Below are 72,089 nucleotides of genomic sequence, written 5' to 3' on the forward strand. Positions count from 1 at the left end.
CTTGGGGATGCCCCGGAAGGCATCCCCTCTTTCGTCTTCAAAACAATCGGTATACCTTACTCGGAGCTATATTTTTATTCGTCAGATGATATGTGTCTTGCTTGGAGCGTATTTTCAATTTTACTTGCTGTTTGAATAAAATCATTGGATCTGAAATATTGAATGAAAAAGAATTCTCCCATGGCTAGTTAATTATTTGACTACTCAGTGTTCTTCACTCATATCTTTTGGAGTAGTTTGTCATTTACTCGTGTGCTTCATGTATATCCTATGAGTAAATGGTTGAATAAATTGAATGTCATAAATCTGAAGTTATATATGTTTCATATGCTTATAACATGGGGAGTAATGACTTCACAGATAATAAGTATAGGTAGTAAACTTATTGAAAGTTAGCAAACGTAGAATTGGTCACTTGAACAATTCATGAAAGAATATTGAAGGGAGAGGGATTTCACATATAAATATACTATCTTGGACATCTTTTGTAGTTGTGGGCACTCATTAAAATATGACATGCTAAAAGGTTGATGTTGGACAAGGAAGACAACGTAATGGGTTATGTTTTCTTATGTGAAATAAAGTATATTGTCATGGATCGCCCAACACGTTGAGCTTGCCTTTCCCCCTCATGCTAGCCAAATTCTTTGCACTAAGTAGAGATACAACTTGTGCTTCCAAATATCCTTAAACCAAGTTTTGCCATGAGAGTCCACCATACCTACCTATGGATTGAGTAAGATCCTTCAAGTAAGTTGTCATCGGTGCAAGCAATAAAAATTGCCCTCTAAATATTTATGATTGACTAGTGTGGAGGAAATAAGCTTTATACGATCTTGTGATGTGGAAGAAATAAAAGCGACGAACTGCATAATAAAGGTCCATATCACAAGTGGCAATATAAAGTGCGTTCTTTCGCATTAAGATTTTGTGCATCCAACCCTGAAAGCGCATGGCAACCTCTGCTTCCCTCTGCGAAGGGCCTATCTTTTACTTTTATCTCTTACCCTTATGCAAGAGTCATGGTGATTTTCACCTTTCCTTTTTACATTTTATCCTTTGGCAAGCACCTTGTGTTGGAAAGATTCTGATATATATATCGAATTGGATGTAAGGCATCATGAACTATTATTGTTGACATTACCCTTGAGGTAAAAGGTTGGGAGGCGAATCTATAAGCCCCTATCTTTCTCTGTGTCTGATTAAAACTTTGAACCCATAAATATCGCGTGAGTGTTAGCAATTGTGAAAGACTAAATGATAGTTGAGTATGTGGAGTTTGCTAAATCAAAGCTCTGACATAGACTCTTCCTGAAAATAAGATGAATTGCAATTGTTTGATGACTGAGAATATTGTTTGTTAGTTTTCAAGGAAGTTTATGATCTATACTTTAAACATGTGATTTGCTTGTTACTTGATCATGAAAAGTTTTATGAGATGAGCTATTGTTATGACATATATTGATGCTAGAAAAAGTGACTGGAATTATCATTGATCAAACTTATGCACTTGCTAGCATTCACACTTCATAAATTATTTCTTTTATCATTTACCTACTCGAGGACGAGCAGGAATTAAGCTTGGGGATGCTGATACGTCTCCAACGTATCTATAATTTATGAAGTATTCATGCTATTATACTATCCTTCTAGGATGTTTTCTATGCATTTATATGATATTTTATATGATTTTTGGGACTAACCTATTAACCTAGAGCCCAGTGCCATGTTCTGTTTTCTCCTTGTTTTAGAGTATCTCAGAAAAGGAAAGCCAGATGGAGTCCAATTGACGTGCCACTTGACGGAGATCATTTTTGGACCAGAAGAAGCCCACGGAGTACCAGAAGCAGGCCAGAAGAGTCCCGGGCTGCCCACGAGGGTGGGGGCGTGCCCACCCCCCTAGGGCGCGCCCCCTGCCTCGTGGACAGCCCGGAGACCCCCCTAACGTGAAATCAACGCAAAACTCTTCTATATATACCCAAACTTCCAGAAAGAAACCTAGATCGGAAGTTCCGCCGCCGCAAGCCTCTGTAGCCACGAGAAGTCAATCTAGGCCCTCTCCGGCACCCTGCCGGAGGCCATCATCACCGGTGGCCATGGAGGAGTATCCCGGAGGGGCCATCATCACCATGAAGGCCAAGGACCAGAGGGTGGAGGCCATGGAAGGGGAATCACAAGGGGGAGAACCTCTCCTCCTCTCTTCCGGTGGCGCCGGAGTGCCATCGGGATGGGAATCATCGCCACGGTGATCGTCTTCATCAACATCACCATCATCATCAGCATCCTCACCTCTTTTACGCGGTCCACTCTCCCGCACCCTGCTGTAATCCCTACTTGAACATGGTGCTTTATGCCACATATTATGATCCAATGGTGTGTTGCCATCCTATGATGTTTTGAGTAGATATGTTTTTTCTTTGGGTTGATTGATGATCTAGATTGGTATGAGTTGTATGTTTTATTTTGGTGCTGTCCTATGGTGCCCTCCGTGTCGCACAAGCATGAGGGACTCCCGCTGTAGGGTGTTGCAATACATTCATGATTTGCTTATAGTGGGTTGGTGAGTGACTGAAACACAAACCCGAGTAAGAGGGATTGTTGTGTATGGTAATAAAGAGGACTTGATGCTTTAATGCTATGGTTGGGTTTTACCTTAATGATCTTTAGTAGTTGCGGATGCTTGCTAGAGTTCCAATCATAAGTGCATATGATCCAAGTAGAGAAAGTATGTTAGCTTATGCCTCTCCCTCATATGAAACTGCAATAGTGATTACCGGTCTTGTTAACAATTGCCTAGGACAATTCCGCACACTGATCCATCATTATTACACACTCGCTATTTATATTATTTAGTAATATATTCTAACTTTATGATAACAGCACCTACTTTTATATTCTAGCTTTCCGATACCATGCAAAGTTATCCTCTTCATACCCACAACGTAGTTTTATTTCTCATTTCTAGTTGGAAGCAAACGTTCGGTGTACGTAGAGTCGTATCAGTGGCAGATAGGGCTTGAGAGAATATTGATCTTACATTTAGCTCCTTGTGGGTTCGACACTCCATAATTATCACTTCCACCTTTGGAAATTGCCACGATGATTCCCTGCACTTGGGGATTATCACCGCTCCATGGGGGTGCGGGATGGATCACCGTCGGCACCGGGAGGTCGAGTTAAGGAGAAGGTGCGATGCGATGAGTGCAACCTTTTTGGTGGCACCGAGTAGGCCTCGGCTTTGTACGAGGAGTTGGTGAGGATGCTGCGGTTCCGGTGGAGCAGGTTAAGGCGGCGCTGTGGGAATGGAGTAGCCACGATAGACGAGGCAATCGTCGGAGCAGCTCCTTGGAGGTGGAGGACGGGGCGGCTGAACCGGTGGGACGATGAGATGGCGATGGATCCTCATCCGGGGAGGTGGACAAGGGACGTCGATCTATTGCTGTGGATGACGTCGTCGTGGAAGAGGCTCCGGCTGGGCAGCGGTGAGGTGGCGGACGGAGGAGGGTGGGGTTTCGCGGCTGGAGCGGAGAGGTTATGGCGGTCTGGGATTTCGAATGGCAAAAAGGAGGCGATGGGAGGGGGTGAACCATGACTTAGGGACACGCTTGTCCAAAATGTAGGGTGTGTTACAAAAGTACCCCCACCGATTTGAACTAGCGGCCCTTTCGGCTCAGGGTTAGAAGGGGGATTTCGCGTGTCGGGATTTGGCAGCTGGAGGGAGTTTTCGCTCGCGTTGTAATTTCGGGATAGCAAGGCACGGGTTGTGAAGGCACCAGTTTTGGGAGCACGATATTTGAATTTTCGGGATATAACAAGGCGCAGGTTGAATTTTAGGGACAAGCCTAACGTGTAATATTGTACTTGTACGTACCAAATCAATTCGCACTTCCCTGAACCAAAAAGAAAACGAAAAAAATAAAACTAGTCACACCACACAAAGAGAGAGTCTTTCCCCGTTTTACTATAAAAATGCTATTCAAAGCCACTCCCTCCTTCCATCTATATAGGGCCGAATGCGTTTTTTGATGCTAACTTTGACCAAATATTAGAGCAATAATATATGACATGCAACTTACACAAAGCACACCGTTAAATTCATCTGTGAAAGGTTCTTTCAATGATATAATTTTCACATTGTGCATGTCATGTACTATTAATCTTGTCAATAGTCAAAGGCGGTCTTAAAAAACGCATTATGCCCTATATAGATGGAAGGAGGGAGTATGAATCCATGTTATGTCCAATTAAATTTTTTCGCTTGCTGTATAATGCATGTAACCTACTCAGACCAACATTTTAGTGCATTCCAAATGTCTATACTACCGCTGCAATTCGAACTGAATTTGAATTCGTTTCTCTATTTCAATAAGAATCTACAATCATGATTGTTGCCAACTTCAACCATCATTCGTGTATTACCTTAATAACACACCACATGATTACTATAGAGATAGATATGAACTATGTGTACTACATGAACTCGAATTCTATTTTTTGAATACACTTGATGTTGATTCCAAATAATAGTACATTTGACGTACTAACTATATATTCATAATCTAAACCATGTTCCATACGTACACCGTGTTTATCACACATAGTATAGTGCCCCGCCCCCTACATTATGACAAGTATTTAGACCTGAGCTGCAAAAACCACACATTAGCCCAAATTATGATCAATGTTCTATATATTATACATAGTACTAGAAATATGCCCATGCGTTCCACAGAACATCAACGTGATCAAGGGGAGGCCTAATTTGCAAATATGGAGAGGGGTGTGGGTATCTTTTTTCAAAATTGCCATAGTTTCCTTCCTATCCGTCGGATATAAATCGGATGGCCTATATTGCAGGATGGCAGGCACACCATCATCAAAAACTCCATTTTTATAAGAGTAGAGATAGAACATATTATATGTAGTATAACATGTTCATAACCACACCATGTGTATCACCGTTATATATATTCACACATGCGTCGGTTTAAAACACTATGATAAATTCTTCAAATATCCGAATTCGCTTTTTATAATGAAGTATGATCTCTATTCGTCTTTTACACCCACACAATCCTCTTATCTTTGTAGCTAGCGCTAACTTTCTCTCGTGCATGCACACGCCCGCATCCCTCTCACCCTCCCTCAGCATTCTCTAGCTCCATCGCGCAAATTCATCTTTTCACTTTAGGTCGTTCACCCACGGTGTGTGTACGCCCCCAACTCCTTCTTTACGACACACATCGATCGATATGCCTCTCTAGCTAGGTGTGCCTAGCACAAACACAAGCTTCCCCTCTTCTCTTATCACCGTCCATGCCTCACTCCCACCACTCTTTTCATAAATCTCGTACTCGCACACTCCTTCCCCCTCGATATAGTATGACTCTCGCACCACCTCCTAGATGCATCACTCTCTCTCTCTATCCTTCTCCCCGTGCCTCATTTGCTTCTAACACACACATTCATGTATACCGATTGATCTCCCAACATATACCTAGGTCGACTTTAACTATTCCCCCCATCGATCGACGTACCTCACAAGTTATGTCTCTCCTTTCTCTGACAAAGGACGATTGATCTTCCTATGTAGTTATGTCTGCTTACCACAGCCATATCGCCCCCTCATCATTCGTGCATGCCTCCTGACCTGTCTCTCACATGCACGTGCATAGACAGGCAGCCATCCCCTCTCTTATTGGTATTGCAGGCGTGCCCTCCGGTTGTCTAGCAAGCCTATCCCACCATTTGTTAGAAGAAACTCCACTACCACCCCCTCCAACACTCTAGCTCCATCTCTCTCCCAACCTTATTCCTCTCCTACACATATGCATGGATGCCGATCGATCTCCCTTAATACATGAGGTAGATCGATCTCCCTTAATACATGAGGTAGGCCTCTCTCCTCCTCCACACATATACCAGCCATTGTACTTGTATAGTTAATTAGGCCTCCCTCCCCCCCCCCCCCACCACACACTGATAGTCGAGCGGTGTAGGTAGGTATCCATGCCGCAGAGACAAACTGCACCTGTCCCCTCTCACGTTCCAGTAGATCAGCCACTCTATATCTTTGACGTGGGCACACACAAATTCGATGGCACTCTTTATCGATCGCGCGTGCACAGACACACACATCATCCCTCTCTTCGATTCTATGGACACCTCAAGCCGATGATACCTCCACTCTCTTCTCGGGGATTGCCCCCTCTATATATATGATATATCCAGGACTCTATTTCACACACATTGCATATGTTACATTTTTTGATTGACCCCCCCCCCCAAAAACTCTCACAAACCCACACACTATATCTCTCTACGTTTGTATCTCTCTCACACAACCCCACGTAGGTGGTGTACGTATACAAGAAGAGAATAGGTGCATCGTGCACGTACTCATGCTTCGTGCCCAGCCACACCCGCGTGGGTACACGGTGGAGCTCATTTCTATACGAAATGGCAGCCCATGTGCTAATTTGAACGCATGTAGCGGTTGTTTACCTACGGAGGTCGTGTACCACGCGTGCACGAAACAAAGTTCGACTTGATGCGTTGGCGCGTTATTTTTAAATAAAGTTATATCGCTCAATGGCACGTACACAGAATATAAAACGATTTTTATGCAGAAAAAGGTAGTCCGCTCCACTATATACAATGGAGCCTGCCTGCCTAGTTTGTCTCTCTTCAGAGTATCTCACACAAGGCTGCGGTGGCCTCTCTCTCTCACTGTTGGTCACTGACCCGGCCGCATCCTGTCCGCCGGCGGAAAGGGATGACGTGCATCGTTTCTCCATTCGACGGCGCCGAGGCAGCACGTCCTGATCTGCGGTACACGCCGTTCTCTCTGACCAAGCTCCGGCACGGTAGGGCCTACGCCACCTGCTCGCTGCCGCAGTATGGGCAGACTCCGCCCGCCGCTGCTCACCTAGTTACATCCCGACGACCTCCAGGTATCCCCTCCGGCCTTGCTCCACTGCCCGTCTTCCCACATTGCTGCATGTGGATCTTCATAGTTCTTTGCCCAAAACGTAGCTCGTCCGGCGTACTTTCCATATTGCAATCTCGTCCTCACACCATTTTAGACAAACACAACTATGTTGTTATCTTCCCTTAGGACAAGGAATATGCTTTTTTTTTGTCGTCGCATGTGTCATCAACTGTTATTGGCCAATAATTGTTTCCTTTCTACCTCTTTTTTGCAAACAGGGCTATCCATTTCACCTCGTTGCTATTGCGACCTTTTGGTGAACTGCACAAATCACTTTTTTCTTAAGAGTGTTTTGTGCAGTTGTACTAAAATGTCACATGGGCAACGTCTCTACATTTCAGTGCGACTGCACAAAGGGAGATTGGTTTTGCTCTATCCTCCTCATCCAACTCCGAGCCTAATCTTCTCCAACTAGTTAGTCTTAAGAGAGACTGCAAAGGTGACCGGCTTCTATTTGTGTGTTTATTGTTTCATCAGCAGTCCTCTATTATCGTAATCACACTTAATATGTTTGGAACAGGGACGCTCAGCTCTATTTTAGTGGAACTGCACAAAAAGATCGGAATGTTGCATGCTCCAGACAGCTACTTTTTTCCCAACATGCCTTGTTGATTTAGACAGAGCTGGGGGGACGTTGCTGCCAATGAAAGCATGGATCAATTTTAATTTAACACCTTCTCACAACTTTGTCTTCAGTTGTGATGTAAATATTAGCTCTAATCTACTAATAATTGAGATGCATTAGCAAGGAAGTTAGTTTTTTATTGTTTCCGAAAGAGCATCGATGGCAAGACACACGAAACAAAAGCTGAAAGCTCACACCATTATACAATTTCATGTCGCTGGAAAATTATTTGTATAGTACGTCAATTATGTAAACAAATGCTGGAAGCTTGATAGCATTGCCAGAAGCCTCTTCGGCATCCGGGTCCATGTGCCAGGCACAAAATTATACTCCTTCGATCCTAAATATTTGTCTTTTTACAAATTTCAAATGGGTATATTTTAGAGTGTAGATTCACTCATTTTGGCTCGTATGTGTACTTCCTCCGTTCCTAAATATTTTTCTTTCTAGAGATTTCAACAAGTGACTACATACGAAGCAAAATGAGTGAATCTACACTCTAAAATATGTCTATATACATCCGTATGTAGTAGTCCATTTGAATCTCTAAAAAGACAAATATTTGAGTAGTCACTCATTGAAATCTCTAGAAAGACAAATACTCCGGAGTATATTTAAGAACCGAGGGGGTAGTGCACAGCCGCATGGGAGACTCAGCCCGGTCATTGCCCCGCATTAATAGTGAGTAATGAGCAGTCAAATCATAAGCCCCACCTTTCCCACTATAAGTTGCTCGGAAGAAGCAACCATCAATACGCTCTTCTTTGAATCCGCTCATACTACTGCATCTGTCACTGTTTATAGAGCGTGCTTCAGAAAAATAAAATATCACTGGGACCAAGGCGACTAGCGATCGGCCTGAAAAATAGCATTGGTAGTTATAGCACGGCGTCTATTACTAGAGGAAATAATGCGTACACACATGTGTGCAGTGCTTCCACCCCGGGTACACACATGCATGCACTTACTCCACTCCGTAGTACATCGAGAGAAAATTGTGGACTTGATTGCGGTTACCACGCCCTAATTAATTGAGCATTAAACCAAACGCGTCTAAAGTCTCTGTGGTGGTAGAAATGCATTGAGAGAAATGCATCATGATGAAGCGCGCCCTGTAAACTGTGACGAAGGGAGGAGTAGTATGAAGGTGTAAAACCGAGTACGCGTATGGTCAGTCGGTCAACGCACCTCCTCTTGGCATATCACTGACATGTGGGACCGGAGTGTGAGCAAACCGATCTTAATTGACGGCAAAATGGCCAACCCTCCATTCCTTGAGAGAGACGAGGAGAGAGAACACACAAACGGGCTCGCACAGAGGCCAAGATATATTCGAGCATGGTTGATCGATATCATCATTACATGTTGGGCTGCCGTTTTCCGCCCTTCTCCGAAATAAATGTGTACTTTATGAGAGATTAAAAAAATAAGAGTACAGACGCTCCACCATGCGGTTCTAGTAGTAGTACTGCTCGTACTACTAAACCTTGCGCTTGGCTCTTCGCCTCTTCGTGAAGTCGAACAATGATGGTACTCCGCATGTTCGGTACTATAGTGTATGCCTCTGGCAATCTGACACCGAATGAACTGATGCATGTCCACCACCTGGGCGAGGGTAGGTTGCATTAGTCAAAAGGCGTAAGCGAGCTTCACCTTGTACTGCAAGCTTCTCCTCGTTCTGCGAGTTGATGGGACACACCAAAAAGTAGTTCTAGTCCATACTCCCTCCTTTCCGGTTAATATGGCTTAATCTTTTTTGCTGGTAAATGAGAGTGCTTTATTCATATATATAAGCATTCTTAGGACGATCAGCCAAGACACTGGTCACTAGGAAGCGAGGTACCCGGCAAAAAAAGAAGTAGGAAGCGAGGTGTTTCATCAAGCCCGCTCTCGGCCACATTCAAAGTGCAGCAAGCACGGTTCGCACAAAGATGCGCCAGAAGTGTGCTGACCAGTTTACATGATGAATAACAAAAAAGAGGAAATATTACCGAGTGCTCCTATTTGTAACAGGATATGAGCCAGAATTAAGCGAGAATTGTGGTGAGTGTTCCATGCAATCAACTTCCATTATCACATGCGAGAACCCTCGAAGAGAACCAAATGTGTTGAAGATTGCTTTATCACATTTTAAAAATATAATAAGAGTGCAGACGCTCCTCCGTCTGGTTCCTAATACTAGTATAGTACATACCTCTATAGACTATAGTAGTAGTACTAGTAAACTTTACCCCCCGCAAAAAAAGTACTAGTAAACTTTGCGCTTGGCTGTTCGCCTCTTTGGAAAGTCGAACAATAATAGTACTCCCTCTATCTAGGTGTGTAAGTCACCTTACAAAAATCAAATAATCCCAACACACTTAGGCACGGTACATTAACTCCCTCCTCGTTTCTTGTTTTGTGACAGATCAACCAATAAGAGATGTGGGCCGTGCATGCTTTCAATGACTTGAGACTAACAAACATGACATGAAGTGGTTAGTTCATTGCATGCAATGCTATTAATTAGCAAAAAGACATTAAGTTTTCTGGTTTTTTCTCTGCCTTGGTCGCGGTGCACAACATAAGATGACTTACACACATAGACAGAGGGAGTATTAGTGTACATGTGACTGTTGCATACACGTAGGGGGAGTACGTGTAGGGGCCACTAAAGGAGCAGTCAAATCACACAGTAAATTAGTCGGAAGAAGCAACCGTCATTTCACTCCTGAATGACACATACGCAATATAAAATGGTTGATATGGGGAGAAAAAGAAAACCACTATATATACACTAGCAGGAGCCTAAGCTACAAGCCTGCTTACTTGGGTTGCTCTCTTCACAAGCATAGAACGACGGTGGCCACACCGCTGGTCATATATCCGGCCTGATCCCGCAGCTAGGGGAAGGGAACAATGTTTTGCGTAGACGCGGTCGACATCGGCGAGGGAGAAAATCTACATTTGGTGCGTCCCAATCGGGGGTCACCGCGGTATGGGCCGATGCCGCGTCCCAACCGCCCTTCTAGCTACAGCCCGACGTCCCAGGTAGTCCATCTTCCTTTTGGAGCCGGCTTGCTCCACAGCCGCAGCTCCCCACGTAGCTCCATCTCCATGTTGATCTTTCTCTACTTCTACCGGCTTCTACTTGTGATGAGTTTATGTCTCATGAACTAGTGCCAGTACTATTATTCTAATCACCTTTCTTCAATATCTTTGCCATCAGGGATGCTCAGCTCGATTTTAGTGGAACTGCACAAAAGCATCGTATGATCCGAGGGTGCCAGCCGTCTTTCCTTCGATAGGTTCTACCTAGCCAGGAAATTAAATCTTGTTTAGGGTTTAGGGTTTAAGTCGTAGTGACCCCATCAGTAGTTTTTCTTTCATACACGCTCTCACAACTTTTGTCTTTAGTTGTGAAGTAAATATTGGCTATGATCTGTCAATCATTGAGATGCATCAGCATGCGTGTTAGTTTTCCTTTGTATTTGATGGAATGTTGTAACGGGGCAACCTTGGAGTAGGAATGAAAATGGAGGGGAAAGTTTCCTTTTTTCGGAGAAAAAATGGAAATGGAGAGAAACCAACGTTTTGTTTCGTTGGATCGCGCCATCGAGCGAAACCAACATTTAAATCATGTCTGTCGCGTTCGTGTCTCACCCTCCTCCACGGCTCGACCCCACACGGTCGCTCGGCATGCCACTCATCGCAAACCGAGTATACGATAACTTTCCCGCCTGCTTGTCGATGGATCGCACCATGGAGTACTAGTACTACTGGAAGAGATTGACGAATTGGGGGAGGACAGCTAGCTGTAGCACGGACTCCCAAGAACTTTTTACATGCATGTTGTGGCCGGCTATTGCGACCTTTGAACGCGGAGCAGTCGCGTGCACCAGGAAGCGGCGCGGGCGACGCTCTCTCGGCCGGCGCGCCGCTTCAATGCCGGCGCCAGTGAGAGGTCGCGTCCGCGCTGGCCGGGCATGAATGCGGCACTGACCGTTTCTGGCGGGAAGCATGCGCGGGTGGTGAAGAGGTTCGGGTTGGTCAGGAGTGGCCGTGGCAGCGGTCCGGACGCCCGCAAACAAGAGATGTTGTACGTTAATATTGCCGCGTATATAATTAACAACATGAATAATGTGCCAGTTGGACAAATATGATTGGAGGTGGAGATGGAAATGGAATTTTATGTAAACACGGATATGCATGTCTATGTCTATGTGTGTGTGCGCGACGACTCTCGCGACCTGGAAGCGGGGGCGTGTTTTTGATCGAGTTTTCTTTCTTGGTACGTTAAAAAATTGTCCACCAGTTTTCATTTCTTTTTTCCGGGAACGCGCGTATTCTATTTAAAACCACTGCTATGGAGAGATTTTTTTACTCCATTATAGCATCTTGTTTGATAGAGTTTCTCGCATCTCGCTCTCTCACCCTCTCCATATCAAAAGAAGATGACAGTGTCCACACTATCTCTCTCCTCACCGGTGGTCACAGATCCGGTCGAATCCCGTCCGCTGCGGGAGGTGAGGAGGTGCAGCGTTGATGTTGTCACCATCGGTGATGGAGGAAGCCGATGCGCACCGTCCTCACGAAGCCGGCGCTGGCACGGACGAAGGTCCTCCGCGCCCTTGTTCGCTGCCGTCGTGTGGGCAGATCCCGCCCGCCCGCCTAAGCGACATCTCACCCACCCGAGGTATAACTTCTTGTACTGGTCCAGCTCCCCAGGTCGCTGCATGCGGGTTTTCTTCCATGCGACTACTCCCCAGCTCCCCATGTATAGTAGCTAGGGTTTGTCGGCTGGTCCAACATCACCTACTATTATAGAGGAAATGCCACTTGAAAAGTTGTCCTGATTTATGCCTCGGTGGAGGTATACATGTTGTTTCGACAAAAAGTACATGGTGGTTGTGCGGTCATTGTCCATATGCTCCTATTGCCGCTGCTATTCTAATACTATCACTAGTTAAATGAAGAAATGCTTTTTCCTCGGGTATCCTGGTTTAGTTCCCATCAAGATAATCATGATGCTTCTGTTTGTTGGTGTACTTTTCATAATTCTTATTGACAATTGAGATGTCATTGTTAATCTTGTAAAACAAAGTAACAACACTATATCCCTTTTTTATATTTTTGGAAACAGCGATGCGTTATACCCGGGCATGTCTTCCTCAGTTTTAGTGGAACTACACAAAATCATTGTTGTTCCGCCTCACTGTCCTCTGCCACGTGGTTCTTCCTTCCTCGAGCTTGATTACTGAGAAGAAACAGACCATAGTGAGGATTTGTCGAACTTCATAGGTGCCTCACCCAAACTTGATGCCAAATGGATGATGCATCACCACGATGACCTATCCAGGCTCATGGTTGCGCCTCATGGTTGCGTCGGCTGGTGAAGCTGATCGATTTTCAATGAAAAACAAGCTGTCTTCCATCAGTGCTCTTTGCTTGTTACCACAAAGATGATATCCTTCGTCAATGCACCTTGGTTGCGTTGGAGACGCAGTCGTCTTTCACGTTGGTGCAATTTTATCACACAATTGGCTATGAACCAAATGTTTCCTCGAAGAAGGATCGACGTTGGTACTAAGAGCATAAGTTTTGTATTGATTTCTAAGCCTGCTCACAACTTTGTCTCCAGCTCCTCTGTAATTTTATTTGTCCAACTATTAACTTTGATTAAAAAATGGTGTGGACTAAAAACCCGGATGGACGTTTGTTATGGAGAGAATAAGAAAACCACTCCACTATATATTAGTCGTATACACGAGTACTATATGGACGCAGCTTCATTGACTTTAGTGCACCTGCCTTTGGGTTTATGACAGGTGGGTCCAAAATGTGGCTAGCCCACCTGCCATACAGCCAAAAGTAGGTGCAGTTAAGGCACCGGAGCTCAGTCCGTACTACAGTATATATATAAGCTGGAGCCTCAGCGCTTGTTCACTAGGGTTTGCACTCTCCACACTCTTGCCGCACTACACATATATATATACACGCTGGAGGCTCAGCGTTCCTTTGCTAGGGTTTGCTATATTCACAGTCTCTCACCCTCTTCACCAGATCTAAACAAGACTGCGTCACCGGGAAGGGGAGGAGGTGCGGCGTTCACTCTATCGCCTTCGGTGAGGGAGGCAATCCACTGCCGGCTGCGCTTTTCTCTTTCACCCAGCGCCTGTGCGGGAGGGCCACTGACCCCTTCTTCCTCGCTGCTGTACGTAGTGTGGGCAGATTCGACCACCCGCCGCACGCCTTGCCACATCCTGACGACCCTAAGGTATAAGTTTCTTTGAAACCGTCATTGGTCTAGCTGCATGCGGATCTTTTTCGATTCCGTAGTCGAATCTAGGTCTTCGGTCAAAGTGGAAAGAAGGGTGCGGTGGGGTGGAGCATGAATCTAGGACGTGGTTTAATGAGGAAAGGAGGGAGGGAAAGTAGTATAGACTAGCTATCCAGCCGCTTTGTTGGTCGAAAAGGGAAAAACGGGGTAACCCAGTACACACATCTGTAAGGAACCAAACTGTTTGTTGAAAAGGGAAAGAAACTGGGGGGTCGGGTAGTTTGTTCAGGACTAGATTTGCTGCCCTCACATAGGAAAAAGTTTCAAAGAGAACAAATATGGGACCAACGCAGATATGCTGCTTGGCTACATACTCTGCATCACCCATTTATACGTGTGGACGCACATGGTGCTGGCATGTCCCATGTACCATCCACATGATCGTGCAGTGTGTTTTGAGATGTTGTGCTACTTGTATTGGTACTGTTTTAAATAAATGTTGAATTGAAGCTATTGTATTGCTCTCTTTTCCCATTAAGTAGTGAACAAAAATGGTACCAGCCCAGACATGATGCTTGTTGCTTTGTTACAACAAACTCGGCATCACCCCCTTTATAAGTAGATGGAAGCACATGGTGTTGTTGTGCCCACTCGCCCCTGGAACTATTTATGCTTTTTCTTAATCTAATGCTGATGGTAAAATTAAGTAATGCCACTCTCAGAATTAACTACTGAACTATTTTAAGAGAATTTCTCTGTTAATATGAATCAATGCAACCGTTTTAGAAATGCTACTGTCCTATACTTTGTTTTCCATCAAGATAAGGTAGATGCTTCTTTTTGTGGCCGCATGTTTCATCCTCCTTTATTGGTAGTAATTGTTTCCTTTTTTGCCTCTGTTAAATCAGGGATATCTATTCAACGTGTTGCTATAGCAAACTTAAATGTCACACCGGCGACTTTACTTGATTTCAATGCAACTGCACAAAACAAGATCGGATTTCCTGTGATCTTGTGTGCGTCATGACAGGTTGGTACTTGCGTTCATCCACATGATCGTGCAGTGTGTTTTGAGATGCTGTGCTACTTGTATTGGTACTGTTTTAAATAAATGTTGAATTGAAGCTATTGTATTGCTGTCTTTTCCCATTAAGTAGTGAACAAAAATGGGACCAACCTAGACATTATGCTTGTTGCTTTGTTACAACAAACTCTGCATCACCCCCTTTATAAGTAGATGGAAGCACATGTTGTTGTTGCGCCCACTCTCCCCTGGAACTATTTATGCTTTTTGTTAATCTAATGCCGCTGGTAAAATTAAGCAATGCCACTCTCAGAATTAACTACTGAATCTTATTTCAAAACTGCAACACTTGTTAGGGATTGGCGGGATTACCATTTTTGTGGCCGCATGTTTCATCCTCCTTTATTGGCCAGTAATTGATTCCTTTTTTGCCTCTATTAAAACAGGGATATCTATTCAACTTGTTGCTATTGCGACATTTTGCTTTGCTTAATTTTGTTGGAACGACACAAAATGAGACCGGATTTCCATATATGTGTTGAGTTCTCTTTTAGATCTTCCTCAGGAGTTGTTTCAAATCTTGGTCTTGAAAGGTCAGTACCTACTTTCCTCAGAATTAACTACTGAATCTTAGTTCAAAACTGCAACACTTGTTAGGGATCGGCGAGAGTACCATTTCTGTTAGGGATCGGCCGGAGTACATGTTTAAGAAATGTATTGTTCAGATAATGTCTTTGTTATTATATATCAGTTATAGTGTTTTACAAATGGTACTATCCTGCTTTGTAGTTCTTTCTACATGTTTAACCAAGGTATTGTTAAGATAATGTCTCTGTTAAAATGAATCAGTCGCATTGTTTTAGGAATGATACTTTTCTGCTTTGTCGTTCTTTATACATGTTGAAACAAGGCATTGTTAAGATAATGTCTCAGTTAATATGAATGAATCACACTGATTGAGAATTGCTACTCTCCTTCTTTGTTTCCCATTAAGATAAGGTAGATCAGTAGATGTTTTTCTTCTGGGAGTACAAGTCATCAACCGTTATTTCTTGGTAATTGTTTCCCTTATACCTATTGTTGCTTACAGGGATATCAAAATTAAAGCTCGGTTTTTCCGACTTTGATTTTAGTTGAACTGCACAAAAGGAACCAACGTGTCTAAGGCAAACTGCTGCATTAGTGGGTCCAGTTGGTCTTACCACTTTGTAGAAAGAAGCAATCACTGTTTGCGCTACATTCCACAAGGAATGAGCGAGAAGCTTTACAGAGTATTAGTAGACGCTGATGACATGACTATAGTCTACAGAGAGCATAGGAAACTCTACAACACGTGGATCGCACTGGGCAAAAAGTGCCCAAACAAGTACAGGAAGCCAGGACAGGACTCCAAATCTGTCAATGTCATTCTAAGCAACAATGATGGGGCATCTGGGTATGGTAATCTGTTTACCGTACTTTCAGTTTGTTAGTCCACCGATTGGTGGGTTGACACTGGGGCCAATATTCATGTGTGTGCTGTTGTGTCTTTGTTTTCTTGCAGCATATAAATACGATATCCACAGGGTTGCTCAGCTTGATTTTAGTGGAACTGCACAAAATGTCCAGATTGTTTTGTGTCCTCCATACTACTTCATCATGCACAATACATCGAATGGTTCTTTAATCATTCATCGTCACCTTGAGCCACCAGACTATATGTTTGAATGGTGCTGCCAGCGTCGGCCACTAAGAAGGGTAAGAAGAAAGACAAAAAGAGAGATGGCTGCTTTACTTGTGGTTCGAAGGAACACTGGGCAAACAAGTGCCCAAACAAGTACCAAGAAGCCAGGACAGGACTCCAAGTCTGTCAATGTCACTCTAAGCAACAATGATGGGGCATCTGGGTATGGTAATCTGTTTACCGTACTTTCAGTTTGTGAGTCCACCGATTGGTGGGTTGACACTGGGGCCAATATTCATGTGTGTGCTGATGTGTCTTTGTTTTCTGGCAGCATATAAATACGAAATTCACAGGGATGCTCAGCTTGATTTTAGTGGAACTGCACAAAATGTTCAGATGGTTCGTGTCCTCCACAACAATGATGGGGCATCTGGGTATGGTAATCTGTTTACCGTACTTTCAGTTTGTGAGTCCACCGATTGGTGGGTTGACACTGGGGCCAATATTCATGTGTGTGCTGATGTGTCTTTGTTTTCTGGCAGCATATAAATACGAAATCCACAGGGATGCTCAGCTTGATTTTAGTGGAACTACACAAAATGTTCAGATGGTTCGTGTCCTCCATAATACTTCATCATGCACAATACATCAAATGGTTCTCTAATCATTCGTCGTCACGTTGAGCCACCGGACTATCAGATGACAAACTGATGACAAACCCTGCCCGTTCCACAATCATAGGCATTACATATTTTGAATGGGAAAAGCTTGTCAAAGTTGACATTAGTTTAATATATTGGAATTAGAAAACCTTGTCAATTTTTGCTCATTGTTGTTAGCCAGAAGACATGCATTTGATATTTTTGAGTGGGACGCCCTTTGCTGTGAGCAACGTCGATCGTTTTTTCCTATTCCTGTCTTCAGTTCAGAAGTAAATATTTACTCTGCTGAGATGCATAGTCACATGAATGTTGACTTATGTAAGATATTTTAAGAGTTTGTTCTGATTATGGTCTATGTAATGCCAGGCCTTGTGTTTGATTGCAAAGTTGAGCTTGGAATGTTGTGGCATGCGGCATCACGAGCTGTTCACCATGCCTCCTGAGAATAATGCTTCGTATTGTTTTGCATGTCGATCTAATGACAGTGATTTGCTTGTTAAGAAGATCATCCTCTTCTGTTGTTTCCATGCTTAAGAAGTTCATCGTCTTATGTTTCATTCATAGCCTATACGACAAGTCGGGTAGGTTAGACGTGAAACCATATGATCTTCCGACCAACTCATCATCTTAGGCCGTGATTGGATTGTCGTTTTCCAACCAAAACCGCTTGTAAAACTGACGCTTGTAAATAAAAGCAGATGGTCTCGGGCGAAGCGCTGGGTTGGTCGATTTCGACTAGTAAAATATACACTGGTCTCTCAAATTACACGTGTAACCCGCCAGTTTTACTTACAGACCTCGGTTTCATTACGCCTGTATTTTACGTGTTGTTTTCGATGACGAGTAAATTACACTTGTATCTTAATACATCTGTGAAATAAACCAGAGCTCCCAAGCGCAGCCTTACCGTTTCATGCCGTCTCAGTCTCTCGAAGGTGCTCATAGGTGTCCGATGATCCTGGCTTCCTGAATGAGCAGCGGGCGCTGCATCAGACCATCCGTAGGGCCCGCAAGGCCCTCTCCGTCGTGCTTTGAGCTATTGCGCTCGCCGTGGTGCCGAGCATTGTTAACATGGTCAATGAACATGAGGATTCAGGAGATGACTTTATTTTGACTGGATGACAGTAGGGACCCACTAGGGCCATAGCCGTACGTACACAAGTGCCTCCTTATTATGTACAACTATATTTTTTGCTTCCTCCTGGTTTCCTGACATCACGGTCCCACACCATTGTCAACCTATGTAGTCAATATAAACGAGAGAATTGCACAAGGTGCGGCCGATAGCTGGGACCAAGCAGCTTGAGCAGTATTTGTGTTTTTGAGGCGTGAGCACTGTAGAGTTTTTCATGGTGATGTTTTCGTTGTTGTTCAGAGGAGAGCAGGGTATTAACTGGGTGGGCTGTGGCCCGTCTAGCCCAGGACAGATATCCAGCCCAGATATTAATTTCTTTTCAAGATGAAAATGGCTAGCCTAGCTATACGTTTTATTGAGGAATACCCAGGCAAGGTCAACTTGTTATTCTCCGCCCCGCTGGGCTGCAAATCTTTCCTAGGAGCGATGCATTAGGCTTAACAGGAAAATGGGCTTTAAAAAATAATAAATGGGATGTAATTATAAAAACTGGGCAGTAACTATAAAAAATGCACCAAATACGAAATTAGTTTATAAAATATTATTTATGGATTTTCAAAATCTTAATTTTTAATTGTTGCGCGCGCAATGTTTCGTTGGATTTTTACGTAATACAAATATATATTTAATCTGACTAGAAATTTCAGGATAAAAATATTTCGGATCCCATCAAAATGTGGGAAATTTTATTGAATTCTGTCTTGAACGGTTGGTTGAAATTATTAATCATTGTCCTAGCTAGAAATCGGCTGTACTTTTAACAAACTATAAATGGGCTATAGTAAATTCCATTAGAATTCAAAAATGGGTTGTACATTCTTACAAATCGCAAATGCGCTATAAGTTCGCTGCCACACACTTGTGGGCCTACTAAGTTGACGCGTCCCCTAAAAAAAGAAGTTGACGCATATGCAAGGCTTTGTCAACTTATTATAGTCAACACATGGTTCTAGCAGCAGTGGCCGTTGGATGTCTATCCAACGGATGTCGTGCTTCTTCTTCAATTTCGGATATTCTAGCTTCGGCCGCCCAAAAAATGATTCCTCCCCCTAACATCTGGGGCGCACCATTTCGGAGGCTGACCTGTGGGCCTACTAAGTTGATGCGCACCAAGGGCTTTGTCAACTTAGTCAATATAAACGATTCTAGCTGCAGTGACCATACGATGTCCATCCAACGGCCGTAGTGCTTCTTCAACCTCTGGTCTTCTTGCTCCAGCCATCCAAAGCAGCGTCGGTCGTGCCGCCTGCTCCTGCCCCCGTGGCCGGCTGTGATGCCGCGGAGGCCTCACCGCCCCCTACTACTCCCACCGCTGGACAGGCCATCCCTCCACTCACCCACACCCCCTGTTATTCTGTGGCGACGGCAGCCTCACATCGCAGATGAACCAGTGAACCCTTGTACTCCTCTCCGCGCGGGTTTCCACTGCCGCGTCTTCCCCGGCTCCGCGTCGTCCCCTTCCTAGGCCTCGCCGTCGTCCACCGTCGTGGTGCTCTCGGCGCGGCGTGGTCAATGTGGTCAACGACCGACTTCCATTGGAAGAGTACTGTACGTGGAGAGGCTGCCAGCTGCATCCATGGCAGCCGCAAGGAAGTGCCTCCTTAATACGCGGAAAATAATTATTCCTCCACCTGACAGCAGGGACCCATCGGACGGGCCATCATATTTGGCGAAAAAACGTTCCCCCCTGACTGCTGGGACCCACCAGACGGGCCACCGTATTTTGCGAAAAAAACGTTCCCCCCGCTGTCAGCTCGGACCCACCGGAAGTGCCTCCTTATTACGCACACAAAAATGAATACTCCCCCTGCTAGTTGGGACCCACCTTGGTGGGAGGCTGACTTGTGGGCCTGCTAAGTTGACGGGGATGGAGTGCTTTGTCAACTTAGTCAATATGAACGATTCTAGCTCCAGTGACCATACGATGTCCATCCAACGGCTGTAGTGCTTCTTCAACCTCTGGTCTTCTTGCTCCAGCCGCCCAAAGCAGCGCCGATCGTGCCGCATGCTCCTGCCTCTCGTGGCCAGCTGTGCTGCCGCGGAGGCCTCACCGCCCCCTACTATTCCCACCGCTGGCCAGGCCCTGCGGCGACGGCAGCCTCACACCGCAGCCGAACCAGTGAACCCTCCTACTCCTCTCCGCGCGGGCTTCCACTGCCGCGTCTTCCTCGGCTCCGCGTCATCCCCTTCCTAGGCCTGCCGTCGTCCACCGCCCTGGTGCTCTCAGCGCGGCGTGGTCAATGTGGTCCATGACCGACTTCCATCGGAAGAGTACTGTACGTGGAGAGGCTGATAGCTGGGTCCACGACGGCCGCAAGGAAGTACTAGCATACGACAAAACACGAAAACAAACATAGAACACAACATACGGAGTATAGCAGTACTAGCATACAACAAAGCACGAATGCTCTATGCGCTAAACGAAACTACTCACCCCGGGGTACACAGTTCTATCCTCATATCGGGGATGAACCGACTGACTGACCTACTCGTAGATTCATCGCACTGCGTGACTGAGGTCATGCAGTGGACTGGCCTTGCTGGGGCTCTCCTGGAGGACGAGGACTGAGCCAATCTCCATCTTCATCGTCTGACAGCACTATGGGTTGGGGTTCGACTACTGGAGGTGTGGCTGAAATTGATCCAAGCAAATGGTGCTGGTGGATCCGTAAAAGAGCCTTGTCGAGGGTGATGATGTTGGGTCTAGGCCACAACACAGGCTGAGAGGGCAGCACTGGTTGGGATGGCATGGGATGAATGGTTTGGGATGCGAATTTACGAGCCTCACGATAAGCTTCCTTGACAACTCGTACCGCATCATTGTCCAGGGTTCTAAACTCGGCAAGCATCTTGGAAATCATCATCCCCTGGGCAGTGATATACTTCACCGAGCGAGCAATTGCGGGGTCATCTCCTTGGATAGCGGGAGAAGGCTGCATTCCTGCTTCTGCCACAATGGGGAAAAAGCAGAACTCCCGCCTCGTTGCCACATGCGGGAACTTGGTTCGGAGGTGTAGGATAGCCTCCACAGCAGCGGCTTGAATGGCTAAATCAGTGGTAGGCATGGCTCTACCCTGAAAAACCAACGGCTGGCCATCTACTACGAGATCTAGGCTGATGTGCACTCTTGCATCAAAGCGATGAAGGTGAGGGACGGGTGCCGATTGGAACACCAGGTAATCGGGGCTAGCCTTACAGCCAAAGGCTTTGGTGAGCATCTCGGTAAGAAGAGGCGGAAAGCCAGTGTAGTTGACAGCAAAGGTGCGGCTATGAAACTTGGGAGCTTTGAAGGTGCTAGTCATGGCTGGAGTGTCACTAGCTAGGCTTCTCTGCAGGGACATGGCTGACTGAGGGGGTGAGCGATACGGCTAGCGGAAAGGGGGTTTTATAGGCAGCTATGCGGGACATGCCCGCATGGTGTGGCCCCTTTCCCTTAATGGCGAAGGGAAAGCGGTGTGGCTGACCAGAATAGATAGGGTTGCTATTCGTTCCACGGATAACTAGGCGGGGACAGCGGGGTGAGGACGTGTCGGTCCCGACTGCGCCACCTGTAGATTAACAGGGGCCATGCCGGATGACAGGGATGGGTCAAATCCCTTAGGGTCATTACGGGTTAATGGTAGCGGTGATCTAATGCTAGTGTAACATATGCCAGCCTGGCTGCTCTGATACCATCTCCTGTGGCACCCCAATCCGCATGGAGCAGGGGGGCTTCGCACGTCAGCCCAGGATAACACCTGACGCACGACAGGTCCATGATACAGCATTCCAGGTACAATAATATTCATCAAATACATGTGTATATGATTACATCATTGATGAATAAAATTATCTGGCATAGCCCTAAGGCTATATAAATGGCAGCGGAAGTCTATTTAACTGGCGGCGGAAGTCTTGGTTTGGCAGCGTCTCATCTAGGCTGGGCTCCACAACTCACAGGACTGGCAAGATTACGGCCTAGCACGACGGATCAAGCGAACAATTCGGTACGACCTACAAAACTGGCATGACACGCCAGGTGAGTACATTGAATGTACTTGCAAGACAACCAAATACATAGCATCCAAACAAACAGATGACAAAGCAAGAACCAAGCGTATGTAACAACATACCTCATAGCAGAAACTAAGCATGGCAATGGCATATCAAACTTACTTCTAACATGGCTACCGCAAAGCATAACATATCAAAACATGGCACACCAAAACATGGCATAAATTCAGTCAAAGCATGGCATGGCATCATGAAACAATGCTGAAAATAAACTACAAGTCATATTCGATGCAAACATAACATGTTAACTTTATGCAACCATCTATTGTTCTACCATAGTTCTTTAAAGGCAAATAACACTTACTACTCATGCAATGCAAACAAAATGTGCACCAAGTCCCTCGGACTCTCTTACCAATGGGTTGCCTCGCAACCAAGCGATGATCATGCACGGATCACCAACGGAACCACACTTGGTTCAACACTCACCGAGACCTAGTCTCGTGATCATACTAACTCATCATCGTAATTACTCACGACTGTCTCACAGTCCAAGTCATCACATTATTTCACATTATTCATCAACTTAGTTATATTAGGTTTATCCTCCATTTCTACCAAGACCTGATAGTGTGACCTACTACGAACTTGTGCCCATGACCGAGGACGCGGCTATCGATAGATTTAACACACACACTCTGCAGAGGTAGCGCACTGTACCCACACCACGAAACCCATGGCCTCGCACTCCCTTTCGGGTGGACCAACGGCGTTCCGAAAAAACCGATCTATTGCCATGACACTCTCCCGGCCACTCCGACCAACACCCCTTTTGGGTTCAGTCCTGGGTGGCCCATGCCTACCAAAGGTCTTACGACCACCGTCGTGGCAAAACGGTCCCAAACGGGGACAAAGCGCGCAAAACAACTCGGGCTCACAAGGTTCATGTCCGCCTACCTGATCAGGGTAGCGCGTGCCCATAACCTTCCCTACGTTGGAGGTACCGGTGAGAGGCATGACAATAGACCTGTTAGGGCCTTCCCATTCCAAGGCAAATGTGGATGCACTGGAAAAAGCCCGATTTGGTGGCACTATGACATCCCAGTGATGACGAGGGGGTTTGTTATTAAGTCATATTATTAACCTCTCCATCATCGATCATTATGCGAGCATTATTAAAATGAATGCAACAACTAACATGCAACATACCGATGCAGTAACAAAACAACAAGCATTTCAAATAAACAATGATAGCATGCCTAACATAGCAATACCAAGAACTAGAAAAGCTTATCAGTGCAACAGAATTATCATAGCATCATTACTACTAACACGAACTAAACTAGACAGAGGCATGATATTATCAGTAACAACCACAAACTAGCATGTCAACTATTTCATGAGAGCACAAACATGCAAGACAGATAACAAAAGCATATAGCACGAATGAAATAACAGCAGACGGAACAAACAAGAAACTACTGCAACTAAACACACACATGAGGTGCAAGCAAAGTCAACATGCAAGTTCGGGGCTCATGATAAGAGGTTGGCTTGCCTGGGGGTCGAGGATTACTCCGAAAAAAGTGCGGAACGATCGCGGAAAGATTTGCCGGAAACAGTTCTCTCTCATAGGGGCTGTTTACGGGCAAGGGCAAAGTGGTCATTTTCACTATGTGAAAACATAATGAAAATGATACCAACCGAAAGAGTTCGACGAGACGAAGACGTGAGCGTTGGTTTCACCTCAATCGGTGTTACGGTTGCGGAGTTATGAAGGGTTGAAGCTCAGGGACCTATCGATGAAAGTTTTTTAGCAAACAGGCCCCTGAAGGAAAAACTGGACACGCCTTTCTCAGAAATACGCATTCCTGAGAGGAAAGCGCACTCTGGCCCGAAGAGGAAGCGAATACGCTTTCGGTTAAGGGAAGCGCATTTTCGGGAGTACGTGGTCACTTATCCACGTTAGCGCCTGGGGTCAACCCCTAGTGCGACTGATGGGTGGGCCTCGCGGAGGTGGAGCCCGCCTGGCCTGCGTCTTCAACCTCCCGTTCGCACGCGCGCCAGGCAGAGGGAGGGGCTCGCCTCGACGGCGATAGCCAGCACGTTCGGCCACCGCTCACGACAGCCAACCTACCCACGGGTTCAGGAGCGAGAGGCGCATCCCGTGGTGTTGTCAGCTGCCGTCGAGGGGCACGAGGGAAGGAGCAACAAGGTGGGCGGCGGAGCAGGGCTTGGGCCTCCGGCGAACAGGGAGCTCCGGTGGGGGAATGGGGTGCGCAAGGCAATGGGGAGACTCACCGGACCCTGGGGAGAGCAGTGGTGGAGGTGGAACGGCGAGAGGGGAGCGGCATCGCCGGAATCGAGCGGAGCCCGAGGCGGCGGCCGTGGCAATGGTGGTGGTCAGAGAGGGGTACCGGGCTCGGGGAGAGGCTTGGGGATGAGTAGTGGACTGCTACGCTGCTCGGGTGCGCTTATATAGCTGCGGGGAAGCTCTAGAGGGAGGGGCGAGGCGACACGCGACACGGCTACGTGTCCGTGCACCGGCAATGTGCACGCGTGGCCAAGGACCACGGGGAGCTGTGGCAAGGCGACGAGGGGGACGCGGACAAGAGCCAGGAGGTCACGGAATCAAGCGGAGCTCGAGGACAAGAGGGGGAAACGGACAGGAGCGAGGAGACGACGACGAGCCCACGGACAGGGACTGTTCGGCGACGGCGAAGGCTCATCGAGGAAGCAAACGAAGGGGGCGAGGAGTCCAGAGTGAAGAGGACGTCGAGGGGGAGCCGTGTGAGATGCTAGGACAAGCCAGAATCGGCCGGAGCGGTGTTGCTATTGCCAACAGTGGCGAGACCACCGATTTGGCTGGCAATGCCCCGTGGTCACCACCGACAATGCACACTCGGGTAGTCTACTTGGTGCCAAATGATGTCTACAGCGTAGTCCTTCCAAGGCTCATTAAATGTGAGGGGATGTCACAGGCAGAGGTGTAGAGAGCAGAGGGAACCAAGCTCGACAAGTTTGTTGTTGCAAACTTGGCCACATCTTGGTGATCAAACCAGAGAGGTTAAGAGGCAAACTTGATGTCTAGGAGGTTTAGTCTAGCAAGGACTACGGTCCTGGAAAGTTGGAAGGGATTTGGGAAAGTATTTAACATAGCTGCAGTGCAACTAGGAAATATGGCCCGGAAAACAAATGAGGAAGAAACACTCACCAGGAGTGTTGGATTGGGCTAAAACTCGGCAAAGCTTCCTGATTTGGTCATATTTAGATGCTGCAAAAAGATCATACCAAATGGAGTTTCCAAATTGGTACTTGTTTCACAAGCATCACATCTGACAAGAAACTTTGGAAAAATCCAGGAAAATATTGGCTGCATGAAATGAGCCAAACTTTGTTGGAGATAGGTTATAAGGATAGGAGAAGGCTTAGGAATATTTTCAGCCATAATGGAGCAAGATAAAATATACTTGCTTCACAAACTGAAAATGTGGACAGAATCAAAGAATTGCTCCTGTGCTCACATAGTTCAATGGAATGAACTGAATTTAGGTGGAGGCTAATGATTTGAGATACTTGAGAAGATGGAAAAGTTTCATCCCATTTGGAAACTCTATGAAGGTACTTCCTTCATAAGCATGCCATCTGGTCAGAAACTTTGAAAAATTGCACAGGGAGCTAGGATGAATGGATTGAGCTTATCTTTGGTATCCATGGGTGATTTATCAAGGTTAATCACCCTGCCAAATTGCAGCTCAATTGGAATTGGGAATAAAGCACTTCCTTTGCAAAAATTTCAGAGAGGGCAGAAACTTGCATTGGATCATGTGCTCAAATTATGATCTTTGGAGCATGGGTTTGGATGGAAATGGTGAAGATATAGCCAGTACAAGATCCACAAATTATTTGCGAATTTTCCTTGCTATAAAAATGGTAGCTCCTTTGGAAAATGGCAGAAATACAATATTGGCTTAAAATAAGAAGAGGCAAATTTCCTTATTTAATTAGGGCCAATATGTTTGCCAGAGCTAGGATTAGGCATAAAGTTAAACTCCAACAATTCTCATGAATTTAGGAGATGGCTAGCTATGCCTTTGGATTTTATTCCTCAAAAGGCAAGAAAAGAAATAAATCCCAAATGAAAAATATTGCATAAGACTTAGCAATATTTTTTTGCATATCCAAAGATCAACAGATCAAGGAAAATGATGGCTTCTTTGTAATCACAAAGGCCATATTCAAATTCCAAAAATTTGGAATTAGGGTTTGAGAGAATTTGAGATGATGCAAAAGAGGTCTTTCCCACTGACAAAGACATGAGCAAGGTTTTGAAAGGTTGGAAATGACAAGAATTCTCAGAGTCATCCAACAAACTCAGGAGAAAGATTTTGAAAATGACTGCCAGGAAGGAATAACAACTCAAAATTGATAACCCAATTTTGGGGCTGTTACAACTGCTGGGACCCACCAGCTACATCTTCGCACGCAAGGAAGTGCCTAACAGTCAGGAGCCACCTGGTCGAAGCGTACGTAGCGTTGTCATTCTGGTCGCGAATTTGTATGTACATACTGGTCGATGTAGAGGCACGCACGTGTCGTAGTAGAGGCGCGCACGTAGCATGTACACGTACGTACAGTGGCCAGGGTGCAAGAAAGTAAATACGGCCACGTACGTACATATGGGAGGGGTCTCGAACGCCTACTTGCGCGTACGTACGGCCAGGGCTCGTGTACATGGCTCGGTCGGAACAGAGAAACTGCATCGTCGTCGTGTTCATGGGGAGGCAACGGAATGCGTCGTGTTCATCGGGAGGCAACGGAACGCGTGGGAGCCAACCGGCTTGGACGGAACAGCCGATGGAAACGAGGCCTGGCGTACCGCAGAACGGAGGAAACGGCCTTGTGTTCGACCGGCCACGGTCGAAACGGGATCTTGTTCATCGAGAGGGGTCTGGCGTACCGCAAAACGGAGGAAACGGACCTCCTACGGTCGAAACGGGGGTCCTGTTCATCGGGAGGGGTGTGGCGTACCGCAAAACGGAGGAAATGGACTTGTGTTGGAGCGCTACGGTCGAAACAAGGATCCTATTCATCGGGAGGGGTGTGGCGTACCGCAAAACGAGACTCCATGGGATACTGTTCATCTCCACCGTCGACCCCCTCCAGCCTCCACGGGCTACTGTTCATCCACCGTCGACCTCCTCCAGCCTCCACCTGCGACTGTTCATCCACGGGCTCCTGTTCATCCAGCCTCCACCGCGCGCTACTCCACCGGCTACTGTTCAACCAGCCCTCTCCACGGGCTCCTGTTCAACCACCCATCCACGGGCTACTGCTCATCCAGCCCTCCACCATCTAGTGTTCATCCAGCCCTCCACTGGGTGCTCCTGTTCATCCAGCCCTCCACGGGGTCCTGTTCATCCAGCCCGAACCGGCTCGATCGATCGGGGTCCTGTTCATCCAGAGGCAACACCACGGGGTCCTGTTCATCCACCCCCACCGGGAACTGTTCATCCAAACCCCCCAGCAACGCTCACTGTTCATCCAGAGGCAGCATCGATCTGCTTCAGTTAGCAGCAGTAGCGAAGGAATCGCTCGATCGGGTTCAGTTAACAGCCATCGATCGATCGCTCGGGTTCAGTAACGCGTAGCCTGCAGTGCAATCGCTCGGGTTCAGTTAGAGCCCAACGCCTCGCACACACGCGCGTACATGTACGAGAGTAATGCACATCGCTCAGCCCCCGACCACCCACCGTAACCGGGAACTCCCCAAAATTTTCCTCGCCCTCGTTTCTACCACAGTTTTTTCCGTCATGGACGGCCCAAAGAATGTCATGCAGCTGCGTCTCCGGCCCGCCCAGGACGAAAAGCCCATTTTCTGTCATGATTTTTTGTCATAGAAGTAGGATCCCACCACATCTATGATGATACCGGGTTTTGTCACAATTATCGTCATAGAAGACTTGAACTCCGCCATCATGGTCCTTGCCGCATCCATCAACGTACGGTTCTTCCTCTCCGCTACACCATTTTGTTGAGGGGTGTAAGGTGCGGAATATTGATGCTTGATCCCCTCATCACTAAGAAACTCATCCGAGGTGTAGTTCTTGAACTCGATGCCATTGTCACTTCTTATCGTCAATATCTTTGCATTGTGTTGACATTCTGCTTCATTTGCAAAGTCGATGACGGTTTGTTGGGTCTCACTCTTCCTCTTGAAGAAATATACCCAAGTGTATCTTGAATAATCATCCACAATCACCAAGCAATACTTTCTACCCCCAAGGCTATCAAAGGATGGAGGCCCAAAGAGATCCATGTGAAGGAGCTCCAAGGGCCTCTTCCTAGATGATAGTTGAGGGAGGGTGAGCCTTCTCACATAGCTTTCCTTCGATACAAGCACTGCAAGCACGATCTTTGGCAAAACTAACATTTGTTAGTCCATGGACATCGTACCCCTTGAGAAGACCTTGCAAATATCTCATATTGACGTGGGCTAAACGGTGATGCCAAAGCAATCCCACGTCAGCTTTAGCCATTAGGCATGTCGCGGTCTTAGTGGGTCGCTCCGAAAAGTTAATCACATATAGACCATTCTCGACAAGCCCAACAAAGGCTACTTTAAGAGTCTTGCTCCACAAGAGGGTCACGGTATCAATATCAAAGAAAGTGGCAAAGCCCATAAGTGCAAGTTGACGAACGAAAAGTAAGTTGTATGCATGGGACTCAACAAGCATGACTTTCTCGATCATGAGATCATGAGAAATGACAACCTTGCCGAGACCCAATACCTTAGAAGATGAAGCATCGCCCCACTCGACATTGGTGGGCATAGATGAAACCTTGTGCACGTCCACCACCAAGTCCTTGCTTTCGATCATATGATTTGTGGCTCCATTATCAAGCAACCATGATCCCCCACCGGAAGCAAACACCTACAAGAGATCAATGCTTGGTTTTAGGTACCCATTTTCTATTGGGTCCATTGATGTTAGTGTTGGGGAACGTAGTAATTTCAAAAAATTCCTACGCACACGCAAGATAATGGTGATGCATAGCAACGAGAGGGGAGAGTGTGTCCACGTACCCTCGTAGACCGAAAGCGGAAGCGTTAGCACAACGCGGTTGATGTAGTCGTACGTCTTCACGATCCGACCGATCAAGTACCGAACGCATGGCACCTCCGAGTTCTGCACACGTTCAACTCGATGACGTCCCTCAAACTCTGATCCAGCCGAGTGTTGAGGGAGAGTTTCGTCAGCACGACGGCGTGGTGACAATGATGATGTTCTACCGACGCAGGGCTTCGCCTAAGCACCGCTACGATATTATCAAGGTGGATTATGGTGGAGGGGGGCACCACACAAGGCTAAGAGATCCACAGATCAATTGTTGTGTCTATGGGGTGCCCCTCTCCTCCGTATATAAAGGGGGCGAGGAGGAGAGGTCCGGCCAAGGGGGTGGCGCGCCCTAGGAGGGGGGAACCTACTCCAAGTAGGTTTGCCCCTCCCTTTCCTAGTCCAAGAAGGAGGGAGAAGGAAGGAGTGGGAGAGGGGAAAGGCAAGGGGGGCGCTGCCCCCCTTCCTTGTCCTATTCGGACTCAAGGGGAGGGGGCACGCCTCTTGCCCTAGCCGGCCCCTCTCTCTCTCTCCACTACGGCCCAACAAGGCCCATTAGTTCCCGGGGGGGGGGGGGGGGTTCCGGTAACCCCCGGTACTCCGATAAATGTCCGAAACCTTCCGGAACCTTTCAGGTGTCCAAACATAGTCGTCCAATATATCGATCTTTACGTCTCGACCATTTCGAGACTCCTCGTCATGTCTGTGATCACATCTAGGACTCTGAACAACCTTCGGTACGTCAAAACACATAAACTCATAATATACCTGTCATCGAACTTTAAGCGTGCGGACCCTACGGGTTCGAGAACTATGTAGACATGACCGAGACACGTCTCCGGTCAATAACCAATAGTGGAACCTGGTTGCTCATATTGGCTCCCACATATTCTACGAAGATCTTTATCGGTCAAACCGCATAACAACATACGTTGTTCCCTTTGTCATCAGTATGTTACTTGCCCGAGATTCGATCGTCCGTATCTCAATACCTAGTTCAATCTCGTTACCGGCAAGTCTCTTTACTCGTTCCGTAATACATCATCCCGCAACTAACTCATTAGTTGCAATGCTTGCAAGGCTTATAGTGATGTGCATTACCGAGTGGGCCCAGAGATACCTCTCCGACAATCGGAGTGACAAATCCTAATCTGAAAATACGCCAACCCAACAAGTACCTTTGGAGACACCTGTAGAGCACCTTTATAATCACCCAGTTACATTGTGACGTTTGGTAGCACACAAAGTGTTCCTCTGGTAAACGGGAGTTTCATAATCTCATAGTCATAGGAACATGTATAAGTCATGAAGAAAGCAATAGCAACATACTAAACGATCGAGTGCTAAGCTAACGGAATGGGTCAAGTCAATCACATCATTCTCCTAATGATGTGATCCCGTTAATCAAATGACAACTCGTGTCAATGGCTAGGAAACATAACCATCTTTGATCAACGAGCTAGTCAAGTAGAGGCATACTAGTGACACTCTGTTTGTCTATGTATTCACACAAGTATTATGTTTCCAATTAATACAATTCTAGCATGAATAATAAACATTTATCATGATATAAGGAAACAAATAATAACTTTATTATTGCCTCTAGGGAATATTTCCTTCAGTCTCCCACTTGCACTGGAGTCAATAATCTAGATCACATCGCCATGTGATTTAACATCAATAGTTCACATCACCATGTGATTAACACCCATAGTTCACATCATCATGTGACCAACACCCAAAGGGTTTACTAGAGTCAATAATCTAGTTCACATCGCTATGTGATTAACACCCAAAGAGTACTAAGGTGTGATCATGTTTTGCTTCTGAGAGAAGTTTAGTCAACGGGTCTGCCATATTCAGATCCATATGTATTTTGCAAATTTCTATGTCAACAATGCTCTGCATGGAGCTACTCTAGCTAATTGCTCCCACTTTCAATATGTATCTAGATCGAGACTTAGAGTCATCCAGATTGGTGTCAAAGCGTGCATCGACGTAACTCTTTACGACGAACCTTTTGTCACCTCCATAATCGAGAAACATATCCTTATTCCACTAAGGATAATTTTGACCGATGTCCAGTGATCTACTCCTAGATCACTATTGTACTCCCTTGCCAAAATCAGTGTAGGGTATACAATAGATCTGGTACACAGCATGGCATACTTTATTGAACCTATGGCTGAGGTATAGGGAATGACATTCATTCTCTTTCTATCTTCTGCCGTGGTCGGGCTTTGAGTCTTACTCAATTTCACACCTTGTAACACAGGCAAGAACTCTTTCTTTGACTGTTCCATTTTGAACTACTTCAAAAGCTTGTCAAGGTATGTACTCATTGAAAAAACTTATCAAGCGTCTTGATCTATCTCTATAGATCCTGATGCGCAATATGTAAGCAGCTTCACCGAGGTCTTTCTTTGAAAAACTCCTTTCAAACACTCCTTTATGCTTTGCAAAATAATTCTACATTATTTCCGGTCAACAATATGTCATTCACATATACTTATCAGAAATGTTGTAGTGCTCCCACTCACTTTCTTGTAAATACAGGCTTCACCGCAAGTCTGTATAAAACTATATATTCTTTGATCAACTTATCAACGCGTATATTCCAACTCCGAGATGCTTGCACCGGTCCATAGATGGATCGCTAGAGCTTGCACATTTTGTTAGCACCTTTAGGATCGACAAAACCTTCTGGTTGTATCATATACAACTCTTCTTTAAGAAATCCATTAAGGAATGTAGTTTTGACATCCATTTGCCAGATTTCATAAAATGTGGCAATTTGCTAACATGATTTGGACAGACTTAAGCATCGCTACGTGTGAGAAAATCTCATCATAGTCAACACCTTGAACTTTGTCAAAACCTTTTTTGACAAGTCTAGCTTTGTAGATAGTAACACTACTATCAACGTCCCTCTTCCTCTTGAAGATCCATTTATTTCTATGGCTTGCCGATCATCGGGCAAGTCAACCAAAGTCCATACTTTGTTCTCATACATGGATCCCATCTCAGATTTCATGGCCTCAAGCCATTTTGCGGAATCTGGGCTCATCATCGCTTCCTGATAGTTCGTAGGTTTGTCATGGTCAAGTAACATGACCTCCAGAATAGGATTACCATACCACTCTGGTGTGGATCTCACTCTGGTTTACCTACGAGGTTCGGTAGTAACTTGATCTGAAGTTACATGATCATCATCATTAGCTTCCTCACTAATTGGTGTAGGAGTCACAGGAACAGATTTCTGTGATGAACTACTTTCCAATAAGGGAGCAGGTACAGTTACCTCATCAAGTTCTACTTTCCTCCCACTCACTTCTTTTGAGAGAAACTCCTTCTCTAGAAAGGATCCATTCTTAGCAACGAATGTCTTGCCTTCGGATCTGTGATAGAAGGTGTACCCAACTGTCTCCTTTGGGTATCCTATGAAGACACATTTCTCCGATTTGGGTTTGAGCTTATCAGGATGAAACTTTTTCACATAAGCATCGCAACCCCAAACTTTAATAAACAACAACTTTGGTTTCTTGCCAAACCACAGTTCATACGGTGTCGTCTCAACGGATTTAGATGGTGCCCTATTTAACGTGAATGCAGCTGTCTCTAATGCATAATCCCAAAATGATAGTGGTAAATCGGTAAGAGACATCATAGATTGCACCATATCTAATAAAATATGGTTACGATGTTCGGACACACCATTATGCTGTGGTGTTCCAGGTGGCGTGAGTTGCGAAACTATTCCGCATTGTTTCAATTGAAGACCAAACTTGTAACTCAAATATTCTCCTCCACGATCAGATCATAGAAACTTTATTTTCTTGTTACGATGATTTTCCACTTCACTCTGAAATTATATGAACTTTTCAGACTTATGTTTCATCAAGTAGATATACCCATATATGCTCAAATCATCTGTGAAGGTCAGAAAATAACGATACCCGCCGTGAGCCTCAACACTCATCGGATTGCATACATCAGTATGTATTATTTCCAATAAGTCAGTTGCTCGCTCCATTGTTCCGGAGAACAGTCTTAGTCATCTTGCCCATAAGGCATGGTTCGCAAGCATCAAGTGATTTGTAATCAAGTGATTCCAAAATCCCATTGGCATGGAGTTTCTTCATGTGCTTTACACCAATATGACCTAAACGGCAGTGCCACAAATAAGTTGCACTATCATTATTAACTTTGCATCTTTTGGCTTCAATATTATGAATATGTGTATCACTACGATCGAGATCCAACAAACCATTTTCATTGGGTGTATGACCATCGAAGGTTTTATTCATGTAAACAGAACAACAATTATTCTCTAACTTAAATGAATAATTGTATTGCAATAAACATGATCAAATCATATTCATGCTCAACGCAAACACCAAATAACACTTATTTAGGTTCAACACTAATCCCGAAAGTATAGGGAGTGTGCGATGATGATCATATCAATCTTGGAACCACTTCCAACACACATCGTCACTTCACCCTTAACTAGTCTATGTTCATTCTGCAACCCCCGTTTCGAGTTACTACTCTTAGCAACTGAACTAGTATCAAATACCGAGGGGTTACTATGAACACTAGTAAAGTACACATCAATAATCTGTATATCAAATATACCTTTGTTTACTTTGCCATCCTTCTTACCCACCAAATGTTTGGGGTAGTTCCGCTTCTAGTGACCATTCCCTTTGCAGTAGAAGCACTCAGTTTCAAGCTTAGGTCTAGACTTGGGTTTCTCCACTTGAGCAGCAACTTGCTTGCCGTTTTTCTTGAAGTTCCCCTTCTATCCCTTTTCCCTTTTCTTGAAACTAGTGGTCTTGTTAACCATCAACACTTGATGCTCTTTCTTGATTTCTACCTTCGTCGATTTCAGCATCACGAAGTGCTTGGGAATCATTTCTGTTATCCCTTGCATAATATAGTTCATCACAAAGTTCTAGTAACTTGGTGATAGTGACTAGAGAACTTTGTCAATCACTATCTTATCTGGAAGATTAACTCCCACTTGATTCAAGCGATTGTAGTACTCAGACATTCTGAACACATGCTCACTGGTTGAGCTATTCTCCTCCATCTTGTAGGAAAAGTACTGTTAGAGGTCTCATACCTCTCGACACGGGCATGAGTATGAAATACCAATTTCAACACTTGGAACATCGTATAAGCTCTGTGGCGTTCAAAACATTTTTGAAGTCCCGGTTCTAAGCCGTAAAGCATGGTGCACTAAACTATCAAGTAGTCATCATACGGAGCTTTGCCAAATGTTCATAACGTCTGCATATGCTCCTGCAATAGGTCCGTCACCTAGCGGTGCATCAAGGACATAATTCTTCTGTGCAGCAATGAGGATAATCCTCAGATCATGGACCAAGTCCGCATCATTGCTACTAACATCTTTCAACATAGTTTATCTCAAGGAACATATCAAAAATAAAACAGGGGAGCTAAACGCGAGCTATTGATCTACAACATAGACATGCTAATACTACCAGGACTAAGTTCATGATAAATTAAAGTTCAATTAATCATATTACTTAAGAACTCCCACTTAGATAGACATCCCTCTAATCCTCCAAGTGATCACGTGATCCATATCAACTAAACTATGTCTGATCATCACGTGAGATGGAGTAGTTTCAATGGTGAACATCACTATGTTGATCATATCTACTATATGATTCACGCTCGACCTTTCGGTCTCCGTGTTCCGAGGCCATATCTGCATATGCTAGGCTCGTCAAGTTTAACCCAAGTATTCCGCGTGCGCAGCTGTTTTGCACCCATTGTATTTGAACGTAGAGCCTATCACACCCGATCATCACGTGGTGTCTCAGCACGAAGAACTTTCGCAATGGTGCATACTCAGGGAGAACACTTATACCTTGATAATTTAGTGAGAGATCATCTTATAATGCCACCGTCAATCAAAGCAAGATAAGATGCATAAAAGATAAACATCACATGCAATCAATATAAGTGATATAATATGGCCATCATCATCTTGTGCTTGTGATCTCCATCTCTGAAGCACCATCATGATCACCATCGTCACCGGCGCGACACCTTGATCTCCATCGTAGCATCGTTGTCGTCTCGCCAACTATTGCTTCTACGACTATCGCTACCGCTTAGTGATAAAGTAAAGCAATTACATGGCGATTGCATTGCATACAATAAAGCGACAACCATATGGCTCCTGCCAGTTGCGGATAACTCGGTTACAAAACATGATCATCTCATACAATAAAATTTAGCATCATGCCTTGACCATATCACATCACAACATACCCTGCAAAAACAAGTTAGACGTCCTCTACTTTGTTGTTGCAAGTTTTACGTGGCTGCTACGGGCTGAGCAAGAACCGTTCTTACCTACGCATCAAGACCACAACGATAGTTCGTCAAGTTAGTGATGTTTTAACCTTCTCAAGGACCGGGCGTAGCCACACTCGGTTCAACTAAAGTTGGAGAAACTGACACCCCCTAGTCACATGTGTGCATAGCACGGCGGTAAAACCAATCTCGCGTAAGCGTACGCGTAATGTCGGTCCTGGCCGCTTCATCCAACAATACCGCCGAACCAAAGTATGACATGCTGGTAAGCAGTATGACTTGTATCGCCCACAACTCACTTGTGTTCTACTCGTGCATATAACATCTAAGCATAAAACCAGGCTCGGATGCCACTGTTGGGGAACATAGTGTGACAGCCTGGTTTTTGCCCCCTCTTATTTGCCTGATTTTCATTTGGAGTTATTCTAAAATTTGGAATTTTTGAATCTTTTCATATGGACTTAAACACTTGGGTATCCTTGGCTTTCACCCAAGTGCTTCATTTCCCTCCCGAATCATCATTTCCCTTCTGATCCACCCCAAAATAATCTTTGGAATATTTTTCTGAAATGAAAAATATTCATTTTCCTCTCATAAAACCTAGCTAGTTCAATATGCTCCAAAGCAACCCCAATTTTATGGCCCAGAAAAATCTGGGATAATTCACTAATATTCTTTGAACCCTAGGACACCTTCTTGAGCAAAAACATTTCATCACTTTTTGGAATATTTTTGCTACAGAAAATATTTTCTGTTCTGGACAAACATGGTGGTTTCTACAGCAACTACCATTTTACTTGCTCCATTGTGCCTGGATTTTCTTGTGCATCTTCACCTTAGTACATCATCGCTAACCTCCAAAGCACAACCCCCAACTCCCAGCCATTTGACCTCAGTAACCTCTCAAAGTTACTGATCAGAAACTTACTTGGCTTGTAAAAACTCCTCTACTGCACCTGAATCCAAACCAAAGCATGGTAAAATTCAAACCCACCGCGAACAACAAGCCAGACATGATTTTTGGACGTAGGCTGGCTTGAGGGAAGAGTTCGCGCGGTGACCACGTATGTCCACCATGCCATGCCTGCGTGTCGACGCGCTCTGAAGTGCCACCGAGCGCTCTGTTCGCGCGTGCTCGCTTCCCCCGTCTGCCCGAGCATGCCAAACTTCGCCACCATCCTCGTCTCAACGCCATTAACTCCCCCCTAGCGCTCGCCGATGCCGGAGCTTGCCAACACAACAGTGCGGTGCGCACTGTGCTCATCGCCTTCTCCTCGCTCATGTGCTCGTCCCCGTTTGCCAACAGTCGCCACGTGAGCTGCGTCGCCTTCTCCCCCTCTCACTGATGCCGCTCGTCGCCTGGCGTCGTGGACAGGTGTCCACCGGCGGAGCCCGAACCCCCCTCTCCGCTCGCCTATAAATGGAGCCGCCCCCAGCCTCCTCGAGCACCATCCACCACTCCCACCCACTCCTCTAGCACGTAGGCAACCGTAGCCCGGCCGGGCAGGCCGCGGGCCGTTGTCCCCGAGCTCGAGCTCGCTGGCGATCCCCTCTGGTCGTCACGGTAGCTCCAGCCCCTCTCAGGCCAGGGCGACCCTTCCAAAGCCTCCGCCTCTCGTCGGTGAAGCTGTTCCGACCTCTTGGAGCCCCTGGAGTTGCCTCTGCTCGTCATCTTCCTCATCTCCGACGACCACCGCGTTCTTCCTCCGCTTGCGAGGTCGATTCCGACGTCGTCCGACCACCCCTAGGTGCGCTACGGGTACGGGCAGGTGCGCCTCCGTCCCCTCTCTCAATCCCTCCCTCTCGTTTTGGCCAAGGAGCCCTCGTCGCCAGCGAGAGCTCCGACGAAGCCGCGACCCCCTCTGTTTCCTTCTCCCCTCCTCATCAGCTGACTAGCAGGGCCCGCTAGTCAGCAACTCTGTACGCGCGCGAAGCGGTACGAGTGGTGGCACCCCTGGGCTTTACGCCTTCGACGTCACTCCCCCAGTTTGTTTTATTTTTATTCAAATTCATTTGAATTTACAGAAAGCTTCAAACAGCCATAACTCTTCAACCATAAGTCCAAATGAATTGATTCTTTTTGCACTGTGTTCTTTGCAAAGAAATCTAGCAGCTCACCAAAAATGAGATTTTTCTGTGCTGCCTAGATTTTCAGGTGATTTTCAGAAGTGTTCTTGATATCTTCTTCTTGTATTTAAAATTATTTTCAGAGGGTGAGGCTTGTCTTGAGGATCACCAGAAGGCTTGTGAACCTCATCTGCACTAAGGCAAGCCACAGCAACATTTCATGGTGTCATTTCAATATTTAATATTTTCTTACTGGAATGAAATGATTAATCCATGCATTTAAATAACCATTATGTTATTTATATTCTGTTAAGTGTTAGTTAGTTATTATGCTTGATTTACAGAATGTTTGAAACTAGCTTAGTTGGTAAAGAAGCTAAGATCTACTTGGGGTAATGATAAAATGATTTATTATGCATATGAGTAATTACTTAAAGTTGTTTTCTTGCACAACTAAAATAGTAAAATTTGCTAGAAAATATTCTGTTAAGTGCTTGTTTAGCTATTTTGCTTGATTTACAGAATGTTTGAACCTAACTTTGTTGGTAAAGAAATTAGGATTTGCTTGTGGTGATGATAGTATAATTTTTGCTATGCATATGAGAAATTAATCGAAGTTATTTTCTTGCATGAGAAAAATAATAAGACTTGCTACAAAATATCTTGTTAAAGTCAGAGTTACCCTGACCAAGAAAGTAATATAAGTTGTTGATGTTTATGCTTAGTGTGAATATGGTTGACATCAGTCATTTTCGTTAATATGTGATGCATGTGTAGTATTGCATTTCATGGCATGCTAAGACACCGGTCATTTTCATTTTAAGTTGAACCTGACTATAACTCAACTTGAATATATCGTTGACTGGGTCATGGTGCCGCTGAATCGAATTTTTCCCAGTGCAAACACATTTGCCTTTGTGGGAAGGCCTTGATTCGGTCCATTGACATGCCTCTGATCGGTGCCTCCAACTCGGGAAGGTTATGGGCATGCTTACCCTGGCCCGGTAAGCAGGCATAATCTTGTGTGCCCGTTGTTGAGATTATGGTACCGGGTCCCCGAGTGGGATCATTTTGGCCACAAGGGTGGTCGTTGTGTGTTTGGTAGACACGGGGCCACCCAGGACTAGCTCGTTGGGGATTCGAAGTGGCCGGGAGAGTGTCATGGCAATGGAGGGGTTTCGTCGGAATGTCGTTGCTCCACCCGAATGGGAGTTTGAGGCCATGGGTTCCGTGGTGTGGGTACAGTGTGCTACCTCTGCAGAGTGTATAATCTATCGATAGCCGAGTCCACGGTCACGGACGCCTCGTAGTAGGTCCCGCCATGAGTCAACGTTTAATAAATTTGCACACTAAGTTATGAACTTTGCTTTGTTGATGATGGCAGAAAGGCCATCGAGATGTTTGAGACCAAATATTGGTTGTGGTTGTGATCGCCGTAAGGATCACGAGTTACTCTTGTCAAGACCACGATGGTGATTTGATTGTGATCCGTAAATGATCACGGTTGGTAAGTCTGTCTCGAGGGACGTTCGAGCATGATCACAGCATGTTGGACATATGGTGTTGCATTATTATTAATTATTTAATTATCATGATATTTTTTGTCATTATGATTATGCATGTTGTGAGCTTGCAAGTACATTCAATGTACTGACCTGGCGTATCATGCCAGATTTCAGGAAAGTCTCGTTGGAAAGGAATGTTGTCCGGGTCAAGATCGTGTCAACATCGGTGTCCCTATGCTATGGAGCTTCCGCTACGACGTTGTTCTGCTGCCACGTAGTTATCATGATCGAGGCCCCTTTATGTTCACTAAATAATGTACATATTGTTCAGTCGCACCGTGCGTGCCGCTTGGCCTCGACATCTGTTGTAATATAAACTCTGATCCGCTAGCATCAATAAAGCGGTTGTTTTCTGTACCAAGATGTTGTGTGTTGCCAGAAGACATGGTCGCTGGGCTGACAATGCAGGGTAAACCGGTCGCTCTGAGGCGGGGTGCCACAATGCTTGGTATCAGAGCCGCACTAACTGTAGGCCACGCTAGACTACGACGTGTTAACTGGACGCTAGACACGAGTAAGTTTGAGTGCTGGTAGCAGTTATAGCTGGTTGTTGCATTGCAGGCATTTGGTTTATTTTTTATGCTAACCTGCTAATGGTTGTGAGTGTAGATGGCTCCGGTGCCGTATCGGTGCCAGTTGCAGCTGATGCCGTACACGTCACCGCACCTCCTTCGCAACGTGTGGCATCGGTTGTACCCTCTCGGAGACGACCCAGTCTATCTTGTGTACCGGGAGCGTCTAGCAGACTCAATGTATGAGTATCACGCAGTGGTTACTCTGCGCACCAGTTCCGATTCCGGGTCTTACACTCGTACTTCTCGGAGCGGTTACGCCTCTACCGCTTCTCAGGCTGTCCAGTTTGCCGCATTCGAGGTCCTTGTCGAGCTTCGCTACTACGAGGTCTGAATGCACAAAAACCCAGGTTTCTACTACTATCCTTCTCTGCACGACAATGGTCGTGTCCGTTTCCCTATCATTGATCCAGAGTCTGATAGTGTTGCTAGCCACCTTGCTCGATATGTCACCGCTAGCTATCTTCTGATCCACGAGCTGGCTCGAGAGCTGACTCGTGCCCGTACTGCTTTAGCCGCTGCTTTAGTCTCTACTAGATCTGGCACTGCTCCATCTTCTCTGGGATTTACTCCGTATATTCCAGTCAGTTCTAGTTCCCCTATTTCGCCGGTTACTCCTCCGAGTAGCACGGGCGTCTCGGCCGTGAATCCTCTCAGTGCTCCTGCTGAGTGGGTTTCACTTCTCACTACTCCTGTAGCCCCGATGCTTCATCCTACCCCTGCCCCTGAGGGAGAGCCGTTGAGGCAGCGCCGTCGTGTTACCTTTAACCCGGAGGTTTCTGTTAACCCCGTCAGTTTAGGATCCGAGTCCGCTTCAGGGGAGGACACCGCAGCACCAGCAGAGCAGTAGTACCTCTGAGTATTCGCAGTCGTCCGGATGATGTACGGATGTAGTCGTACGAGTCATAATGTTTCGTTGCATGTATGAGAGTAGTTGAACCTGGCATGTTGTTTATCTTTCATGTATGAGTCTATGTATAATTATGTTGGGACTTTATTCGCCGTATTTTCTTCGCTCTTTTGTTTTCTTCCGGGATTTGTTGCTGGCTTTTTCCCAAATTTATTCTTGGATGTTTCTCATCTCGATTGCATTGTCTTGGAAAAAAGTCCACAATAGGATGACGCGGGGAGGCAGCAGTAGCAACGTTCATGAGGGAACTCCTGTTCGTCATTCTGCACGACAGGCAGGACATTCTCCCGAGCCGTACGTTCCGCCACCGCCTCCACCGCCAAATCCGCCCTCCACCGAGCAAATTCTGTGTATGTTTGAGGAAAGAAGGAACAATGATCTGATTGAAATATTAAGAAGTGTGCAAGCTATGGTTGGACAGAATGGAAATCAGAACGGTCATTACTCAAAGCTGTCAGATTTTCAAAGGACCAAGCCACCCAGTTTCAGTCAGTTTGTTGACCCATTGGATGCAGACGATTGGTTGCGTACCATTGAGAAAAAGCTTGAGATTGCTCGTACTGAAGAAAATGATAAAGTTCCATTTGCAACTCATTACCTTGAAGGCGCTGCTGCCATATGGTGGGAAAATGCAAAAGCCATGTGGCCTGTTGATGAAGAAATCACCTGGGAAAAATTTAAGGATCAGTTCCACAAATATCATATCCCTACTGGAGTTATGAAGACTAAGCAGCGTGAATTTCTTGCACTCATCCAAGGAAGTCAGTCGGTGGGTGAATATTTGCAAAAATTTAATCATCTGGCCCGTTACTCCCTTTATGACATGGCCACCGAAGAAAGGAAGATTGATAGATTTCTTGGAGGCTTAAATCCGCAACTCCGAAGTACTCTCAGTATGTTTGATTTCCCAGATTTCCAAACTGTGCTGAACAAGGCTTTCGTTGCTGAACGAGAGCACAAGCTTATATCAGATAATAGGCCTGTTAACAACGACCACAAGCGCAAGTTTGAGCCAACGAAGGATGGGCAACCAGTGCAAAAGGCTCGTACCTGGCAGCAGACTCAGGTCGAATACAAGCCAAATTGGTAACAGAATGTTAACAAGACCACCACTCAAGTCAAGAATGTCGTGACCGACCCAATGCATGAGGAGCGTCAGCGCAATAATTCTTGCTTGAGTTGTGGGCAGAACGAACATTATGCCAGACAGTGCCCCAAGAACAACAAGGCGAATGCCCTATTCAGGCCACAAGTCAACTTTATAGAGTCATGCCCAACCCAGCAAAACTTTACTGGGCACGTGCATCATCTCTCAGCCGATGAAGCCCAAGAGAACCCCGAAGTCGTCATTGGTATGTTTTCTGTTAATGACATACCTGTCGTAATTTTATTTGACTCTGGGGCTTCCCATTCTTTTATTTCTCGGAGTTTTGCTGCCCAAAACAAATTTCCTTGTTCGCTTTTGGGCAAAAATATGCTGGTACAAACCCCGGGATCTTTACTCAAGAGCAATCGGGTCTGCCGTGATATGGAAATCAATATCAACGGAGTCTACTTTCCAAGCACTCTGATAATTATTGAGTCTGCAAAGTTGGATATTATATTGGGTATGAATTGGTTGACCCAATATCAAGTTTGCACAAACTATGCAACACGAGAAGTCACTTTGACCAGTCTGAATGGGCAGACTACCAAATTCTATGCTCGCAAGAATATACCCAAGCAAGAATTGGTTTTCACCGCTGTGGCTGAGTTGGAATTAATTCCTGTGGTCAGCGAGTACCCTGATGTATTTCCAGAAGAACTGCCAAGCATGCCACCAGATCGAGAGCTGGAATTTGCAATAGATCTTGTGCCCGGAACTACACCGTTATACAAGAAGTATTACCGGATGCCCTCATCAGAATTAGTGGAGTTAAAGAAACAGCTTGATGAACTGCTCCAGAAAGGATATATTCGTCCCAGCTCTTCACCATGGGGATCACCTGCTATTTTCGTGGACAAAAAGGATGGCAGCCTCCGCATGTGCGTAGATTACCTCCAGCTGAATGAGGTCACCATCAAAAAATAAATATCCGCTGCCAAGGATTGATGATCTGTTTGATCAGCTCAGTGGGGCTAAAGTATTCTCTAAGATCGATTTACGGACCGGATATCATCAGCTCAAGATTAAAAAGGAAGATATTCCTAAGACCGCATTCACTACTCGGTACGGTCTTTATGAATATATAGTGATGTCCTTTGGTCTCACCAATGCCCCTGCTTTCTTCATGCATATGATGAACAAAGTATTCATGGACTTCCTCGACAAATTTTTGGTAGTCTTCATCGATGACATCCTCATTTACTCCAAGGGTGAAGAAGAGCACAAGGATCACCTCCGAGCAGTGCTACAACGACTCCGCGACCATAAGCTATACGCCAAATTCAGTAAATGCGAATTTTGGCTTAAGCAAGTTGGGTTTCTCGGACATGTACTATCCGCCGAAGGTATAGCCATGGACCCGAGCAAAGTAAAGGATGTGCTCGATTGGTTGCCGCCCACGACCGTGACGCAGATCCGGAGTTTTCTCGGATTAGCTGGATATTACCGTTGTTTCATTGAAGGGTTTTCCAAGATTGCTAAACCCATGACGGAGCTTCTCAAAAAGGATAAGAAGTTTGAATGGACGGAGGACTGTGAGAAAAGTTTCAATGAGCTAAAGATATGGCTGACAACCGCACCTATATTGACTCTTCCAGAAATTTATCGTAGTTTTGATGTGTATTGTGACGCCTCCAGGCAAGGCCTTCGTTGCGTACTTATGCAAGACAGCAAGGTAGTAGCATATGCATCACGACAGCTACGACCCCACGAGGGAAATTATCCTACTCATGATTTGGAATTCGCTGCGGTGGTTCATGCGCTAAAAATTTGGAGACACTACCTCATTGGAAAAAGGTACCAAATTTTTACCGATCACAAAAGTCTTAAATACATATTTACTCAGCCGGATTTAAATCTCCAGCAACGAAGATGGCTAGAGTTGGTCAAGGATTATGATCTTGGAATAAATTACCACCCGGGTAAGGCCAACGTGGTTGCCGATGCACTCAATCGAAAGCCTGTCAGCTTAAATGTCATATTGAAATCCTTGCCTCCCGAACTCCAAGAGGAGACCGCTCAGCTCAACCTGGTCATAGTGGATGCTGGCCTCGCTAATATTTTGGAAGTTACCCCCACACTTGAGGAAGAGATCCGCAAGGCCCAGCCAGCTGACATCAAGCTGCAAAAACGTGTCAAGAGCCTGATGGCTAAGCAGACCCTAGATTTCTCCAAGGACAAATTCGGTACCCTCCGATTCCGTGGAAGGATTTGTGTACCCAATCAGCCTGACTTAAAGCAGAAAATCTTGTCGGAAGTACACGAATCCTCATAATCCATTCACCCGGGAGGTATGAAAATGTATGAAGACCTTAGACAAATATTCTGGTGGGATGGAATGAAGAAAGACATTGCCTATTTTGTGGCCTGTTGCGACATATGCAACAAGGTGAAGGCAGAACATCAGATGCCAGCCGGACTTCTCCAACCGCTGCCAGTTTCGCAATGGAAATGGGATGACGTTTGTATGGATTTCATTACAGGACTGCCTAAGATGCAGCGACGCAAGGATGCAATCTGGGTCATAGTGGACAAACCAAGGTTGCTCACTTCATTCCGATCAGCACCAGATACCGAGCGGATCAACTTGCACAGATGTATGTATCCAGAATAGTCTGTCTGCATGGAGTACCCCGAACCATCACTTCCGACCGAGGTTCCCTATTTACCTCCGCTTTTTGGTCACGTCTCCATCAAGCCTTGGGGACAGCGCTGAAATATAGTACTGCTTATCATCCTCAAACAGATGGATAGACATAGCGGGTAAATCAAATACTCGAAGATATCTTGCGAGCCTGTGCTTTAGCCCAAGGACCTAAATGGGAAGACTGCTTGCCATATGCCAAGTTTTCTTATAACAACAGCTTCCAGACCAGTCTAAAGATGTCACCCTATGAAGCTCTGTATGGCCATAAGTGTCGCACTCCTTTAAATTGGTCTCAAACTTTAGATATCCATATCTTCGGAACAGATCTCATGATGGAAGCCGAGAAACAAGTTAAGGAAATTAGAGACAGATTGCAATTGGCCAAATCTCGACAGAAAAGTTATTATGATGCAAAGCACCGACAGATCAACTTTGAACCCGGAGAACACGTATACCTTCGAGTCACTCCTACGAAAGGCGTCAAGAGATTCCAGACCCGTGGAAAATTGGCACCAGATTTATTGGTCCATTCCCGGTTATGCCCCGAGTGGGTACTGTTGCATATCAGTTGGAACTACCCGCTGAATTGGCAGACGTGCATAACGTGTTTCATGTTTCACAATTAAGACGTTGCATATCCCCGCCTGAGAAAAGGACTACTATGGCTGAGGTAGAATTGGCAAATGATTTGACCTATGAAGAAAGACTGTTTAGAATTTTGGATCAGATGGAACGGGTCACTCGCAGTAAAGTAAGAAAATTCTACAAGGTTTAGTGGGAGCATCACACAGAATCAGAATCAACTTGGGAGCGGGAAGAATTCCTAAGGGCTCATTATCCAGAGTGGTTTTCCCAAACAATCGAATCTCGAGGACGAGATTCATTCTAAGTGGGGGAGGTTTGTGACAGCCTGGTTTTTGCCCCCTCTTATTTGCCTGATTTTCATTTGGAGTTATTCTGAAATTTGGAATTTTTTAATCTTTTCATATGGACTTAAACACTTGGGTGTCCTTGGTTTTCACCCAAGTGCTTCATTTCCCTCCCTAATCATCATTTCCCTTCTGATCCACCCCAAAATAATCTTTGGAACATTTTTCTTAAATGAAAAATATTCATTTTCCTCTCAAAAACCAAAGCTAGTTCAATATGCTCCAAAGCAACCCCAATTTTTATGGCCCAGAAAAATCTGAGATAATTCACAAATATTCATTGAACCCTAGGACACCTTCCTGAGCAAAAATATTTCATCACTTTTTGGAATATTTTTGCTACAAAAATGGTGGTTTCTATAGCAACTACCATTTTACTTGCTCGATCGTGCCTGGATTTTCTTGTGCATCTTCACCTTAGTAGATCATGGCTAACCTCCAAAGCACAGCCCCCAACTCCCAGACATTTGACCTCAGTAACCTCTCAAAGTTACTGATCAGAAACTTACTTGGCATGGAAAAACTCCTCTACTGCACCTGAATCCAAACCAAAGCATGGTAAACTTCAAAACCACCGCGAACAACAAGCCAGACATGATTTTTGGACGTAGGCTGGCCTGAGGGAAGAGTTCGCGTGGTGACCGCGCGTGTCCACCATGCCATGCCTGCATGTCGACGCGCTCTGAAGTGCCGCTGAGCACTCTGTTCGCGCGTGCTCGCTTCCCCCGTCTGCCCGAGCGCTGGAGCTCGCCGCAGCGAGCATGGGCACGGTCCGGCCAACACAACAGTGCGGTGCGCACTGTGCTCATCGCCTTCTCCTCGCTCCTGTGCTCGTCCCCGTTCGCCAACAGTCGCCGCGTGAGCTGCGTCGCCTTCTCCCTCTCTCACTGACGCCGCTCGTCGTCGGGCGCCGTGGACAGGTGTCCACCGGCGGAGTCCGAACCCCCCTCTCCGCTCGCCTATAAATGGAGCCGTCCCCAGCCTCCTCGAGCACCATCCACCACTCCCACCCACTCCTCTAGCACGTAGGCAACCGTAGCCCACCTGGGCAGGCCGCGGGCCGCCGTCCCCGAGGTCGAGCTTGCCGGCGATCCCCTCTGGTCGTCGCGGTAGTTCCAGCCCCTCTCAGGCTAGGGCGACCCTTCCAGAGCCTCCGCCACTCGTCGGTGAAGCTGTTCCGACCTCTTGGAGCCCCTGGAGTTGCCTCTGCTCGTCATCTTCCTCATCTCCGACGACCACCGCGTTCTTCCTCCGCTTGCGAGGTCGATTCCGACACCGTCCGACCACCCCTAGCTACGCTACGGGTACGGGCAGGTGCGCCTCCGTCCCCTCTCTCAATCCCTCCCTCTCGTTTTGGCCAAGGAGCCCTCGTCGCCGGCGAGAGCTCCGGCGAAGCCGCGACCCCCTCTGTTTCCTTCTCCCCCTCCTCATCACCTGACTAGCGGGGCCCGCTAGTCAGCCACTCTGTACGCGCGCGAAGCAGTACGAGTGCTAGCGCCCCTGGGCTTTACGCCTTCGACGTCACACCCCCCCAGTTTGTTTTATTTTTATTCAAATTCATTTGAATTTACAGAAAGCTTCAAACAACCATAACTCTTCAACCATAAGTCCAAATGAATTGGTTCTTTTTGCATTGTGTTCTTTGCAAAGAAATCTAGCAGCTCACCAAAATAAGATTTTTCTGTGCTGCCTAGATTTTCTGGTGATTTTTAGAAGTGTTCTTGATATCTTCTTCTTGTATTTAAAATTATTTTCAGAGGGTGAGGCTTGTCTTGAGGATCACCAGAAGGCTTGTGAACCTCATCCGCACTAAGGCAAGCCACAACAACATTTTCATGGTGTCATTTCAATATTTAAGATTTTCTTACTGGAATGAAATGATTAATCCATGCATTTAAATAATCATTATGTTATTTATATTCTGTTAAGTGTTTGTTAGTTATTATGCTTGATTTACGGAATGTTTGAAACTAGCTTAGTTGGTAAAGAAGATAAGATCTACTTGGGGTAATGATAAAATGATTTATTATGCATATGAGTAATTACTTAAAAAAAATTTGCACAAATAAAATAGTAAAATTTTATAGAAAATATTCTGTTAAGTGCTTGTTTAGCTATTTTGCTTGATTTACAGAATGTTTGAACCTAACTTTGTTGGAAAAGAAATTAGGATTTGCTTGTGGTGATGATAGTATAATTTTTGCTATGCATATGAGAAATTAATTGAAGTTATTTTCTTGCATGAGGAAATAATAAAACTTGCTACAAAATATCTTGTTAAAGTGAGAGTTACCCTAACAAGGAAAGTAATATAAGTTGTTGATATTTATGCTTAGTGTGAATATGATTGACATCAGTCATTTTCGTTAATATGTGATGCATGTGTAGTATTGCATTTCATGGCATGCTATGACACCGGTCATTTTCATTTTAAGTTGAACCTGAATATAACTCAACTTGAATATATCATTGACAGGGTCATGGTGCCGCTGAATCGAGTTTTTCCCAGTGCAACCACATTTGCCTTTGTGGGAAGGCCTTGATTCGGTCCATTGACATGCCTCTGGTCGGTGCCTCCAACTAGGGAAGGTTATGGGCATGCTTACCCAGGCCCGGTGAGCAGGCATAATCTTGTGTGCCCATTGTTGAGATTATGGTACCGGGTCCCCAAGTGGGATCGTTTTGGCCACGACGATGGTCGTTGTGTCTTTGGTAGACACGGGGCCACCCAGGACTAGCCCGTTGGGGATTCGGTCGGAGTGGTCGGGAGAGTGTCATGGCAATGGAGGGGTTTCATCGGAATGCCATTGGTCCACCCAAATGGGAGTGCGAGGCCATGGGTTCCGTGGTGTGGGTACAGTGTGCTACCTCTGCAGAGTGTATAATCTATCGATAGCCGAGTCCACGGTAACGGACGCCTCGTAGTAGGTCCCACCATGAGTCAACGTTTAATAAATTTGCACACTAAGTTATGAACTTTGCACTGTTGATGATGGCGGAAAGGCCAGCGAGATGTTCGAGACCAAATATTGGTCGTGGTTGTGATCGCCATAAGGATCACGAGTTACTCTTGTCAAGACCACGATGGTGATTTGTTTGTGATCCGTAAATGATCACGGTTGGTAAGTCCGTCTCGAGGGACGTTCGAGCATGATCACAGCATGTTGGACATATGGTGTTGCATTATTATTCATTGGTTAATTATCATGATATTGTTTGTCATTATGATTATGCTTGTTGTGAGCTTGCAAGTACATTCAATGTACTGACCTGGCATAGCATGCCAGATTTCAGGAAAGTCTCGTTGGAAAGGAATGTTGTCCGGGTCTAGATCGTGTCCACATCAGTGTCCCTGTGCTATGGAGCTTCCGCTACAACGTCGTTCCGCTGCCGCGTAGTTGTCATGATCGAGGCCCCTTTATGTTCACTAAATAATGTACATATTGTTCAGCCGCACCGTGCGTGCCGCTTGGCCTCGACATCTGTTGTCATATAAACTCTGATCCGCTAGCATCAATAAAGCGGTTGTTTTCTGTACCAAGATGTTTTGTGTTGCCAGAAGACATGGTCTCTGGGCTGGCAATGCAGGGTAAACCGGTCGCTCTGAGCCGGGGTGCCACACGTAGTAATTTCAAAAAAATGCCTACGCACACGCAAGATCATGGTGATGCATAGCAACGAGAGGGGAGAGTGTGTCCACGTACCCTCGTAGACCGAAAGCGGAAGCGTTAGCACAACGCGGTTGATGTAGTCGTACGTCTTCACGATCTGACCGATCAAGTACCGAACGCACGGCACCTCCGAGTTCTGCACACGTTCAACTCGATGACGTCCCTCGAACTCCGATCCAGCCGAGGGTTGAGGGAGAGTTTCGTCAGCATGACGGCGTGGTGACGATGATGATGTTCTACCGACGCAGGGCTTCGCCTAAGCACCGCTACGATATTATCGAGGTGGATTATGGTGGAGGGGGGCACCACACACGGCTAAGAGATCCAGAGATCAATTGTTGTGTCTATGTGGTGCCCCTCTCCTCCGTATATAAAGGGGGGAGGAGGAGAGGGCCGGCCAAGGGGGTGGCGCGCCCTAGGAGGGGGAAACCGACTCCAAGTAGGTTTGCCCCTCCCTTTCCTAGTCCAAGAAGGAGGGGGAAGGAAGGAGTGGGAGAGGGGAAAGGCAAGGGGGGTGCCGCCCCCTCCCCCTCCCTTGTCCTATTCGGACTCAAGGGGAGGGGGCACGCCTCTTGCCCTGGCCGGCCCCTCTCTCTCTCCACTAGGGCCCAACAAGGCCCATTAGTTCCCGGGGGGGGGGGGGTTCCCGTAACCCCCGGTACTCCGATAAATGTCAGAAACCTTCCGGAACCTTTCTGGTGTCCAAACAAAGTCGTCCAATATATCGATCTTTACGTCTCGACCATTTTGAGACTCCTCGTCATGTCCGTGATCACATCCGGGACTCCAAACAACCTTCGATACATCAAAACACATAAACTCATAATATAACTATCATCGAACTTTAAGCGTGCGGACCCTACGGGTTCGAGAACTATGTAGACATGACCGAGACACGTCTTCGGTCAATAACCAATAGCGGAACCTAGATGCTCATATTGGCTCCCACATATTCTACGAAGATCTTTATCGGTCAAACCGCATAACAACATACGTTGTTCCCTTTGTCATCGGTATGTTACTTGCCCGAGATTCGATCATCGGTATCTCAATACCTAGTTCAATTTCGTTACCGGCAAGTCTCTTTACTCGTTCCGTAATACATCATCTCGTAACTAACTCATTAGTTGCAATGCTTGCAAGGCTTATAGTGATGTGCATTACCGAGTGGGCCCAGAGATACCTCTCCGACAATCGGAGTGACAAATCCTAATCTCGAAATACGCCAAACCAACTAGTACCTTTGGAGACACCTGTAGAGCACCTTTATAATCACCCAGTTACGTTGTGACGTTTGGTAGCACACAAAGTGTTCATAGGAACATGTATAAGTCATGAAGAAAGCAATAGCAACATACTAAACGATCGAGTGCTAAGCTAACGGAATGGGTCAAGTCAATCACATCATTCTCCTAATGATGTGATCCCGTTAATCAAATGACAACTCATGTCAATGGCTAGGAAACATAACCATCTTTGATCAACGAGCTAGTCAAGTAGAGGCATACTAGTGACACTCTGTTTGTCTATGTATTCACACACATATTATGTTTCTGGTTAATACAATTCTAGCATGAATAATAAACATTTATTATGATATAAAGAAATAAATAATAACTTTATTATTGCCTCTAGGGCATATTTCCTTCAGTTAGCAACAAGGGTCTTAGCAACCCAAATAGACCATTCAATGAACTCATAAGGAGAACCAACAAATTTGGCATAAACATGCCCATCACTAGCACGGCATAACAAATAAGAAGGGTTAAAGTCGCCGGCTTTGTTGGAAGGGGTGGCATTGCCCTTCTTGACACCACCACCCTTCGCATTGTTCTTATTCTCCTTAGAAGCACCCTCTCCCTCCTTCACAAAAGTTTGCTTGAGAAGAGGAGTTTGTTTGGCCTTGTCATTCTTCTTCTTATTCTTGGACTTGGGTGCAAACGGCAAACCCAATTCCCTCCTTGCCCACAACTTCGTTTTGACTGCTCAAAAGGTCATTGAGATTCTTCTCACCTTGTATGTGTAAGTGCATCTAGTGCCACCCCTAGTTGGTTTTGGAGTATTGACGACAAACCTAGTTGAGGGACTAATGTGTTTGTGAGAATTGCAGGATAACATAGGTAGTAGTCCCTCATTGATTCGGTTTACCTACCGGAGATGACCCCTAAAAATGTGTGAAGACATTGAAGACAATGGCGGTATGTGAAGATATTCACAACGAAGATTATGACTCGAGAAGACATTCACGTGAAGACTATGGAGTGTGAAGACATAGTTGTTTATAGTTTCCTTTTCTTCTTTGTTGAGTCATAGGAACCACCGTACTGTTAAGTGGGGTCCAAGTGAACAAAGTTAGAGTGATGAAGTGATGCTCAAAGAAATCCTATGTCTTCGAGCGAAGACAATGAGAGCAAATCTTATCCAGAGTCGGATAAGTCAGCTTTACTTGTAGCCCAAGTCAAGCTGCCGCGTGTATTTGAAATCTGACCGTTGGAACACGTGTCAATTCCTTAGTGACCCAGGGTCATTTCAGAAAAATCAGGTCGGGTTGCCTAGTGGCTATAAATAGCCCACCCCCTACAGCATAAATTGGTGGCTGCTCAGAGTTAGTACACGGCTTTTGTCGTTTGAGAGCAACCCACCTCCGAAGCATTTGAGAGAGAGAGATCCTTGCGAGGACAAAGCCCAAAACACCCAGAGCCAAGGAGTGTTAGGCATCACTGAAGTCTTTCTGTCCGCGTGATCTGAAGACTTGTTACACTTGAGGACTGTGAATCCTCCAGCCGGTTAGGCGTCGCGTTCTGAGCATCCAAGAGTCATTGTGGATTGCCGGTGAACGGAGTCTGTGAAGGTTTGGAAGTCTACCTTGAAGACTTACCAGAGTGATTGGGCGAGGACTAAGTGTCCTTAGCTCAAGGGGAATAAGGTGAAGACGTGGTCTCCTGAGTTGAATCTCAGCCTCCCTAACCAGACGTACAGTTGTCACAACAACTGGAACTAGTCCAACAAATTCCTGTCCTCACCAAGCAACTGGTTCTATCTTGTCCCTCTCTTTACTTACAGCTTGTCTTCGTGAAGTCATTGCCTGCTTGCATTATCTGTTTGACTTCACAGTGTGACGTCGATTGTTGTTTGGCTTCATACTGTCTTCCATCCTGATCCATACTACCTAGCTGCTGTTAGTCTTCGTGCTTTCACTTCATTGAATACTTGACTATGGTTTGCCTAGTGTAGTCTACCTTCTACTGCATGTCAATATGTTCATTTCTATTGTTTGTCTTTGAAACTCCCATGTTTTGAAGACTTTCATAGAAATTGCCTATTCACCCCCCCTCTAGTCGATAACTAGCACTTTCAATTGGTATCAGAGCAAAGTACTCCCTTGTTCTGTGTGATTCAGTTTAACCACTTGGAGTTTTAGCTATGTCGATTGCAGGGATAATCAAAGTCTCTGTTGCGTGCCCTGTCTTTGATGGCACTGATTACCCCTACTGGAAGAAGAAGATGCGCATGCATCTTGAAGCAATTCATGTCGATCTATGGTATGTCGTCAAGAACGGCATTCCCAAGACTGGTGAAGGTGTCACCCCTGCTAATGTCAAGAAGTTCGTTCAACTGGATTCTACTGCCAAGAACATCATCTGTGGTCATCTGACCAAAGGTCAGTATGGCCGTGTGAGTGCTCTGGAAACATCGAAGCTAGTCTGGGACTGGCTCTCCAAGGTCAACGAAGGCATCTCAACCCAGAGAGATCAAAGGATCAGTGTCCTTCGCAACATCTTCAACTGCTTCAAGAGAAATGACAATGAGAATGTCCAGCTCACGTTTGATCGCCTCACTGATATCACAAATGAGCTTCATGCTCTCGGCGCCACTGAAATCACAAAGTATGAAATCGTTAAGACACTCCTAAGATCACTTGACAGCTCATTTGACACCCTAGCCCTGATGATTCAAGAACGCCCTGACTTCAAGACACTCGATCCGTCTGACATACTTGAGAGGCTCAACACACATGAGTTTCAGCTATCTGAGAAAAGAGACATCTATGGTCCCAACTATGGCCGAACTCGCGCTTTGAAGGCAAAGGTTGTTTCCTCATCTGAAGAAGAATCTGACTGCAGTTCTGGTGATCCTGAATACATTGGAAAGGAGCTTGCTATGCTTGTGAAGAAGTTCCAGAAATTCACTAAGAAGAAGGGCTTCAGAAAGTCTTCACGATCCAACTCAAGAAATGATGAAGCTTCCACTCATGACCACAAGAAGAGAACATGCCACAAGTGCAAGAAACCTGGTCACTACATCTCTGAGTGTCCACAGTGGGACAATGAGAAGAAGAAAAAGAAGAAGAGCAAGGAATATGATTCTGATGACAAGAAGAAGAAGAAATCCTCAAAGTCTTCTTCCAAGTCTTCATCACACAAGAAGAGCTCATCTGGCAAGGCTCATGCTTTTGTTGGCAAAGAGATGGATTCGGAGGAGGAGTCTTCTTCTGAGGAGGCGGAGGTGGAGTCTGCGGAGGAGTCCGACTGTGGCGTTGCAAGTATGGCTCTAGCTACACCCTACATTGCCAAGTCCATCTTCAACACTGAAGACAATGGCTCCGTCACCAACGCTGATGCTAATGACAAGGACGACTCCGCTCCCACCTACTGCTTCATGGCACGTGGTGCCAAGGTAAACTCACGCGATGCTTATTTTCAAACATCAAGTGAAGATGACTCTGATTGTGAATCCAAACCCAGCTACAAAACACTTGCTAACATTGCAACTGAACAACAGAAAGCTATGGAACATATTCAAAAACTGTTAGACAAAAGCGATGACCTATTGGACGCGAAAATGACCCGATCTCAGTCGTTAATTGAAGACATCAAAAATCTTCATGTTAAGTACGAGGAACTTGAAAGTCGTCATGAAACGCTCTCAACAACTCATGAAAAGCTTTCCTATGATTATCTTCAAAGGAAGCAAGAACTCGAGAAATTGAGAGCAGTTCATGAAGATCTTCAAAAAGAGAACGAGTCACGTCGCGCTCAACAGATCAGTCCAGCTCAGGAAGGATTTGAACCACCATGTCTAAAATGCCTTGAGCGTGATAACGCTACTTCTGTTGCTGAATGTTCTACTGTTGCTATTGTTGCAATATCTTCAACTGCTGATGTGGTAACTAACCCCTCTGCTGAGGATACCACTACTATTCCTAATGAGAATGTTAGGTTGAAGACATTGCTTGAGACAGGAATGTACAAAAGTCTCAAAGGGCATCAAACACTGTGTGATGTCCTCAAGAAGCAGATTCTGAACCGAAACCCTAGGAAAGAGGGTGTTGGATTCGAGAGGAAAAAGAATGTTGATGGATCATACTGGAAGCCTGAGCAGTACCCCAAAACAACATGGGTTGCTGCAAAGGGACCTTCAGTGGATCCATCCGCCTTATCTGGCTTCACTTGTGCTAACCCCATTATTATTGATGAATCCTTTGATGCAAACTATAAACTGTTTAAAAATTAGAATCATGAAGTGTTTGCCAGGTATATTGGTACTAACTGCAGGAATAGGCCACTTGTGAAGAAGATCTGGGTGCCCAAAAGGCGTCTTGAGAATCTTCCTGTGAATGTCATCATGACACCACAAAATAAGAAGACAATCCCCAGACCAAAGGCTTCATATGGTCCAAAGGCTTCATACAGATATAGGACTCACCTGAGTCACCCTAACGCCAATGTTTTGCATGGAAACCATACTCAGACTTATGAATATGAGCGTGTTTCTTCAAACTGCTATGTTCATAAAACTAAGAACTCTTCTGCCTATTCATATGAGTATTATTCACCTCCTGCAAGGCTATTTGCTAGGGCTCCAAAGCCAAAGTTCTCGGATGTTGCACTTAGACTCATTGCTTCGAAGCCAGCCCTAAAAATGTGGGTGGTTAAGAAAACTTAACTCTCTTTTGCAGGGAAAGGTCTCCAGCCGGAAATCAAAGGCGTCCGATGCTATTGCTGGGGACCTAAAACATCTTGTGGGGCACAAGATAAAATGCCCAAATGGTCTTATTATGTATTTTGTTCCTGAATCGCTTTACAGTCATCCTACCAGTCCTAACCTGGATCTAAGCTTTGATAATCCACTTGTTCGTCAAATGTTTATGCTTCACAATACCCTTGGTGAAGCCTATCCCCCTAACTGCACTGTAGGGTATGACACCAAAGTCTTCAGAATGGATTATGGATAGTGGATGCACTAACCACATGACTGGTGATCGAAGTCTTCTGATGGATTCAACACTACGTCCATCGGACAAGAGTCACATCACGTTTGCTGACACTGTCTTTGAAGGGTATCGGAAAGATGATCTATATATGGTAGATTTCTCAGCAGGACCACAACTAGTCGTATGTCTTCTAGCAAAAGCTCCAGAGTGCTGGCTCTGGCATCGTAGGATAGGACATGCGGGCATGAGGAAGTTGTACACACTCGCAAAGAAGAAACACATCATTGGCATCGAAGGCGTCAAGTTCAAGAAGGATCATCTGTGCGGTGCCTGCGAAGCTGGAAAGATGACTAGGGCCAAGCATGCCTCGAAGACAATCATGACTACATCTCAACCCTTCGAGTTGCTTCACATGGATCTCTTTGGCCCTACTCACTACTCTACTCTCACGGCCATTGGTTGCCTCTATGGCTTTGTCATAGTTGATGATTACTCAAGATATACATGGGTGCATATAATCCTTTACAAGAATGAAGTGCAGGATGTCTTCAGATGCTTCGCCAATCGTGCCATGACGAACTATGGCATCAAGATCAAGCACATCAGAAGTGATAACGGCACAGAATTCAAGAATACCGGCCTAGACCTTTACCTGGATACATTAGGCATCACTCATGAGTTCTCTGCTCCATATACACCTCAGCAGAATGGCATCGTGGAGCGCAAGAACAGGACACTCATTGAGATGGCTCGGACGATGCTTATTAGTACAAGACTCCAAGGAAGTTCTGGCCTGAAGCCATTGATACTGCATGCCACATCATCAAACATGTTTATCTTCACAAGCTTCTGAAGAAAACATCCTATGAGCTCCTGACTGGTAAGAAGCCAAATGTAAGTTACTTCAGAGTATTTGGTGCTAGGTGCTGGATCAAGGATCCACATCACACTTCAAAATTTGCACCGAAAGCACATGAAGGTTTTATGCTTGGTTACGGAAAGGATTCGCACTCCTATAGAGTCTTCAACCTATTTCACTATAAAGTGGTTGAAACTGTGGATGTGCGGTTCGATGAGACTAATGGCTCGCAAAGAGAGCACCTGCCAAATGTGCTAGATGAAGTCCCTCCTAGTGAATCAATCAAGCTTATGGGTACTGGAGAGATCATGCCTTCTGAGGCACAGGCTGAAGAGGAACTTATCATTTTTGCACCTAATCAACCTGAAGACAATACTCAGCCTGAAGCCAATACCCAAAATGAAGAAAATGATCAGTCTGAACAAAATCATCGTCCATCTCATCCTCGTGTTGCAAATGAAGTCCGGATTGAGAAGAAAATTGATAGCATCAATGCACCAGGTCCACTCACTCGTTCAAGAGCAAAACAGCTAGCAAATTTTCTGTGGGCACTTTGCATTTGTCTCAATATCTGAACCCAAGAAAGTTGCGGAAGTCTTCATGGAACCTGAATGGATTCAAGCTATGCAAGAAGAGCTTCAACAGTTCGAGCTGAACAATGTGTGGGAATTGGTCAAGCGTCCTGATCCTCGCAAGCACAACATCGTAGGCACCAAATGGATATATCGCACCAAGCAAGATGAGCATGGTCAAGTTGTCAGAAACAAGGCTCGTCTCGTTGCTCAAGTATACACTCAAGTTGAGGGAATTGACTTCGATGAAACATTTGCTCCGGTGGCTAGGCTTGAAGCCATTCGCATAGTGCTAGCCTATGCCAACCATCCCAACATACTTTTGTACCAAATGGATGTGAAGAGTGCCTTTCTCAACGGCAAGATTGAAGAAGAAGTGTATGTTGCACAACCACCTGGCTTTGAAGATCCAAAACATCCTAATATGGTATACGAGCTCAACAAGGCACTGTATGGCCTCAAACAAGCCCCTCGTGCTTGGTATGACACACTCAAAGACTTCCTGAAGAGCAAAGGCTTCAAACCTGGTTCTCTAGATCCTACACTCTTCACGAAGACATATGATGGAGAACTATTTGGGTGCCAAATCTATGTGGATGACATTATCTTCGGCTGCACTGACAAGAAATACAGTGATGAGTTTGGACACATGATGCAAGAGCAATATCAGATGTCCATGATGGGTGAGCTGAAGTTCTTCCTTGGTCTTCAAATTCGTCAGCAAAGCAACGAGATCTTCATATCTCAAGAGAAATACCTCAAAGACTGCCTGAAGAAGTTTGGAATGCAAGACTGCAAGGGATACACGACGCCAATGCCAACCAAGAGTCATCTGAGTCCCGATGCCAATGGTAAAGAGTTCGATCAAAAGCGTCACATCGATTCTCCAAAAGCCAGTTCTTGTCTGACCAGCAGACGGAAGCCTTTGCAAGCTTTGAAGCCATCCAGTTTGAACTTCATGGCCACAGAAAAGTCAACAAGAAAGGGTGGCAGACAGCACCGTGGAAATACATCCAAAGATTTGCCACCTTGATCTGTATGAAATGTACAAGACAGACCCTGAAGAAACCTATGGTGAACGCAAGACTTGAATCAAATGGATTCGAAGATATTGGGGTGAGGAATGGTTCAAGTACAAATTCGTCACTGCTGAGTATGCTGAGAAGAATGCCATCAAGCGACCTTGGGGAGATATCTTATACAAAAATCTTCAACCCAAGTCCAAGTCCGAAGCCATTGCTCAACGGTTCTATCCTTGCATGGTACAAGGACTACAGCCTGAAAATGCCGACCCATCGTCTCTATTATGGTGTCGTGACGACAATTTGTTCAAGTGCAACTACAAGTTTGCCAAGGATTCTACAGTGAAGAACAAGAAGAGTCTCAGATGCAACTTCAATCCAGGTCCTTCTGCTCCTAGGGCTGATGGCACACGTGATGCCAATCCCAATGTCATCGGCCCCTTTGACAACTTTGATGGTTTCCTCTCCTACATCGCCGCTCAGAGGGCCATTGTGGATCAATCTGCGGATGACGCTAATTCCGATGAAGCGCTTGCTCCACCCAAGCCACAGAAGCAGAAGGAAACTAAGGCTTCAAGGCCTGCTGCTGCACCAAGCGCTTCGCATGCGAAGCCATTGGCAACTGCTCCTCCTGCATCCAGTATGCAATCTGAAGATCTTTCTCGTGTCTCCAAGAAGACAGAGAAGCCCAAGAAGATGCCCATCCATAGTTCTGGGCAAGCACTGACTCCAGCTGCCGTTCTGAGGAACGAGAATGAAGCCATTGATCCGTCAAGTGACGAAGATCTTGGTGATGATGCTCTGGAGCTTCTGATAAAGAGCAAGCAAGAGGCGGAGATCTTCAACGATCTGCCCCTCTTCGATGTGGAAATCTTGAATAACTTCATTGATGAGTGGTTTGAAAATCCAAGCGTCAGCATCGATGATGTTGAGCATCCCATTGGCATCAGTGTCTCTTTTCACAGTGCCATTGCAAATGAGCTGGCTCTGGCTCAGAAAATCGTTGAACTGAAGAACAAAATTGACTATGAGAAGGCTCAGTTCAAGAAGCACATGGCCAAGCTCAGCGTGGCTGACGTTCAAAACTTCAAGCAGATGTTGCATGACCTCAAAGAGCAGTTTCAACAGAAACGTGAAGCAGCAAAAGGATCAAGAGAACGTATGAAGCTCTCCACTTCAATATGTGTCCAAGCTCACAATGAAGCTGAGAAGCGCAAGGCACTTGGGCGTCCTGGCATCGACCCCAAGATGGCTGCCAAAAAGAAGAAGCCTGTTGTGGCCCAAGCTTCAGCATCAGGGCGGGAAGCACCTCGCATTGTCCTCCCTGCCAGCATGACAGGCATGAAGCCTAAGGCCCCCACAGCTGCTTCCGAACTGAAGAAGACAAGGGCAGTTGAGGTCGAAGCCAGAAAGCACAAGAACAAGAACACCAGTGATGATGCACCACAAACCTAGAAGCGGAAGACGAAGTCTTCGAAGAAAGATCGGGATGCTCCCACATAGCCCCTTGTTGTCGAGCCCATCTTCGTTGCTCGTCATGCATCCGAACACCAAGAGCGTCAGATTGTGATTCACGAGCCTGCTTTTACAGAGACTCCTGAAGCTGAAGTTCCAGCTGTTAACCCCACCGCAGCTGAAGACATTGGTCCCCAAGACAATGTAAACAATGATGAAGTCCTTCCTTAGATAGAGCACCAAATGGTATCATCGCCTGTTCTCACGAACAACGAACTCATCAGCATTGGTCGTCCCCTAACGCCAATTGCTTAGGATGATTCATGGGCAGATCGCCCACAAGACTCCCCCCGTCAAGAAGAATCTCCAAGTACTCCACCACCTCAGGTCAGCACTCCGGTGCTTGACGACGACGACGACTATGTGGTACAGCCAACTCCCTCTCCAAAAGCGTCGCCCGCATTCCGCAGGCTTCATAAAGGACCAAGGCCACAAGTCGCTCTGCCGAGCGTTCCAGAAGGGGAAGTTCACAACTACTTAGTGGCACGACAAGTTTTTCCTGAAGCCACTCCAACTATAAACGTCTCTGAGTCTGAAGCCAAAGCTGCTGAAGACATACCGGCTGCATCAGCCGAAGAACATCAAGAACCCCGTGAAGAAGTAGAGCGCACTGCAACATTCCCTTCCAACCAAGAAGTTGTTCTCGAGGAGAACGAGTCTATGCCCGACCCTACAGCTACTCAAGTGGAGGTTGAAAATACAGAGGCGAACACCAATACTGAAGCCAATGACGTTGTCATGGCTGAAGCTAATCTGGCGCCTGAAGTGAATGTTGTGCCAGAAGCCAATGTTGCACCTGAAGCCACCATAGCACCTGAAGCCATTGTGTAGCTTGAAGCCCATGTCAATGCCGATGCTCCTGTACCACCTCCAAGACCTTACACTATTGAGATGTCATTTGATCGCGGCCAACCTATCATGGTTCGATGGCCTATTCTGGTTCCTCCTCCTGCTCCCGGACCACAATTTGACTATCATGTGGAGCACAGGCCTCAGGTCCAGAAGCCTAAACCAAGGGTACCAAGGTTTCCAGGTACTGCATCTTCGCCCGGATCGTTCAATGTTAATGGATTCAAGGCACACGTCACCTTCTTTGATAGTGCTAAGAACCCATACACCAAGCCAAGAATTTCATCTGATCGGTTCTGGAGCTATCAGCAGCGCAGTTACTATTCTTGTGTCCTATACAATCAAGGGCGCATCTTTCCCATTCGCGGCTACAACAGGGATCCGAAGACTTGGGTCCTTGAGTGGATGACAGGCAATGTACACCATGAAGCCTAGGCTCTTGATATTCTTGAGCTTACTGCCTTGCCCACTCCAGGTGAACTCTATGAACCTGGTGGTCAGCTTCACCGCAATGCATTGGAGAGCATATTCCAGAAGACTGAGTCGAATATGAGCCAAATGCTGAGTATGATGAAACCACTGCCTCGAGATGCTGAATATCCAACGGAATTCTTTATTGAAGACCTAGAGTATCTGCCCCGCACCATCTTTCATATCATCAGGCGAACTCTATGGCCTGTCAAAGGACATTCTCCAGCGATGAAGCTTGAAGGAGCAATGAAGACATTGGTTTTCTATATCCTCAATGGCATCAGCTTCAATGCTCAGGATTTCTTCATCAGGCAACTTGCAGCATCCGGTTCTGATCTATTTGGTCTGAAGTTTATGCTCCATGGGTAATGCACCTCATCAAGCTTCACTCTGCTATCAACTATCAGCCCTCTGCACACAACCATATTATCTTCTTGCTGGAGGTTGATATGTCTGTTGAAGCCATATACCCAGAGCCTGTCAAGGAGCCAATTTATCTTCACAATGTCGATCGTCAAAGTTTCACTCAACCTATTAAAGGAGTTCTTGCTGCAACTCGAGTTTATCCTCTGGCCGGAAATACATGTGCACCTCATCGTGCCCATACTGAAGCCACTGAGAGTACCATTGCTCAAAGGCCTCGAAAGCGATCTCGTGTTCTCAATGACCGAGAGCTTCTCGTTGCTCTGCATCAGAAACAAGATAAACATCATGACTGGCTGAAGCGTCACATGCAAAGCCTCTTGGTGGATGTTAATCGCATTCGCAACCTTGCCACCAAGAATGCATTTGTCACTCATGAAACCTGTTGGCGGTCGTGGAAGAGTCTGACATTGATGAGCCCTGAAGATGATCTTCAACAAGATGGCTTCACAGAAAGATTCAAATTTCATTCCACTCCTCCTAGGAACGCTGTCTTGCATCAGAATCCCTCGCTCGAAGACTCTGAGTACTCCTCCTCAGCGGCAACTGTCAATGCAAGAGTCATCAATGATGACGATGATGCTACTTCGCCAGCTACAACATCGCCATGTATCGACATGGCACCAAGTACCTCTGCACCACCGGACACCAACGTCGACCCTGCACCTTCTCCTACTCCTCCTGGGAACGAGTAGAGGCTCTATGCCTTCAAATCTTTTTGGTCCTTACTGACAAAAGGGGGAGAAGCATATGAGTAGATAGTCTTCAAGCGGGTCCATATGGGTGGTTGCTTTATATTTTGCCAAGTGTTTACAACTCTCGCTTTTGATACATTTGGTTCTTTGGGTTGTAACACTTAAACTTGATGGTCGCCTGCTACCTTTTCTGTCAACTATGTGATGCGATGATAAATTCCGCATGTGCGACGATAAATTCCGCATGAAGTCATTTTGCAGACGTCCATTTTTCATTATGAATGTCATTATCTTTGTTATATCCTTTTCGTGCATGATGAATTGTCTTCATAAGTTGAAGAGGATCTCCACAAGTACAACCTGCCATGTGCATTTGCATTCCAAAACAAAACACTTATATGCACATCTTCAGGGGGAGCCTTTTGCTACCTACGAAGACAATACCTCAATCCTTTACAATTTCACATACTTTTATCCCCGTTGAAAACTTCAACCAGTTTGTCATCAATCACCAAAAAGGGGGAGATTGTAAGTGCATCTAGTGCCACCCCTAGTTGGTTTTGGAGTATTGACGACAAACCTGGTTGAGGGACTAATGTGTTTGTGAGAATTAAAGGATAACACAGGTAGTAGTCCCTCATTGATTCGGTTTACCTACCGTAGATGACCCCTAAAAATGTGTGAAGACATTGAAGACATTGGTGGTATGTGAAGATATTCACAACAAAGATTATGACTCAAGAAGACATTCACGTGAAGACTATGGAGTGTGAAGACATAGTTGTTTCATAGTTTCCTTTTCTTCTTTGTTGAGTCATAGGAACCACCGTACTGTTAAGTGGGGTCCAAGTGAGCAAAGTCAGAGTGACTGAAGTGATGCTCAACCAAATCCTATGTCTTCGAGCGAAGACAATCAGAGCAAATCTTATCCAGAGTCGGATAAGTCAGCTTTACTTGTAGCCCAAGTCGAGCTGCTGCGTTTGTTTGAAATCTGACCGTTGGAACACGTGTCAGTTCCTTAGTGACCTAGGGTCATTTCGGACAAATCAGGTCGGGTTGCCTAGTGGCTATAAATAGCCCACCCCCTACACCATAAATTGGTGGCTGCTCAGAGTTAGTACACGGCTTTTGTCGTTTGAGAGCAACCCACCTCCGAAGCATTTGAGAGAGAGATCCTTGCGAGGACAAAACCCAAAACACCCAGAGCCAAAGAGTGTTAGGCATCACTGAAGTCTTTCCGTCCAAGTGATCTGAAGACTTGTTACACTTGAGGACTGTGAATCCTCCAGCTGGTTAGGCATCGCGTTCTGAGCATCCAAGAGTCATTGTGGATTGCCGGTGAACGAAGTCTGTGAAGGTTTGGAAGTCTACCTTGAAGACTTACCAGAGTGATTGGGCGAGGACTAAGTGTCCTTAGCTCAAGGGGAATAATGTGAAGACACGGTCTTCTGAGTTGAATCTCAGCCTCCCTAACCAGACGTACAGTTGTCACAGCAACTGGAATTGGTCCAACAAATTTCTGTCCTCACCAAGCAACTGGTTCTATCTTCTCCCTCTCTTTACTTACAGTTTGTCTTCATGAAGTCATTGCCTACTTACATTATCTGTTTGACTTCACTGTGTGACGTCGATTGTTGTATGGCTTCATACTGTCTTCCATCCTGATCCATACTACCTAGCTGTTGTTATTCTTCGTGCTTTCACTTCATTGAATACTTGACTATGGTTTGCCTAGTGTAGTCTACCTTCTGTTGCATGTCAATAGGTTCATTTCTATTATTTGTCTTCAAAACTCCCATGTTTTGAAGACTTCCATAAAAATCGCCTATTCACCCCCCTCTAGTCGATAACTAGCACTTTCAGTATGCAAGACACAAGGCCTTTCTCAAGTTGCTCCTTCAACTTGGCATTCTCCTCCACAAGATGCACATGCTCACAACATGGGTTAGTAGCATTTGCATTATCAATTAAAACCATATGAGGAAATGTGGCTTTCTCCTTGGTTAGCTTCACTTGGAGTTGATCATGAGACTCCTTGAGGCTAGCATGAGCACCCTTCAAGGCCTTGTGAGCCTTGTCAAGTATATCAAACTCCTCCTTGAGTCTAGCATGGTCAACCCCAAGTTTGGCCTTCTCGGAATTGAGCAGACGAGATACAACAAGAGCATGATCAAGATCTTTCTTTAGTTTAGCATGATCCTTGTTGTGTGACTCCTCAAGAGCCAAAGCATGACCATGCTCTTCCCCAAGCGCATTAGAGAGATCTGATGTCTCATCGGCATAGTCATGACTATGACCTTCCATCTTAGAGATGGTTTCTTCGTGAGCCTCGATCATGTCATTGGCTTCACCACATTGTTCCAAGAGAGCAACAAAGTGCTTCTTGGACTTACCCTTGAGCTTACTCATAAAAGATTCAAATTCATTTTCTTTTTCCTTTGACCCCTCACTTTCATCAATGCAACCCGTCAAGGAAGGATTAGTAGTGATGATAGTTTTGATGTCGGGGGTTACCTTGTTGGTGGCTTTGGCCATGAGGCACTTGGCGGTGATGTTCTCGTTGGGTGAATAGAAGAGGCGCACCCGTGGAGTTGTTGCAATGGCAACGGAGGCCATGGCAACCGTATCACCATCTTCATCATTATCATCATCCTCATTGTACTCTTCTTGTGCCACCAACCCCTTGGGAGGAGTCTTCTTGGTGAAGTTGTTCTTGATGGGGAAGGACTTGGCCTTGTATTTTGTATAAGCTTGCCACCATTGTCTTCCCTCTTCTCGTACGGGCAATCCACAACAAAGTGGATCACATTGCCACAATTATAGCATGTCCTGACATGTTGCTTGCCCTTGGCGCCACTTGAGTTGTTCTTGTTGAAGTTGGGCCTTGATTTCTTCTTGCTCCAAAATTGTCGGGAAGCGAGAGCCATGTGCTCATGATATGCATACTTGGTATCTTCGGGGCAACACTCCTTTTCTTCCTCTTCACCCTCTTATTCCACACTAGCCTTGGCCTTCAAGGCAAGGTTGGGCTTCTTTGCTCGTTGAGAGCGCAACACCACATTATAGGTGGTCTTGTCCAAGATCCTCATTGCAAAAACCTCATCCAACACTTCACTTGAGGACAAGGCGTGGAAGTCCGGCCTTTGACGGATGACGGAGGACCTGGCCTTATGGTAAGGCATCACGGCCTTGAGAAACTTGCGCTTGATCCAATTGTCATCTGTATCCTTGCTCCCATGATCTCGGAGTGAGACCGCGACAGTGGTTAATCTCTGGTAAAGCTCTCGAAGTTCTTCATCTTCATTCATTGCAAACTCATCAGCTTCATCTTGCACCACTTCAAAGTTTGAGCGTTGAATGCTTGCGCTCCCCTTATAAATGGAAACAACATGTTGTCATGCTTCCTTAGACATGGTGAAAGGTCGGAGATGCGCAATTTCTTTGGGTGGAATTGCTTCTTGGAGAATGAAGAGAGCGGACTCGTTGAATTGATGATCCGCGGCTTCTCTAGGAGTGAAGTTGCTTGGGTCGTGCGGGTAGCAACCTTGCTCAATAATTCTCCAAAGATTAGTAGAACTATGATTTAAATGACGTTTAAAGCGATAGACCCAAGAGGCAAAGTCCTCATTTTTCACAAGCTTAGGAGGAGGACCAACATGATTCATATGCGTGGAGGGAACCGGTCCTCCATAAGTAATTGCAGGTTCAACATGGGAAAAGATGCCATTTCCACTTCTACCACTAGGCAAAGGAACTTGTTCACTCGTAGCTTCCCCCTTATTGGAGTTAGCATACGTCACCTTGTTAGCGGGATCACCCTCTTTCATCGGTGCGGTGGATAATTTAAGGCCTTCTAAAAACTTATTGAACATGCCTTCGACCTCGGTCGTCATGGAGGTTTTCAATGTGTCCAAAGCCGCATTGAACTCCTCACGAGAGACCGAGGATCCCCCATCGGCCGTAGACGAGAACGGATTCACACCGGAGTGCTCCTCCCAACCATCTACGGTATCAACCATACTCTTCGGACGGCAAAGTCCTTAATAAATATACGAGGCTCTGATACCAATTGAAAGGATCGATATAGTTGACTAGAGGGGGGTGAATAGGAAACTAACAAGTTTTAGCTTTTCTTTACCAAATTAAACTTTGCATCAAAGTAGGTTGTCTAGATATGCAACTAGGTGAGAACCTATATGATGCAACAACAACAAGCACACAAGCAAGCAAGGAATACGACCCAATATAAGCTTGCACAATTAAAGGTAAGATATAACCAAGAGTGGAGCCGGTGGAGACGAGGATGTGTTACCGAAGTTACTTCCCTTTGAGAGGAAGTACGTCTCTGTTGGAGTGGTGTGGAGGCACAATGCTCCCCAAGAATCCACTAGGGCCACCGTATTATCCTCACACCCTCACACAATGCAAGATGCCGTGATTCCACTATTTGTGCCCTTGGAGGCGGCGACTGAACCTTTACAAACAAGGTTGGGGCAATCTCCACAACTGTCAGGACCCCGATTCCAAGTCACACCGATCTAGCCTGTAACACCTCATATCACATTGCGGCCTCACGCACGGTACTCCCACGGGTGTCGCCTTACCATGGCCCGGGACCGTTTGCGCATTTTGGCTCACGTATATGACAATGTCGCTAGCATCCATATGACGGAGAACCTGGGCCGACATGGCTAGTCGTGAACTCAAAGCGGCACTAACATATGGGGACAGGCATACATGAATCAACATCGAACGTGTCGGTCAGCAGCGTGTGAATCCGGGCTGTAGCACTGGGCTAACAGGACTCTGGGAACCCGGGCTGTAGCAGACTAGGCAGGACTCCGGATGTCACCGCGTGACATTTCCCCGAAGGGACAGACACAGGAACGATATGAATCACATGCCGGCCAGTCAAGTGTCCAGAGCAGTAGTGCTGGGCTAGCAGGACTCCGGTGAACCGGGCTGTAGCGGACTACTATGGCTCAAGGAGGCACTAGACTACATTTCCCCATAAGAGAGGCTGCCAAGGATAAACAACTAGATTGTCGGATCCCACACATACCAAGCATTTCAATCATACACACAATATGCTCGATATGTGCAAATACAACATGGCATCACAACAAAACTCTACAACTCAAAGTACTTTATTTAAAGGGCTCCGGAGAGCCTTACATAACTTGTTCATACAGATAGGGGTCACATGACCCGACACTCAAGTCATACAATCATACAAGCACATGCGGAAGCAAACTGTCTGGGTACAGACGCTAGAAAGAAAGAAGGCTTGACGAAGCCTGTCTATCTACGTAGGCCCTTCACAAGCCTAGATCACCACCTGGGTGGCAAGTCACTCGTCGTCGTCGAGTTCTACATAGAACCCATCGGAAGGGGCGGTGTTGTCGTCTGAAAACAGTAATTGAAGCAACATGAGTACAAAGGTACTCAGCAAGTCTTACAACAGATCCTACTATACATGTTCATTCTCAAGAAGGTAGTGGAGTTATTGCAGCAAGCCAGCTTTGACTCTTGGCTAAGCTATCCTACGAGACACCACTTGTGAAATAGTTTTCGCACACGAGTCCACTAATCACCATCTCAATACTCCACCGTGGATCCTCCCTCGTCATCCCACGAGAGGGCCATCCGCGGTACTCACACTTATCTTGAGGCTTTTAATAGTATCCATTTACTTGTCTATGAACTGCATAAGCGACCAAGTAGTCCTTTACCGCGGACACGGCTATTCGAATAGTTTCATACCCTGCAGGGGTGTACTTCGTCACACACGCTCTCACCACTTATCGTCGCTACACGACGTGTACTCGGCAACCTTCAAGCGGAAGCCCAACGTGGGTGTCGGCCACATCCTACCTAAACACTCAAGTCTCTAGTCCAGGTTTATCGCCTATCTATGTTCCATCCGCAGGGAGTCCGGCCGAGGTTTCCACATACGGCCCCGAACGATGTGTGCAGGGTTCCCGAGACACCAAACGGGCGACTCGGTACACCGTGCCACGAGCCTACCGCATCACAGCCCACCCCTTGGTCAGCGCTGTCCACGGCCTCCAGCTTACTACAAACACCAGAAACTACGTGCAACTCCTGGACAGAGGACAAGGGTGATTAAGAAGCCGAGGGGGTCCATTGGTTTCGGGCCCAATGCGTGGTAGTAGCTGAATCTTAAATCACGCATACAGATCTCAGTTCTCAGGGACGGTATCAATGAAACAACCCACCATGTACTCCTACATGGCCTCCCATCGATACCTTTACCAAATCGTATTCAACACCTCACTCTCATTACCGACACACACTTTCACTCTAGTTCATCACCCTGATGAGCCAGACCTGACACGACTCTAAGCGTAGCAAGCATAGCATTGTAGGAACACAACATGGCTCAATCAACTCCTACACATGCTAGTGGGTTTCATCTAGTTACTGTGGCAATGACAGGTCATGCAAAGGAAAGTGGGTTCAACTACCGCAACACACAGCAGTTTGAATCGCGTTGTCTTAATGCAGTAAATGAGAGCAGAAGCGAGAAGATGGGTTTGTATCGAAATGATCAATGGGTTGCTTGCCTGACGGAGTGGTGGTGGGATACTGCCCTTCAGTTGGATACTCGTGAATATCCTCGGAGGCAGGACCTACCACAATGAACATACCGAAGCACAATCAACACCAAGCAAGTGCAACAATATGATGCATGCATGAGACATGGCAAAATGGATGTATTGGGCTAATGCAACTAAGACCAGATGGGTTTGGACTATTTTGAATCAAAGATTCAAATTCCAAGTTCATATGTGGCCTCTTTTAGTGCTTTATCTTGTTCTACATTAAACAGTAGGTTAACTTGCTTAAACATGCATGAAACCAGTACAGATGGATAGAATGGATTTTTCTGATCATTTTTCATATATAAATCTTTTCATTCTGAGCTATAGATTATTTTCTATGATTTTTTGAAGTTTGTGATAATTTCTGGAATTTCCAATATAAGAATAATTCCAGTAATTAAATTGCTTATTGCGTCAGCAGTGTGTCATGATGACGTCAGCGGTCAACGGGGTCGTCCAGGTCAAACCTGACGTGTGGGTCCCCTGTGTCAGTGTCACTGTTAGGTAATTAACTAATTAGGATTAATTTTAAACTCTAACTCAGATTAATTAGCAGGCGGGCCCCACTTGTCAGTGACTCTGGGGAGTCAACCCGTGGTCAAACCACGCTGACTCGCCGGCGTTTAGCCGCCGGCGACGTCCAGACGCGGCGGTGGAGTGCGGGATTCCTCCTCCGGCGACCAAATGGACGGCGGAGAGCACCTACGTGTAGCTGGGAGCAAACCGCATCGACTGGTGGTGGTGGTGGAGCTCGGGGTCGCCGGAATCGACGCCGGCGACGAGCCGTGCGGCTGCCGGGGTACGGGTGTAGTCGAACCCGTTGCTAGAGAGCACGGCGAGGGGCGTGCGATGGTGCTACGGGCTCCTGGCGATGCAGTAGAGCTAACAGCCATGGTGGTGCGACCGTTGGATGGCCGGAGCCTCGTCTGCGACGAGCTCATGCGGCATCGCGTACGGGTGAGCTACGTGCAGTGGCTACGGAGCTCGAGAGGGAGAAAGGAGAGGATGGGAAGGTGGCCAGGCTCACGGTGGTTGCGACGGAGCGGACGGCGAGGTCGGGGGCGAACTGCTGCGGTGGTGACGGCGGAGGGGATCTCCGACGGTGAGCGGCGAAGGCGAGGTCGGAGCAGAGGCTTCGGGGCAAGCGAGCGCTCAGGGCTCGACCTGCTCAAAGGAGAAGACGACGACGGAGCTGTTGGACACGGTGGGACGGCGCGAGGACGACGGTGGGCGCGGCTACTCCGGCAAGGTGGCAGCGGCTGCGTCGGCCATGGTGGAGGAAGGCGAGGGAGAGGCGATGGGGGAGAAAGGGGGTGTCCAGGGGCTCGGGGGCGCGTCGTGGAGGGTCGTCCAGCTCGTCCACGGGCGAGGAGGCAAGCAGGTGGCGCCGTGGCGAGCTCGCGCACGCCGGCGTCACCTCTCTGCCTGCTCTGGCGAGAGCAGGCAGCTGACTGGCTATGGGCCAGCACAGTGCTGGGCCGCCAGGTGGGCTGCCAGGTAAGTCCTTCTCTGCTTTCTATTTTTCTGTTTTTATTTATTTCTGTTCTGTGTTTTGAAATAGTAGAAATACTATTTCATTTAGGAAAATCCTGGAAATATTCAGAGGCACCTTTGGAATTATTCTCAACAGCCTAAAAATACCTTCAAGATTATTTGGGCATTTTAAAATATTTATAGGATTTAAATTGCCCAAATGCAAATACTTATGGCTTGATGAAAAATCCAGAATAGCCTCCAAAAATATGAAACCATTTTTGGTAGAGGTTTTAGCCAGGACCAAAGGTGGTGAACATTTATGGAGGGCATTTCAGGTTCATTGAAAAGGATTTTAGTAAACCCTAGTTGTTTCAGGGGGGGTGCTGGGGGTTTCTGGCATCCCAATTTCAAGTTTCTGTGAAAAGTAGACATGACGCAACACTCTAATGCATGAACTAGCTAGCATGTGACAACAACTTAATCGGAGGCTCCCAACGACACCACGAAGCTTCACCACAATGGAATATGGCTCTGCGGTGACCTCAACCGTCTAGGGTGCTCAAACACGAGTAACAAGATCCACAAGGCATTAGTGGGGGAATCAAATTTCTCTTGGTGGAAGTGTAGATCGGGGCCTTCTCAACCAATCCCTAGAAAATCAACAAGTTTTATTCGCTAGGGAGAGAGATCGGGTGAAAATGGAGCTTTGAGCAACAATGGAGCTTGGGGAGGGAAGAGGTGGTCTTCCTGGGGAAGAAGACCCCCTTTATATAGTAGGGGGAAAGATCCAACCGTTACCCACTTACTCAGCCCACGACAGGCGGTACTACCGCACAGACACGCGGTACTATCGCAAGGGCTTGCGGTACTACCGCTAGACGATGCGATACTACCGCTCGCGCGGCAGAGACCAGGCGAGGCCCTGTTGCGTATAGCAATGAGCGGTAGAACCGCCGGAGCGGTACTGCCGCGCGCCCTTGCGGTACTACCGCAGGGCAGGGTTCAACTAGGCTGGGAAGGCACAGACTAATAAAATTACATCCGTGGCTACTTCCGCTGAGTTTCGGTGTGTGCGAAAAATACGGCATGGTACTACCGCTTGCAGGGAGCGGTACAACCGCGTAGGGCACGGAAGTAAAAAATTACTTCCGCACCTACTTCCGTGCGTGCTAGCGTTCTGGGCTAGAGGTCACGGTACTACCGCTTGCGAGGAGCGGTACTACCGCACAACGCGGTACTACCACTTCCCTCGGTGGTACTACCGTGGACAGCTGCGGTACTACTGCTCCCTTGAGCAGTACTGCCGCACGCCACATAAACTATAGCACTTGGAGGCCTTCATCTTCACAAAGACAAGGGTAAACAACCGGTGCTCCAAAGAAGCGAAGGAAAGGTGGTGCAAAGGAACAGATGTGTACGTGTTGATTCCACCCTAACCTTTCCGAAGCGTACCCCCTCTTAATAGTACGGCTTTCCTATGACTCAGATCCACCGAAAAGAAACGTACAAAACCGCCGTCTTCGATAGGCTCCGAGGGGCACCGAATCGCCTTGTGCCTAGACATGAGATCTCTGAAATGCTCAATGCACATGATTTGTCCGCAAATGCATTGTCATCAATCACCAAAATCACATAGGGAGAAATATGCCCTTACAAGTATGACTATTACCGCCCACAACTCTTTGTGTTCTACTTGTGCATATCATCTACGCATAGCCCTGGCTCATGATGCCACTGTTGGGAAACGTTGCATGGAAAACAATTTTTTCTACGCACACGCAATGATCTATCCATGGAGATGCATAGCAATGAGGGGGAGAGTGTGTCTACATACCCACGTAGATCGTAAGCGTAAGCGTTTAGTAACGCGGTTGATGTATTCAGACTTCTTCGCGCTCCAACTGATCAAGTACTGAACGTACGGCACCTCCAAGTTCTGCACACGTTCAGCTCGGTGACGTCCTCACCTTCTTGATCCAGCAAGACGGGCGAAGTAGTATATAAGTTCCGGCAGCACGACGGTGTGGTGACGGTGATG

The sequence above is a fragment of the Triticum aestivum genome, chromosome 2D (assembly GCF_018294505.1).
Source record: "Triticum aestivum cultivar Chinese Spring chromosome 2D, IWGSC CS RefSeq v2.1, whole genome shotgun sequence".
Lineage (NCBI taxonomy): Eukaryota > Viridiplantae > Streptophyta > Magnoliopsida > Poales > Poaceae > Triticum > Triticum aestivum.